Source organism: Lepus europaeus, unplaced genomic scaffold (assembly GCF_033115175.1).
Source record: "Lepus europaeus isolate LE1 unplaced genomic scaffold, mLepTim1.pri SCAFFOLD_29, whole genome shotgun sequence".
In the NCBI taxonomy this organism is placed as follows: domain Eukaryota; kingdom Metazoa; phylum Chordata; class Mammalia; order Lagomorpha; family Leporidae; genus Lepus; species Lepus europaeus.
The window spans coordinates 6,510,837-6,580,205 of NW_026909167.1; positions in this window are offsets into that span (position 1 = coordinate 6,510,837).

A 69,369-nucleotide genomic window follows, 5' to 3' on the forward strand; every position below is an offset into this window, starting at 1 on the left:
AATTTTTATGATTTATTTGGAAGGCATACTGACAGAGAATTTGATCCATTGGTTCATGTCCCAAATGATCACAACAACCAAGCTAGGCTAAGCTGAAGCCAAAAGTCAGGAACACCAACTAGGTCTCACACATGAGTGTCAGAGACTCAAGTATTTGGGTCATTTTCTGCTTTCCTAGGTACAACAGCAGGGAACTGGGCAAAATGTCAATCATTCAGGATTCAAACCACTCTGATATGGGACTCCAACATCGCAACTGGCATCACAACTGGCATCACTGTGCCACAAGGGCAGCCATTGATTTTGAGTGTTTTTCTTTTTTAGGAAATAGCTTGATTGACCAGATTTGTATATACTTGAAAGGCAGTTATGAACACACACACACACACACAGAAAGAGAGAGAGGATGAATCTATCAGTGATGGCTAAGTCTGGGACAGGTTGAAGCAGGAGTCTTGACCTCCATCTGGGTCTCCACAAGGGTGCAGAGGGCCAAAGCCTTAGGTCATCTTTCACTGCATTCTCAGGCCTATTAGCAGGGAACTAGATCAGAAGTGCAGAAGGGGCTGGCGCTGTGGTGTAGCAGGTAAAACCACTGCCTGCAGTGCCAGCTTCCCAAATGGATTCCAGTTTGAGTTCCAGCTGCTCCATTACTGATCCAGCTCTCTGCTGAAGTCTGGGAAAGCAGTAGAAAGTGATCCAAGTCCTTGGGCCCCTGCACCCATGTGGGAGACCCAGAGAAAGCTCCTGGCTCCTGAATTAGCTCAGACCCAACCATTGCGGCCGTCTGGGGAGTGAACTAATGGATGGAAGACCTCTTTCTCTCTCTCTCTGACTCTGTCTCTCTGTAGCTCTGCCTTTCAAATAAATAAATACATCTTAAAAAATAAAGAAATACAGCAGTTAGTACACGAAGCCGTGCCCATGTAAGATGTCATCCTTGCAGGCAGTGGCCCCAAGAGATATTTTTAATAACTGTAATGCTTGATATCTTAAGACTATTTCAATAGGTAAACACACACATAAATGGCATGCATCCCAGGGTTCATCCTTACCGTTTGGGTAGGGGCTAAACACCAAGGACTCCTCAGCACCTCAACTCAGAACCACTCTCAGTGGGCTTATACATTACACTAAAGAATAAACTTGCGCCGGCGCCGCGGCTCACTAGGCTAATCCTCCGCCTTGCGGCGCCGGCACACCGGGTTCTAGTCCCGGTCGGGGCACCGATCCTGTCCCGGTTGCCCCTCTTCCAGGCCAGCTCTCTGCTGTGGCCAGGGAGTGCAGTGGAGGATGGCCCAAGTCCTTGGGCCCTGCACCCCATGGGAGACCAGGATAAGCACCTGGCTCCTGCCATCGGATCAGCGCGGTGCGCCGGCCGCAGTGCGCTACCGCGGCGGCCATTGGAGGGTGAACCAACGGCAAAAGGAAGACCTTTCTCTCTGTCTCTCTCTCACTATCCACTCTGCCTGTCAAAAAAAAAAAACAAATAAAAAAATTAAAAAAAAAAAAAAAAAAAAAAGAATAAACTTGCTTTAAGTGTTCCACAAATAAAAATCAACAAAATGTGGCAATTGAACTCTCTAGGGAGCAACAGTGATGATGCAGTAAAACTGCCATCCAGTGAAGTATTGGCGCCTGTCTGTGGGGTCTTGTACCTACTCATGTGGGTTAAGGGAGCACAGGGAGGCTGAGGAGACTTCAGCTGACAAAACCTGTCCTTTGGAGGTTCAGAAAAGGGAGCAGCAGCATCTTTCTGTAACTTGGGGTCCCAGCAGGGAAATCTTGTGATGTTTCCTCCCAGTAGCCCAGGGGCTGCTTCTCTCCTCCAGAGTCAGGCCCCAGACTCCAGGTCTCTACAACATTTAAATGTTCTTTTGCACCCCCAGCCAGTGCTGAAGTCTTCTATGACCCCTTGCTAGCTGACAGCAGCTGTCATTTCAGCATCCCTTGTGACCTGGAGGATGGATGGGCTCTTGTGGCAACAGTGTCCTGTTCAAAACTGAATCTCAGAGGAAACAGGTTTGGAGGAGTGGTATCTCGGTTTCAGAATATGAGGAACACTGTCAACATGTTAAGGTACTGTAGTGTCTGACACATATAACACCCCTTGACAAATACTTGCTATCCAAGGAGAACTCTCGAAACTTCTGGGGGGTGGGAGAATGCTGTTGTGGCATAGTGGGTTAAGCCACTTCCTGTGATGCCAGCATTCCCATGTGGGTGCCAATTTGAGTCTTGGATGCTCCATTCTGATTCAGCTCCATGCTAGTGTGGCGTGTGGGAGATCTGGATGAAGCTCCTTGTTCAGGCTTCAGTTTGGCCCAATCCTGGATTTTGCAGGGATTTGTGGAGTGAACCAGTGCAAGGAAGGTCTCTCTCTGTCTCATCTCTCTCTCTCTCTCTCTCTCTCTCTCTCTCTCTCTCTCTGTAACTCTGTGTTTCAAATAAGTAAATTTTTAAAAAGGACATTAAAAAAAACCTGCCAAATATTCTACATGCTGGGCACAGGCCCAGCTCCCAATGTCTTGGTTCCCCTTCATTGTAGCATTGTTATCACACCATTGCATTTGTTAGCTAGATGATTTCACAGACACAATCAGGAAGATACAGATTTCATTTAAAAAAATATTTATTTATGTATTTATTTGAAAGGCAGAATGGCTGGCATTGTGGAGTAATGGGGAAAGCCACTGCCTGTGATGCTGGCATGCCATATGTTTATGTTCTGGCTGCTCCATTCCAATCCAGCTCCCTGCTAATTGTCTGGAAAAAGCAACAGAGGATGGCACAAGTGTTTGAGCCCCAACCACTCACATGGAGACTAGAAGAATCTCCAAACTCATGGCTTTAGCCTGAACCAGCACCAGCCATTGTAGCCATCTGGAGGGAGGGAACAAGCAGATGGAAGATTTCTCCCTCTGTATCTCTCCCTCTCTCTGTGGAACTCTGACTTTCAAAAGAAACAAATAAATATTTTAAAAATTAAAAAAGGGTGAGTGATACAGAAGGAGAGAGACAGAGAGATATAGTTGAGAGAGAGAGAGAGAGAGAGAGAGAGAGAGAGAGAGAGATCTTCAATCTACTAATCTACTATTCAAATGGCCACAGTATCTGAGGCTGAGCTAGGACAAATCCAGGAGCCTGCAACTCCATTCAGGTCTCCCATGTGAGTGTAGGGGCCAAAGTACTTAGGTGATGACTCCAGTGCTTTCCCACATGTATTAACAGGGAGTTGGATTGGAAGAAGAGAAATAAGGACTCAAATGAATGCTCATACAAGATGCTGGTATTGCAGGTTGTGGCTGAACATTTGCACCACAGTGCTGAACATGGTTTTCACAGATTTCTGTTGGTCACTGTGGATGTCACGTAGAAAGCATATTTTCTTGGAAGCAAGCAGTTAGACGGTTGCTCCAAAGACACCATGCTAATCTGTCATACAGATCTACATGTACTAGAAATCTCACATTGAGTATGCACACTGTCACCAAATGTCAGACAATAGTAACATTTACTATGACAGTTTAGAGTGTGAACCAAACTTTGAAAAGTTGGTGGATGTTGGTGAAGCATGAAGACCTGCATAGTAGACATTCCTGTAATTTCAGTATTTGTCTAAGAAAGATACTTGCTTACAACAGCTTGAATTAGAGCATCTCCCTGAGTCTTATCCTTCTGTTGAAAGGATTCTGGGATGCAGCATTGACATCATTGCTGAGGGTTTGCAATATGCTTAGTGTCTTGATCTATAAATATGCGCATCTCCGCTGAATGGTGTGTGACTTGTCTGTGGGCTTTTTGTTGGGTCAGTCCATGTTGGGCTGTTTTGTTGCACTGGAGCTTACCCATGTCATGCAAAAGCTGGACGTGATAAGTGATATCACATGGAGGCTGCTAAAGTAGCATGTGTGGCACTTTTCCTGCATCAAGTCAAAAGCCTATGCCCTCATTTACACCATGAGGAGAGTTAGAGACAGTGGGAGGATGTTAATAGGTGAGAAAACAAGAGCCCTGGGAACAGACCATCCAGAGAGGGGAGCACAAGAAGGAGACTAATATGTGAAAGAGCCTGAGACACTGGAACATTTGGAAGAAAAGACAAGCAAAGAAACAACCTGAGATGTGTTAAATATCCTCCAAGAACAAATCTGACTGAAACCTACATTTGTTCTCTGGAAAATAGACTTTTCTTCACCTTCCACTGCAGTTTAGCTCACAGGTTCCAGTGCAAATCTACAATAGGAAATAATCATCGAGAACATGAACATAAAACTCACTTGCTGGGACTGGCATTGTGGTACAGCACATTAAACTATCACTTATGATGCCTGCATCCCCTATCAGAGTGCCAACTTGAATTCTAGCTGTGTTCTTTCTGATCCAATCTCCTAACCTGTGCCTAGGAATTCGCAGATAATGGCCTGATTACTTGACTCCTTGCCACCCACATGAAATACTCAGATGGGGTTCTTGACTTCTGGCTTCAGTCTGGCCCAGGTTCAACTGTTGAAGCCATTTAGGAGAGGGAACCAGTGAATGGAAATCTCTCTCTTTATCCCTCCCCTGTGTATGTGTATCTCCCTTCTCACTCTGCCTTTCAGCAAAATAAATGAATCTCTAAAATATCTCCCTTCAGGATCAAGCATCTGGGGGATATTACACTTTAGGAAGAAGTGGATTGATTTGTTCAGAGTACTCAAAGCAGTTTCTTTTTTTTCTTTTTTGACAGGCAGAGTGGACAGTGAGAGAAAGAGACAGAGAGAAAGGTCTTCCTTTGCCATTGGTTCACCCTCCAATGGCTGCTGTGGCTGGTGCACCACGCCTACTCAAAGGCAGGAGCCAGGTGCTTATGCTGGTCTCCCATGGGGTGCAGGGCCCAAGCACTTGGGCCATCCTCCACTGTACTCCCTGGCCACAGCAGAGAGCTGGCCTGGAAGAGGGGCAACCAGGACAGTATCCGGTGCCCTGAACAGGACTAGAACCCAGTGTGCCGGCACTGCAAGGTGGAGGATTAGCCTATTGAGCTGCGGTGCCGACCCTCAAAGCAGTTTCTTTATATCCCCATTCTTTGTACATACTTATGTTTTTATAGTACTTATTATAGCATCAGTGTGAATTTTCATTCATTTTCTCAAATCTAGTGTGTGACCTATTAAAAAGCAGCCTTCCTGATTGTGTGTCTTTTTGCTGCTCCATCCCAAATACTTAGAATAGTGTCTAGTGACTGACATGTGAAGATCATTTGTTGAATGAACAAACTGAACTATTTACTAAATGTTAATGAAGGAGCTTATGTGCAATCATTCCATTTATAAAATAAAGCTCAGCCGACTATGAAATGTTTATATTGTATAGAAAATATATATGAATTTGCAATCTGCCTTTGAACTCAGTCATAAGCATCAGCATCCTGGTCTCCTTAATTTGTTGTGGGCAGTAAGAAGACTTCTGCCTGCTCTGTTTAAAGATCCCCATGGTTCTCAGTGTTCAGAGAGCTTTTCTGCTGGTGACCTTCCATGTCCACCTGGTTTCTCTTTGTACCAAGCCTGGACTTGAGGATTGTGATTGTGGCTATGGATCCCAGGTCAAAACTCAAAATGTACCCACTGAAATATTCTCTGATTTCCTTTTTGATTTCCTCTTCAAGCCAATGGCTGTTTGACACTGTGTGGATTGACATCCACATATGTGTGACTTTTCCCATTTTTCTGGAATTGATTTCTGTTTTTATTCTATTAGAGTTATGAAAGACAATGATATGACTCCAATTTTCTAAATGTTGTTGATGCATATTTTCTGAATTAACAGATGATCCCACCTGGAGACTTTAGACAGCTGTTGAGAAGAACACATGTTCTGCCTCTGCCAGGTAGAATGCTCTCTGTGTAACTGTTAGGAAAAGTTGATTTATAATATTGTTCAAATCTACCATTCTTTACTGATTTCCCACCTAGGTATTCTATTCTGTGTTGAAAGTGGAGTATTGATATGTTCTGCTTGTTCCCTTGCTGTTTATCTCTTCAGAGCTGTCAACATTTGCTTATATATTCTGATGATCTGAGGTTGGGTATGCATGTTGTTCAACCTAGAAAAGTACACAGAGGAACACGCAAGAATATCAAGAATAATATGGAAACAAAATGAGGAATTCAAAAAACACATAGAACAATGAAGAAGAATCAATTGATTTTCAAGATGTAGAAAATGGTGAATAAAAAGAAAAAAATCAAATAGAAAACTTTTACTCCAAGGAACACAACAGAAGAAATATTTTGTTATGCAGAAATGGGGTTGGACTTGTATGATCCTCCAGCTTTGATGCATTTCCCTGGCACAAATCCATGTCTTCTACTGAGAGCATCATTCCAGGACTTCTTCAGGGAGGGATCCATCCCACCTGTCAGTGCAAGTGGTAAGTGAGGATAGAACTAGCTCCTGCTGCAGGGGCAAGGGTCATGCTTGTTCTTCCTGCTGTGGCATTGTTGGTGCATGAGGAGTTGGGGCTCAGGGGTGCACATTTTAGGAGGGAATGTATAGGGCCCAGGATTTAGCCCTGGCTATGGACATCTCTGTGTTCAGCTCAAGGCACACCTGCTTCCACCTAAGTGTAAGATGCCCAGTGGTGACCACATTATGTTTCCCTCAAACACAGCCAGGAGGGAGGGAACCCAGGCCACACCCACACAGAACATGGCTTCTGCACTCTGTCATCAGTGTCTTTAGTGAGAGAGGATTGCATCTGATTCTTATTTCAAAAAAAAAATGACATAGCAACTCAGCAAAATGGAATCAGGGATGTTACTATTTTGAAAATGGGCAAATATAAGCGATTATACAAAATTAATAAGTATTAACTGCACTTCTGAGAAAGCATAACATTAACTTTTATGAGATGTGTATTTGGCCACTTTTCAAATCAACTTTTTTTTTTTAAAAGAGCTGTGTTGTTTATTTGAAAGGCAGAGTTAGAGAAAGAGAGGTAGACAGAAAGAGATCTTCATCTGCTGGTTCACTCCCCAAATGCCCAGAGTGGGCCGAGCTAGGCCAATCTGAATCCAGGAGCCAGGAGTTTCTTCCAGGTCCCCCATGTGGGTGAAGGGGCCCAAGTATTTGGGCCATCTTCCTCTGCTTTCCCAGGCACATTATCAGAGAGTTGGATGCGAAGTGGAGCACCCAGGACTTGAACCGGCACCCTTGTGGGATGCTGACATTGCAGGCCAGGGCTTTAACCTGTTGTGCCACAGCTCTAGCCCCCATTTGACCACTTTTAAAATGTACTGTTAGTGTGGTCCTGACAAAAAAAATATAGCTGATGAATTTTATCATCTTAAGTATTTCTGAGTGTATGGTTGAGTAGTATTGAGTATATGCACATTGCTGTGGGACCAATATTCAGAACTGTTTTTCCTTATGAGACTGAAACTCTCTACCCATTGAATGAAAGTTTTTTTATCATTTCACCACCTCCAGATCCCAGCAATTGCCATTCTACTTGCCATTGCCCAGACTATGGAGTCTTTAGGAGGTATGGTGATATTTCAGGGTCACATAACTGAGAGGGTAGAGGGAACCCTCCTGGATCTCAGTTTGTCTCTGCAAAGCTGGGTTCGGATTATACCTGGAAACTCCCTGGGGTTTTCAGATTGGGCAATGTGGCATATATGTGTGTGACTATGGACATGGCATGAGGCAGATGGAGGATGAGACTTTGGAGAGGTCTTTTCTGCTGAGGAATCCCATGAAAGAGGATCCCAAGAAATGAAATCAATTTCTTGAGGAAAGTCTACAATAGGACCTGGAACTCAGGGTGTCTAAGCTTTCTTCGCTGAAGCCCCACTAGAGAAAGCCATCTGTTCTGCTGCTTTGTCCTGACTTTCCAGGGGCCCAGACTCAAGATTTCCTGGATGTGAATACTTTATAACTGAGATATTGACTCAGCTCTTGCTATTGACACCTCGGGCATTTGGGCAGGAAGCATCCCATGGTGACATGGGTTGTCCCGAAGAAGGAAACTCTAGGCAAGGTCACCACTCTGATCCCATTTGGGCATTGCAACACTACTTCCCCTTTTGTGGGTATTTTTTGGGAGCCTCATGTAGGGTGTCCTGTCCCATCTAGGAACAATTTATTGGAAGAATTAAAATCTGGGTCAGCCTGTTAGGCCTGCAATCTAGGTCATGACGGCAGAATGGGAAGAGGAATGTTGTGCTGGCACTCATGTTTTATGTGAATCCTAAGCTAGAGAAATGTTCACACAGAAATCTCTGCTCCACCTTGCTAACAGAAAGTTACCTGGAACAGAAAGAGTATTAATAGCCAGATGGGGTTAGGATACCTCCAGACCTGGCTTTAGAACCACTGCAGGAAGTTGAAAATGTATTTAACGGAGTCATACACTTCTCCCTGGGTGATGGGCAATTTCACCACACTGACAATGAAGCCCAATGCTGATTCACCTTGAGTGCAAATGCAGAGGGATCTTCATAACCATGGCCAGTAATGGCCAATAAGACCTCCTGCTCCTGTTCTTTAAAAACAAACAAACAAAAAACCCAGGTGCATAATTTGATGAAGATAGAAAGATTTTCAGCTACATGTCCAGTGTCGGTGGTAATGTAAAATGATGCAACCACCACAGAAAACAGTTTGTTCTTCATTACATTGAAAATAAAATTTTTATATGATCTGATAATCTCAGTTCTGATTATATATCTAAAGTTATTTAAAGTTCAATATAAATAAGGTATTAGCACTATTTGCCACAGCATAATTCACTGTAGCCAAGACTTCTAGTGTGGCCTGCACTCAACAGTGGAAAGTTATGCAGGCACAGAAGAAAAGAAAATTCTATGCCATGGATGAACAGTGAGGTTATTTTCCTAAGTGAAATTAGCCACAACTATCAGTCCCCCAAGGACAAGGTTTCCAACATATGAAGTATTTAAAGTAGTCAGAGAGGCCAGTGCTGTAGTGCAGTAGTTTAAAGCCCCACCTGCAGTGTCGGCAATCCATATGGGTGCCTATTCAATTCCTGGCTATTCCACTTCTGACCCAGCTCTCTGTTATGGCCTGGGGAAGCAGTAGAAGATGGCCCAAGTCCTTGGTCCCCTGCACCTGTGTGGGAGATCTGGAAGAAGCTTCCAGAGCTCCTGGCTCCTGGCTTCAGATTGGCTCAGCTCTAGCTGTTGTGGTCATTTGGGGAGTGAACCAGTGGATGGAAGATCGCTCTCTGGCTCCACCTCTCTCTGTAACTCTTTCAATTAAATAAAATAAATCTTTTTTAAAAAATAGAATATGAGAAGCATAAAGTAGAAGGGTAGTTATGGATGGTGGGGGGGTATGCTATTCAGTAGAAATGGAATTTTTAGATGAAAAAATCCTAGAGATCTGGTGTGTGTGTGTAGACACATGGACATGTCACTTACCTTAGAGTGACATCTGTGCTTGTGAGATACAGTACTCAAGCCCTCTTCTACCTGACCTTGTATAAGAAAAGGGCTCCCCCTCTTGGTCTTTGGTCACTCTTCAGGTGCTTGTGAGTAGGATTGGTGGCAAGCTATTCCAAAATATGTGGAGATTCATGATTAGAGTCATCTAGGAATACTGGGAAAGACTGCAATGCAATATCTCCTCTCTCCCCAGCTTGGTCTCCTTAGTTTCTACACTGTATTTTGGTGAGAATACAAGAAGATACACCAATCTCTGATGAGTTTATGACAATACAATTGAAATAGAATCCTATGAATGGATCTTCCTTTACAGAAAAGTCTCATCTTGGCCTGAGACTTCTAAATGCATCCAACAATATTAGTTCCAGTTTTATTTATTTTATTTTATTTGTTTAAAGATTTATTGACTTATTTGAAAATCAGAGTTACATAGAGAGGCAGAGAGAGAGACAGAGAGACAGAGAGAGAGGTCTTCCTCTGATGGTTTCCTCCCCTATTGGCTGCGACAGCCAGAACTGAACCAATCTGAAGCCAGCAGCTAGGAGCTTCTTTCAGTTCTCCTACATGGGTGCAGGGGCTCAAGGACTTGGGCCATCTTCCACTGCCTTCCCATGCCACAGCAGAAAGCTGGACTGGAAGAGGAGCAACCAGGACAGAATCCAGCACCCCAACCAGGACTAGAACCTGGGGTGCCAGCGCCGCAGGTGGAAGATTAACCAAATGAGCTGTGGTGCTGGCCTCCCAGGCAGGTTTGTAAAGATGGCCAAATGTGACTGTGGAGAATAAGATTTCTGCCAAAGCAAAGACATTTTCTTCCTAGTACACAGTGTGTGGCTGCTAAACATGTTCGAGAGAATCCTTGGAGTTAGATGAACACATGCATGAGCTGTACAATATGTGGTTGTAATCCTTTTTATTTTAATTATTTTTTTTTCTCACAGACATAGTGAAAGAGAGAGACAGGGAGAAAGGTCTTCCTTCCATTGGTTCACACCCAAATAGCTGCTGTGGCTGGTGCTGCAAAGATCCTAAGCCAGGAGCCAGGTGCATCCTTCTGGTCTCCCATGGGTGCAGGGCCCAAGTACTTGGGCCATCCTCCACTACACTCATGGAACACAGCAGAAAGCTGGACTACAGGAGGAGCAACCAGGACAGAATCTGGCCACAGACATGGACTAGAACCCATGGTGCCAGCGCTACAGGTGCCTCCTCTGGCAGTTAACCGAAGGGTTGGCACCAGCTGCGCCTCAGCAGCCAGCCTCCCTCCCTCCCTCCCTCCCTGCCTCCCTCTGGTCGGGCACTGCAAGTCTAATACTTGCAGTGGCTTGTCGGGCGGGTCCGACGCACGGTGGGTGAGTGGGGAGGGCTGCTGCTGGCACACACCCACTCCTGAAGCCCACTGGGGTACGGTCCAAGGGCGAAGAGCTCGGAGCTCGGGCACGGGGGCTGTCCCAGCAGGGCCTCCCGAGGGTGGACCGATACGCCCCAGGGGCCTTCCAGTGTTGCCTAAAGGCCCAGGGGGGCTCACCCTCTTGCGTGCCCCAGCACCTGCTGGGTTCCTGCCACCACCCTTGGGCCGGGATGAGGTGCCACCTTGTGCGTGGAAGCCCCACCCACAGGCAAGAAGCCCACAAGGCCCGCGGGCGCGCCCGAACCTGCAGCCCCGCTACAGCCCCAGGGAACGGGATGTCTGAGTGGGCAGCCCCCACTGCCCAAGCCTCCGCTGCCAGTTCCCCGAAGGGCTGGTGGCGGCTGCGCCTCAGCAGCCAGACTCCCTCCCTCCCTCCCTCCCTCCCTGCCTCCCTCTGGTCGGGCACTGCAAGTCTAATACTTGCAGTGGCTTGTCGGGCGGGTCCGACGCACGGTGGGTGAGTGGGGAGGGCTGCTGCTGGCACACACCCACTCCTGAAGCCCACTGGGGTACGGTCCAAGGGCGAAGAGCTCGGAGCTCGGGCACGGGGGCTGTCCCAGCAGGGCATCCCGAGGGTGGACCGATATGCCCCAGGGGCCTTCCAGTGTTGCCTAAAGGCCCGGGGGGGCTCACCCTCTTGCGTGCCCCAGCACCTGCTGGGTTCCTGCCACCACCCTTGGGCCGGGATGAGGTGCCACCTTGTGCGTGGAAGCCCCACCCACAGTCAAAAAGCCCACAAGACCCGCGGGCGCGCCCGAACCTGCAGCCCCGCTACAGCCCCAGGGAACGGGATGTCTGAGTGGGCAGCCCCCACTGCCCAAGCCTCCGCTGCCAGTTCCCCGAAGGGCTGGTGGCGGCTGCGCCTCAGCAGCCAGACTCCCTCCCTCCCTCCCTCCCTCCCTGCCTCCCTCTGGTCGGGCACTGCAAGCCACACAGCCACTTGTGTCCCCTGTGTCCTCCCTGGAGGCCGCAGCGCATTTTGGGTTTTGGCGCGGACGGGCCCCTCTCGGCTTCCGTAGTCCATTTGCCCCGGAGCCTGCCAGACCCCTTGCCCCAGGGGCGGGCCCTGCTGAGTCCCCGAGTGCCTCCTGAGTTCCTGCCACCACCCTTGGGCCGGGATGTGGTGCCACCTTGTGCGTAGAAGCCCTGCACACAGGCAAGAAGCCCCTAGGCCCGCGGGCGCGCCCGACCCTGGAGCCCCCTGGCTGGCTGCAGCCACAGGGAACGGGGGTTCTGAGTTGGCAGCCCCCATTCCCGAAGCATCCACGGGCAGTTCCCCGAAGGGCTGACACCGGCTGCGCCTCTGCAGCCAGACAACCTCCCTCCCTCTGGTCGGGCACTGCAAGCCACACAGCCACTTGTGTCCCCTGTGTCCCTGGAGGCCGCAGCGCGTTTTGGGTTTTGGCGCGGACGGGCCGCTCTCGGTTTCCGTAGTCCATTTGCACCCGGAGCCTGCCAGACCCCTGGCCCCATGGGCGGGCCCTGCTGAGTCCCCAAGCGCCTCCTGGGTTCCTACCACCACCCTTGGGCTGGGATGAGGTGCCACCTTGTGCGTAGAAGCCCTGCACACAGGCAAGAACTGCACACACCCACTCCTGAAGCCCACTGTGGCAGTCCAAGGGCGAGGAGCTCGGAGCTCGGTCAGGGCTGTCCCAGCAGAACTTTTTGAGGGTGGACGGACACGCCCGCGGGCAATCAGGTGTTGCGGGCAGGCCCCGGGGGCAGGCCCTGCTGAGTCCCCGAGCGCCACCTGGGTTCCTGCCACCACCCTTGGGCCGGGATGAAGTGCCACCTTGTGCGTAGAAGCCCTGCACACAGGCAAGAAGCCCCCCAGGCCCGCGGCGCACCCGACCCTGGAGCCCCCTGGCCGGATGCAGCCACAGGGAACGGGGGTTCTGAGTTGGCAGGCCCCATTCCCGAAGCATCCACGGGCACTTCCCGAAGGGCTGACACCTGCTGCGCCTCAGCAGCCAGCCAACCTCCCTCCCTCTGTTCGGGCACTGCAAGCCACACAGCCACTTGTGTCCCCTGTGTCCCTCCCTGGAGCCCGCAGCGCGTTTTGGGTTTTGGCGCGGAAGGGCCCCTCTCGGCTTCCGTAGTCCATTTGCCCCCGGAGCCTGCCAGACCCCTGGCTCTAGGAGGCTGCCCAGGGGCGCTGCCAACAGCCCCCAGGTGCTGGCTAGCCGCCTCGGCCGGCCACGGGGGGAGCACACACACCTGCGGGTGTCCCCGGGCCGCACACACGAACTGCCCCGCGCTTCCCAGCATTGCAAATACGCCCCCTGGGAAGCCCCGCCGGCCCTAGGGGCTTGTCGGGTGGGGCCGATGCATGGTGGTTGACTGGGGAGGGCTGCTGCTGGCACACACCCACTCCTGAAGCCCACTGGGGCGGTCCAAGGGCGATGAGCTCGGAGCTCAGTCAGGGCTGTCCCAGCAGAACTTTTTGAGGGTGGACGGACACGCCCGCGGGCAATCAGGTGGTGCGGGCAGGCCCCGGGGGCAGGCCCTGCTGAGTCCCCGAGCGCCACCTGGGTTCCTGCCACCACCCTTGGGCCGGGATGAGGTGCCACCTTGTGCGTAGAAGCCCTGCACACAGGCAAGAAGCCCCCCCAGGCCCGCGGCGCACCCGACCCTGGAGCCCCCTGGCCGGATGCAGCCACAGTGAACGGGGGTTCTGAGTTGGCAGGCCCCATTCCCGAAGCATCCACGGGCACTTCCCGAAGGGATGACACCTGCTGCGCCTCAGCAGCCAGCCAACCTCCCTCCCTCTGGTCGGGCACTGCACGCCACACAGCCACTTGTGTCCCCTGTGTCCCTCCCTGGAGGCCGCAGCGCGTTTTGGGTTTTGGCGCGGACGGGCCCCTCTCGGCTTCCGTAGTCCATTTGCCCCCGGAGCCTGCCAGACCCCTGGCTCTAGGAGGCTGCCCAGGGGCGCTGCCAACAGCCCCCAGGTGCTGGCTAGCCGCAGCAGCCGGCCAAGGGGGAGCACACACTCCTGCAGGTGTCCCCAGGCCGCGCACACACGGACTGCCCTGCGCTTCCTGGCGTTGCAAATAGGCCCCCTGGGAAGCCCCGCCCGCCCTAGGGGCTTGTCGGGCAGGGCCGACGCAAGGTGGGTGAGTGGGGAGGGCTGCTGCTGGCACACACCCACTCCTGAAGCCCACTGGGGCAGTCCAAGGGCGAGGAGCTCGGAGCTCGGTCAGGGCTGTCCCAGCAGAACTTTTGAGGGTGGACGGACACGCCCGCGGGCAATCAGGTGTTGCGGGCAGGCCCCGGGGGCAGGCCCTGCTGAGTCCCCGAGCGCCACCTGGGTTCCTGCCACCACCCTTGGGCCGGGATGAGGTGCCACCTTGTGCGTAGAAGCCCTGCACACAGGCAAGAAGCCCCCCAGGCCCGCGGCGCACCCGACCCTGGAGCCCCCTGGCCTGATGCAGCCACAGTGAACGGGGGTTCTGAGTTGGCAGCCCCATTCCCGAAGCATCCACGGGCACTTCCCGAAGGGCTGACACCTGCTGCGCCTCAGCAGCCAGACAACCTCCCTCCCTCTGGTCGGGCACTGCAAGCCACACAGCCACTTGTGTCCCCTGTGTCGCTGGAGGCCGCAGCGCATTTTGGGTTTTGGCGCGGACGGGCCCCTCTCGGCTTCCGTAGTCCATTTGCCCCCGGAGCCTACCAGAACCCTGGTCCCAGGGGCGGGCCCTGCTGAGTCCCCGAGCGCCTCCTGGGTTCCTGCCACCACCCTTGGGACGGGATGAGGTGCCACCTTGTGCGTAGAAGCCCTGCACACAGGCAAGAAGCCCCCCAGGCCCGCGGGCGCGCCCGACCCTGGAGCCCCCTGGCTGGCTGCAGCCACAGGGAACGGGGGTTCTGAGTTGGCAGCCCCCATTCCCGAAGCATCCACGGGCAGTTCCCCGAAGGGCTGACACCGGCTGCGCCTCAGCAGCCAGACAACCTCCCTCCCTCTGGTCGGGCACTGCAAGCCACACAGCCACTTGTGTCCCCTGTGTCCCTGGAGGCCGCAGCGCGTTTTGGGTTTTGGCGCGGACGGGCCCCTCTCGGCTTCCGTAGTCCATTTGCCCCCGGAGCCTGCCAGACCCCTGGCCCCAGGGGCGGGCCCTGCTGAGTCCCCAAGCGCCTCCTGGGTTCCTACCACCACCCTTGGGCTGGGATGAGGTGCCACCTTGTGCGTAGAAACCCTGCACACAGGCAAGAAGCTGCACACACCCACTCCTGAAGCCCACTGGGGCCGTCCAAGGGCGAGGAGCTCGGAGCTCGGTCAGGGCTGCCCCAGCAGAACATTTTGAGGGTGGACGGACACGCCCGCGGGCAATCAGGTGTTGCGGGCAGGCCCCGGGGGCAGGCCCTGCTGAGTCCCCGAGCGCCACCTGGGTTCCTGCCACCACCCTTGGGCCGGGATGAAGTGCCACCTTGTGCGTAGAAGCCCTGCACACAGGCAAGAAGCCCCCCAGGCCCGCGGCGCACCCGACCCTGGAGCCCCCTGGCCGGATGCAGCCACAGGGAACGGGGGTTCTGAGTTGGCAGCCCCCATTCCCGAAGCATCCACGGGCAGTTCCCCGAAGGGCTGACACCGGCTGCGCCTCAGCAGCCAGACAACCTCCCTCCCTCTGGTCGGGCACTGCAAGCCACACAGCCACTTGTGTCCCCTGTGTCCCTGGAGGCCACAGCGCGTTTTGGGTTTTGGCGCGGACGGGCCCCTCTCGGCTTCCGTAGTCCATTTGCCCCGGAGCCTGCCAGACCCCTTGCCCCAGGGGCGGGCCCTGCTGAGTCCCTGAGTGCCTCCTGAGTTCCTGCCACCACCCTTGGGCCGGGATGTGGTGCCACCTTGTGCGTAGAAGCCCTGCACACAGGCAAGAAGCCCCCCAGGCCCGCGGGCGCGCCCGACCCTGGAGCCCCCTGGCTGGCTGCAGCCACAGGGAACGGGGGTTCTGAGTTGGCAGCCCCCATTCCCGAAGCATCCACGGGCAGTTCCCCGAAGGGCTGACACCGGCTGCGCCTCTGCAGCCAGACAACCTCCCTCCCTCTGGTCGGGCACTGCAAGCCACACAGCCACTTGTGTCCCCTTTGTCCCTGGAGGCCGCAGCGCATTTTGGGTTTTGGCGCGGACGGGCCCCTCTCGGCTTCCGTAGTCCATTTGCCCCGGAGCCTGCCAGACCCCTGGCCCCAGAGGCGGGCCCTGCTGAGTCCTCGAGCGCCTCCTGAGTTCCTGCCACCACCCTTGGGCCGGGATGAGGTGCCACCTTGTGCGTAGAAGCCCTGCACACAGGCAAGAAGCCCCCCAGGCCCGCGGGCGCGCCCGACCCTGGAGCCCCCTGGCTGGCTGCAGCCACAGGGAACGGGGGTAGTGAGTTGGCAGCCCCCATTCCCGAAGCATCCACGGGCAGTTCCCCGAAGGGCTGACACCGGCTGCGCCTCAGCAGCCAGACAACCTCCCTCTCTCTGGTCGGGCACTGCAAGCCACACAGCCACTTGTGTCCCCTGTGTCCCTGGAGGCCGCAGCGCGTTTTGGGTTTTGGCGCGGACGGGCCCCTCTCGGCTTCCGTAGTCCATTTGCCCCGGAGCCTGCCAGACCCCTTGCCCCAGGGGCGGGCCCTGCTGAGTCCCCGAGTGCCTCCTGAGTTCCTGCCACCACCCTTGGGCCGGGATGTGGTGCCACCTTGTGCGTAGAAGCCCTGCACACAGGCAAGAAGCCCATAGGCCCGCGGGCGCGCCCGACCCTGGAGCCCCCTGGCTGGCTGCAGCCACAGGGAACGGGGGTTCTGAGTTGGCAGCCCCCATTCCCGAAGCATCCACGGGCAGTTCCCTGAAGGGCTGACACCGGCTGCGCCTCAGCAGCCCGACAACCTCCCTCCCTCTGGTCGGGCACTGCAAGCCACACAGCCACTTGTGTCCCCTGTGTCCCTGGAGGCCGCAGCGCATTTTGGGTTTTGGCGCGGACGGGCCCCTCTCGGCTTCCGTAGTCCATTTGCCCCCGGAGCTTGCCAGACCCCTGGCCCCAGGGGCAGGCCCTGCTGAGTCCCCGAACGCCTCCTGGGTTCCTGCCACCACCCTTGGGCCGGGATGAGGTGCCACCTTGTGCGTAGAAGCCCTGCACACAGGCAAGAAGACCCCCAGGCCCTCGGGCTCGCCCGACCCTGGAGCCCCCTGGCTGGCTGCAGCCACAGGGAATGGGGGTTCTGAGTTGGCAGCCCCCATTCCCGAAGCATCCACGGGCAGTTCCCCGAAGGGCTGACACCGGCTGCGCCTCAGCAGCCAGACAACCTCCCTCCCTCTGGTCGGGCACTGCAAGCCACACAGCCACTTGTGTCCCCTGTGTCCCTGGAGGCCGCAGCGCGTTTTGGGTTTTGGCGCGGACGGGCCCCTCTCGGCTTCCGTAGTCCATTTGCCCCCGGAGCCTGCCAGACCGCTGGCCCCAGGGGCAGGCCCTGCTGAGTCCCTGAGCGCCACCTGGGTTCCTGCCACCACCCTTGGGCCGTGATGAGGTGCCACCTTGTGCGTAGAAGCCCTGCACACAGGCAAGAAGACCCCCAGGCCCTCGGGCTCGCCCGACACTGGAGCCCCCTGGCTGGCTGCAGCCACAGGGAATGGGGGTTCTGAGTTGGCAGCCCCCATTCCCGAAGCATCCACGGGCACTTCCCGAAGGGCTGACACCGGCTGCGCCTCAGCAGCCAGACAACCTCCCTCCCTCTGGTCGGGCACTGCAAGCCACACAGCCACTTGTGTCCCCTGTGTCCCTCCCTGGAGCCCGCAGCGCGTTTTGGGTTTTGGCGCGGACGGGCCCCTCTCGGCTTCCGTAGTCCATTTGCCCCGGAGCCTGCCAGACCCCTGGCCCCAGAGGCGGGCCCTGCTGAGTCCCCGAGCGCCTCCTGAGTTCCTGCCACCACCCTTGGGCTGGGATGAGGTGCCACCTTGTGCGTAGAAGCCCTGCACACAGGCAAGAAGCCCCCCAGGCCCGCGGGCGCGCCCGACCCTGGAGCCCCCTGGCTGGCTGCAGCCACAGGGAACGGGGGTTCTGAGTTGGCAGCCCCCATTCCCGAAGCATCCACGGGCAGTTCCCCGAAGGGCTGACACCGGCTGCGCCTCTGCAGCCAGACAACCTCCCTCCCTCTGGTCGGGCACTGCAAGCCACACAGCCACTTGTGTCCCCTTTGTCCCTGGAGGCCGCAGCGCATTTTGGGTTTTGGCGCGGACGGGCCCCTCTCGGCTTCCGTAGTCCATTTGCCCCGGAGCCTGCCAGACCCCTGGCCCCAGAGGCGGGCCCTGCTGAGTCCTCGAGCGCCTCCTGAGTTCCTGCCACCACCCTTGGGCCGGGATGAGGTGCCACCTTGTGCGTAGAAGCCCTGCACACAGGCAAGAAGCCCCCCCAGGCCCGCGGGCGCGCCCGACCCTGAAGCCCCCTGGCTGGCTGCAGCCACAGGGAACGGGGGTTCTGAGTTGGCAGCCCCCATTCCCGAAGCATCCACGGGCAGTTCCCCGAAGGGCTGACACCGGCTGTGCCTCAGCAGCCAGACAACCTCCCTCCCTCTGGTCGGGCACTGCAAGCCACACAGCCACTTGTGTCCCCTGTGTCCCTGGAGGCCGCAGCGCGTTTTGGGTTTTGGCGCGGACGGGCCCCTCTCGGCTTCCGTAGTCCATTTGCCCCGGAGCCTGCCAGACCCCTTGCCCCAGGGGCGGGCCCTGCTGAGTCCCCGAGTGCCTCCTGAGTTCCGGCCACCACCCTTGGGCCGGGATGTGGTGCCACCTTGTGCGTAGAAGCCCTGCACACAGGCAAGAAGCCCATAGGCCCGCGGGCGCGCCCGACCCTGGAGCCCCCTGGCTGGCTGCAGCCACAGGGAACGGGGGTTCTGAGTTGGCAGCCCCCATTCCCGAAGCATCCACGGGCAGTTCCCCGAAGGGCTGACACCGGCTGCGCCTCAGCAGCCAGACAACCTCCCTCCCTCTGGCCGGGCACTGCAAGCCACACAGCCACTTGTGTCCCCTGTGTCCCTGGAGGCCGCAGCGCGTTTTGGGTTTTGGCGCGGACGGGCCCCTCTCGGCTTCCGTAGTCCATTTGCCCCCGGAGCCTGCCAGACCCCTGGCCCCAGCGGCGGGCCCTGCTGAGTCCCCGAGCGCCTCCTGGGTTCCTGCCACCACCCTTGGGCCGGGATGAGGTGCCACCTTGTGCGTAGAAGCCCTGCACACAGGCAAGAAGCCCCCGAGGCCCGCGGGCGCGCCCGACCCTGGAGCCCCCTGGCTGGCTGCAGCCACAGGGAACGGGGGTTCTGAGTTGGCAGCCCCCATTCCCGAAGCATCCACGGGCAGTTCCCCGAAGGGCTGACACCGGCTGCGCCTCAGCAGCCAGACAACCTCCCTCCCTCTGGTCGGGCACTGCAAGCCACACAGCCACTTGTGTCCCCTGTGTCCCTGGAGGCCGCAGTGCGTTTTGGGTTTTGGCGCGGACGGGCCCCTCTCGGCTTCCGTAGTCCATTTGCCCCGGAGCCTGCCAGACCCCTGGCCCCAGGGGCGGGCCCTGCTGAGTCCCCGAGCGCCTGCTGAGTTCCTGCCACCACCCTTGGGCCGGGATGTGGTGCCACCTTGTGCGTAGAAGCCCTGCACACAGGCAAGAAGCCCCTAGGCCCGCGGGCGCGCCCGACCCTGGAGCCCCCTGGCTGGCTGCAGCCACAGGGAACGGGGGTTCTGAGTTGGCAGCCCCCATTCCCGAAGCATCCACGGGCAGTTCCCCGAAGGGCTGACACCGGCTGCGCCTCAGCAGCCAGACAACCTCCCTCCCTCTGGTCGGGCACTGCAAGCCACACAGCCACTTGTGTCCCCTGTGTCCCTGGAGGCCGCAGCGCATTTTGGGTTTTGGCGCGGACGGGCCGCTCTCGGTTTCCGTAGTCCATTTGCACCCGGAGCCTGCCAGACCCCTGGCCCCATGGGCGGGCCCTGCTGAGTCCCCAAGCGCCTCCTGGGTTCCTACCACCACCCTTGGGCTGGGATGAGGTGCCACCTTGTGCGTAGAAGCCCTGCACACAGGCAAGAAGCTGCACACACCCACTCCTGAAGCCCACTGGGGCAGTCCAAGGGCGAGGAGCTCGGAGCTCGGTCAGGGCTGTCCCAGCAGAACTTTTTGAGGGTGGACGGACACGCCCGCGGGCAATCAGGTGTTGCGGGCAGGCCCCGGGGGCAGGCCCTGCTGAGTCCCCGAGCGCCACCTGGGTTCCTGCCACCACCCTTGGGCCGGGATGAAGTGCCACCTTGTGCGTAGAAGCCCTGCACACAGGCAAGAAGCCCCCCAGGCCCGCGGCGCACCCGACCCTGGAGCCCCCTGGCCGGATGCAGCCACAGGGAACGGGGGTTCTGAGTTGGCAGGCCCCATTCCCGAAGCATCCACGGGCACTTCCCGAAGGGCTGACACCTGCTGCGCCTCAGCAGCCAGCCAACCTCCCTCCCTCTGTTCGGGCACTGCAAGCCACACAGCCACTTGTGTCCCCTGTGTCCCTCCCTGGAGCCCGCAGCGCGTTTTGGGTTTTGGCGCGGAAGGGCCCCTCTCGGCTTCCGTAGTCCATTTGCCCCCGGAGCCTGCCAGACCCCTGGCTCTAGGAGGCTGCCCAGGGGCGCTGCCAACAGCCCCCAGGTGCTGGCTAGCCGCCTCGGCCGGCCACGGGGGGAGCACACACTCCTGCGGGTGTCCCCGGGCCGCACACACGAACTGCCCCGCGCTTCCCGGCATTGCAAATACGCCCCCTGGGAAGCCCCGCCGGCCCTAGGGGCTTGTCGGGTGGGGCCGATGCATGGTGGTTGACTGGGGAGGGCTGCTGCTGGCACACACCCACTCCTGAAGCCCACTGGGGCGGTCCAAGGGCGATGAGCTCGGAGCTCAGTCAGGGCTGTCCCAGCAGAACTTTTTGAGGGTGGACGGACACGCCCGCGGGCAATCAGGTGGTGCGGGCAGGCCCCGGGGGCAGGCCCTGCTGAGTCCCCGAGCGCCACCTGGGTTCCTGCCACCACCCTTGGGCCGGGATGAGGTGCCACCTTGTGCGTAGAAGCCCTGCACACAGGCAAGAAGCCCCCCCAGGCCCGCGGCGCACCCGACCCTGGAGCCCCCTGGCCGGATGCAGCCACAGTGAACGGGGGTTCTGAGTTGGCAGGCCCCATTCCCGAAGCATCCACGGGCACTTCCCGAAGGGATGACACCTGCTGCGCCTCAGCAGCCAGCCAACCTCCCTCCCTCTGGTCGGGCACTGCACGCCACACAGCCACTTGTGTCCCCTGTGTCCCTCCCTGGAGGCCGCAGCGCGTTTTGGGTTTTGGCGCGGACGGGCCCCTCTCGGCTTCCGTAGTCCATTTGCCCCCGGAGCCTGCCAGACCCCTGGCTCTAGGAGGCTGCCCAGGGGCGCTGCCAACAGCCCCCAGGTGCTGGCTAGCCGCAGCAGCCGGCCAAGGGGGAGCACACACTCCTGCAGGTGTCCCCAGGCCGCGCACACACGGACTGCCCTGCGCTTCCTGGCGTTGCAAATAGGCCCCCTGGGAAGCCCCGCCCGCCCTAGGGGCTTGTCGGGCAGGGCCGACGCAAGGTGGGTGAGTGGGGAGGGCTGCTGCTGGCACACACCCACTCCTGAAGCCCACTGGGGCAGTCCAAGGGCGAGGAGCTCGGAGCTCGGTCAGGGCTGTCCCAGCAGAACTTTTTGAGGGTGGACGGACACGCCCGCGGGCAATCAGGTGTTGCGGGCAGGCCCCGGGGGCAGGCCCTGCTGAGTCCCCGAGCGCCACCTGGGTTCCTGCCACCACCCTTGGGCCGGGATGAGGTGCCACCTTGTGCGTAGAAGCCCTGCACACAGGCAAGAAGCCCCCCAGGCCCGCGGCGCACCCGACCCTGGAGCCCCCTGGCCTGATGCAGCCACAGTGAACGGGGGTTCTGAGTTGGCAGCCCCATTCCCGAAGCATCCACGGGCACTTCCCGAAGGGCTGACACCTGCTGCGCCTCAGCAGCCAGACAACCTCCCTCCCTCTGGTCGGGCACTGCAAGCCACACAGCCACTTGTGTCCCCTGTGTCGCTGGAGGCCGCAGCGCATTTTGGGTTTTGGCGCGGACGGGCCCCTCTCGGCTTCCGTAGTCCATTTGCCCCCGGAGCCTACCAGAACCCTGGTCCCAGGGGCGGGCCCTGCTGAGTCCCCGAGCGCCTCCTGGGTTCCTGCCACCACCCTTGGGACGGGATGAGGTGCCACCTTGTGCGTAGAAGCCCTGCACACAGGCAAGAAGCCCCCCAGGCCCGCGGGCGCGCCCGACCCTGGAGCCCCCTGGCTGGCTGCAGCCACAGGGAACGGGGGTTCTGAGTTGGCAGCCCCCATTCCCGAAGCATCCACGGGCAGTTCCCCGAAGGGCTGACACCGGCTGTGCCTCTGCAGCCAGACAACCTCCCTCCCTCTGGTCGGGCACTGCAAGCCACACAGCCACTTGTGTCCCCTGTGTCCCTGGAGGCCGCAGCGCGTTTTGGGTTTTGGCGCGGACGGGCCCCTCTCGGCTTCCGTAGTCCATTTGCCCCCGGAGCCTGCCAGACCCCTGGCCCCAGGGGCGGGCCCTGCTGAGTCCCCAAGCGCCTCCTGGGTTCCTACCACCACCCTTGGGCTGGGATGAGGTGCCACCTTGTGCGTAGAAGCCCTGCACACAGGCAAGAAGCTGCACACACCCACTCCTGAAGCCCACTGGGGCCGTCCAAGGGCGAGGAGCTCGGAGCTCGGAGCTCGGTCAGGGCTGCCCCAGCAGAACTTTTTGAGGGTGGACGGACACGCCCGCGGGCAATCAGGTGTTGCGGGCAGGCCCCGGGGGCAGGCCCTGCTGAGTCCCCGAGCGCCACCTGGGTTCCTGCCACCACCCTTGGGCCGGGATGAAGTGCCACCTTGTGCGTAGAAGCCCTGCACACAGGCAAGAAGCCCCCCAGGCCCGCGGCGCACCCGACCCTGGAGCCCCCTGGCCGGATGCAGCCACAGGGAACGGGGGTTCTGAGTTGGCAGCCCCCATTCCCGAAGCATCCACGGGCACTTCCCGAAGGGCTGACACCTGCTGCGCCTCAGCAGCCAGCCAACCTCCCTCCCTCTGTTCGGGCACTGCAAGCCACACAGCCACTTGTGTCCCCTGTGTCCCTCCATGGAGCCCGCAGCGCGTTTTGGGTTTTGGCGCGGAAGGGCCCCTCTCGGCTTCCGTAGTCCATTTGCCCCCGGAGCCTGCCAGACCCCTGGCTCTAGGAGGCTGCCCAGGGGCGCTGCCAACAGCCCCCAGGTGCTGGCTAGCCGCCTCGGCCGGCCACGGGGGGAGCACACACACCTGCGGGTGTCCCCGGGCCGCACACACGAATTGCCCCGCGCTTCCCGGCATTGCAAATACGCCCCCTGGGAAGCCCCGCCGGCCCTAGGGGCTTGTCGGGTGGGGCCGATGCATGGTGGTTGACTGGGGAGGGCTGCTGCTGGCACACACCCACTCCTGAAGCCCACTGGGGCGGTCCAAGGGCGATGAGCTCGGAGCTCAGTCAGGGCTGTCCCAGCAGAACTTTTTGAGGGTGGACGGACACGCCCGCGGGCAATCAGGTGGTGCGGGCAGGCCCCGGGGGCAGGCCCTGCTGAGTCCCCGAGCGCCACCTGGGTTCCTGCCACCACCCTTGGGCCGGGATGAGGTGCCACCTTGTGCGTAGAAGCCCTGCACACAGGCAAGAAGCCCCCCCAGGCCCGCGGCGCACCCGACCCTGGAGCCCCCTGGCCGGATGCAGCCACAGTGAACGGGGGTTCTGAGTTGGCAGGCCCCATTCCCGAAGCATCCACGGGCACTTCCCGAAGGGATGACACCTGCTGCGCCTCAGCAGCCAGCCAACCTCCCTCCCTCTGGTCGGGCACTGCACACCACACAGCCACTTGTGTCCCCTGTGTCCCTCCCTGGAGCCCGCAGCGCGTTTTGGGTTTTGGCGCGGACGGGCCCCTCTCGGCTTCCGTAGTCCATTTGCCCCCGGAGCCTGCCAGACCCCTGGCTCTAGGAGGCTGCCCAGGGGCGCTGCCAACAGCCCCCAGGTGCTGGCTAGCCGCAGCAGCCGGCCAAGGGGGAGCACACACTCCTGCAGGTGTCCCCAGGCCGCGCACACACGGACTGCCCTGCGCTTCCTGGCGTTGCAAATAGGCCCCCTGGGAAGCCCCGCCCGCCCTAGGGGCTTGTCGGGCAGGGCCGACGCAAGGTGGGTGAGTGGGGAGGGCTGCTGCTGGCACACACCCACTCCTGAAGCCCACTGGGGCAGTCCAAGGGCGAGAAGCTCGGAGCTCGGTCAGGGCTGTCCCAGCAGAACTTTTTGAGGGTGGACGGACACGCCCGCGGGCAATCAGGTGTTGCGGGCAGGCCCCGGGGGCAGGCCCTGCTGAGTCCCCGAGCGCCACCTGGGTTCCTGCCACCACCCTTGGGCCGGGATGAGGTGCCACCTTGTGCGTAGAAGCCCTGCACACAGGCAAGAAGCCCCCCAGGCCCGCGGCGCACCCGACCCTGGAGCCCCCTGGCCTGATGCAGCCACAGTGAACGGGGGTTCTGAGTTGGCAGCCCCATTCCCGAAGCATCCACGGGCACTTCCCGAAGGGCTGACACCTGCTGCGCCTCAGCAGCCAGCCAACCTCCCTCCCTCTGGTCGGGCACTGCAAGCCACACAGCCACTTGTGTCCCCTGTGTCGCTGGAGGCCGCAGCGCATTTTGGGTTTTGGCGCGGACGGGCCCCTCTCGGCTTCCGTAGTCCATTTGCCCCCGGAGCCTACCAGAACCCTGGTCCCAGGGGCGGGCCCTGCTGAGTCCCCGAGCGCCTCCTGGGTTCCTGCCACCACCCTTGGGACGGGATGAGGTGCCACCTTGTGCGTAGAAGCCCTGCACACAGGCAAGAAGCCCCCCAGGCCCGCGGGCGCGCCCGACCCTGGAGCCCCCTGGCTGGCTGCAGCCACAGGGAACGGGGGTTCTGAGTTGGCAGCCCCCATTCCCGAAGCATCCACGGGCAGTTCCCCGAAGGGCTGACACCGGCTGTGCCTCTGTAGCCAGACAACCTCCCTCCCTCTGGTCGGGCACTGCAAGCCACACAGCCACTTGTGTCCCCTGTGTCCCTGGAGGCCGCAACGCGTTTTGGGTTTTGGCGCGGACGGGCCCCTCTCGGCTTCCGTAGTCCATTTGCCCCCGGAGCCTGCCAGACCCCTGGCCCCAGGGGCGGGCCCTGCTGAGTCCCCAAGCGCCTCCTGGGTTCCTACCACCACCCTTGGGCTGGGATGAGGTGCCACCTTGTGCGTAGAAGCCCTGCACACAGGCAAGAAGCTGCACACACCCACTCCTGAAGCCCACTGGGGCCGTCCAAGGGCGAGGAGCTCGGAGCTCGGAGCTCGGTCAGGGCTGCCCCAGCAGAACTTTTTGAGGGTGGACGGACACGCCCGCGGGCAATCAGGTGTTGCGGGCAGGCCCCGGGGGCAGGCCCTGCTGAGTCCCCGAGCGCCACCTGGGTTCCTGCCACCACCCTTGGGCCGGGATGAGGTGCCACCTTGTGCGTAGAAGCCCTGCACACAGGCAAGAAGCCCCCCAGGCCCGCGGCGCACCCGACCCTGGAGCCCCCTGGCCGGATGCAGCCACAGGGAACGGGGGTTCTGAGTTGGCAGCCCCCATTCCCGAAGCATCCACGGGCAGTTCCCCGAAGGGCTGACACCGGCTGCGCCTCAGCAGCCAGACAACCTCCCTCCCTCTGGTCGGGCACTGCAAGCCACACAGCCACTTGTGTCCCCTGTGTCCCTGGAGGCCGCAGCGCGTTTTGGGTTTTGGCGCGGACGGGCCCCTCTCGGCTTCCGTAGTCCATTTGCCCCGGAGCCTGCCAGACCCCTGGCCCCAGGGGCGGGCCCTGCTGAGGCCCTGAGTGCCTCCTGAGTTCCTGCCACCACCCTTGGATCGGGATGTGGTGCCACCTTGTGCGTAGAAGCCCTGCACACCGGCAAGAAGCCCCCCAGGCCCGCGGGCGCGCCCGACCCTGGAGCCCCCTGGCTGGCTGCAGCCACAGGGAACGGGGGTTCTGAGTTGGCAGCCCCCATTCCCGAAGCATCCACGGGCAGTTCCCCGAAGGGCTGACACCGGCTGCGCCTCTGCAGCCAGACAACCTCCCTCCCTCTGGTCGGGCACTGCAAGCCACACAGCCACTTGTGTCCCCTTTGTCCCTGGAGGCCGCAGCGCATTTTGGGTTTTGGCGCGGACGGGCCCCTCTCGGCTTCCGTAGTCCATTTGCCCCGGAGCCTGCCAGACCCCTGGCCCCAGAGGCGGGCCCTGCTGAGTCCTCGAGCGCCTCCTGAGTTCCTGCCACCACCCTTGGGCCGGGATGAGGTGCCACCTTGTGCGTAGAAGCCCTGCACACAGGCAAGAAGCCCCCCCAGGCCCGCGGGCGCGCCCGACCCTGGAGCCCCCTGGCTGGCTGCAGCCACAGGGAACGGGGGTACTGAGTTGGCAGCCCCCATTCCCGAAGCATCCACGGGCAGTTCCCCGAAGGGCTGACACCGGCTGCGCCTCAGCAGCCAGACAACCTCCCTCCCTCTGGTCGGGCACTGCAAGCCACACAGCCACTTGTGTCCCCTGTGTCCCTGGAGGCCGCAGCGCGTTTTGGGTTTTGGCGCGGACGGGCCCCTCTCGGCTTCCGTAGTCCATTTGCCCCGGAGCCTGCCAGACCCCTTGCCCCAGGGGCGGGCCCTGCTGAGTCCCCGAGTGCCTCCTGAGTTCCTGCCACCACCCTTGGGCCGGGATGTGGTGCCACCTTGTGCGTAGAAGCCCTGCACACAGGCAAGAAGCCCATAGGCCCGCGGGCGCGCCCGACCCTGGAGCCCCCTGGCTGGCTGCAGCCACAGGGAACGGGGGTTCTGAGTTGGCAGCCCCCATTCCCGAAGCATCCACGGGCAGTTCCCTGAAGGGCTGACACCGGCTGCGCCTCAGCAGCCAGACAACCTCCCTCCCTCTGGTCGGGCACTGCAAGCCACACAGCCACTTGTGTCCCCTGTGTCCCTGGAGGCCGCAGCGCATTTTGGGTTTTGGCGCGGACGGGCCCCTCTCGGCTTCCGTAGTCCATTTGCCCCCGGAGCTTGCCAGACCCCTGGCCCCAGGGGCAGGCCCTGCTGAGTCCCCGAACGCCTCCTGGGTTCCTGCCACCACCCTTGGGCCGGGATGAGGTGCCACCTTGTGCGTAGAAGCCCTGCACACAGGCAAGAAGACCCCCAGGCCCTCGGGCTCGCCCGACCCTGGAGCCCCCTGGCTGGCTGCAGCCACAGGGAATGGGGGTTCTGAGTTGGCAGCCCCCATTCCCGAAGCATCCACGGGCAGTTCCCCGAAGGGCTGACACCGGCTGCGCCTCAGCAGCCAGACAACCTCCCTCCCTCTGGTCGGGCACTGCAAGCCACACAGCCACTTGTGTCCCCTGTGTCCCTGGAGGCCGCAGCGCGTTTTGGGTTTTGGCACGGACGGGCCCCTCTCGGCTTCCGTAGTCCATTTGCCCCCGGAGCCTGCCCGACCGCTGGCCCCAGGGGCAGGCCCTGCTGAGTCCCTGAGCGCCACCTGGGTTCCTGCCACCACCCTTGGGCCGGGATGAGGTGCCACCTTGTGCGTAGAAGCCCTGCACACAGGCAAGAAGACCCCCAGGCCCTCGGGCTCGCCCGACCCTGGAGCCCCCTGGCTGGCTGCAGCCACAGGGAATGGGGGTTCTGAGTTGGCAGCCCCCATTCCCGAAGCATCCACGGGCACTTCCCGAAGGGCTGACACCGGCTGCGCCTCAGCAGCCAGACAACCTCCCTCCCTCTGGTCGGGCACTGCAAGCCACACAGCCACTTGTGTCCCCTGTGTCCCTGGAGGCCGCAGCGCGTTTTGGGTTTTGGCGCGGACGGGCCCCTCTCGGCTTCCGTAGTCCATTTGCCCCGGAGCCTGCCAGACCCCTTGCCCCAGGGGCGGGCCCTGCTGAGTCCCCGAGCGCCTGCTGAGTTCCTGCCACCACCCTTGGGCCGGGATGTGGTGCCACCTTGTGCGTAGAAGCCCTGCACACAGGCAAGAAGCCCCTAGGCCCGCGGGCGCGCCCGACCCTGGAGCCCCCTGGCTGGCTGCAGCCACAGGGAACGGGGGTTCTGAGTTGGCAGCCCCCATTCCCGAAGCATCCACGGGCAGTTCCCCGAAGGGCTGACACCGGCTGCGCCTCAGCAGCCAGACAACCTCCCTCCCTCTGGTCGGGCACTGCAAGCCACACAGCCACTTGTGTCCCCTGTGTCCCTGGAGGCCGCAGCGCGTTTTGGGTTTTGGCGCGTACGGGCCCCTCTCGGCTTCCGTAGTCCATTTGCCCCGGAGCCTGCCAGACCCCTTGCCCCAGGGGCGGGCCCTGCTGAGTCCCCGAGCGCCTGCTGAGTTCCTGCCACCACCCTTGGGCCGGGATGTGGTGCCACCTTGTGCGTAGAAGCCCTGCACACAGGCAAGAAGCTGCACACACCCACTCCTGAAGCCCACTGGGGCCGTCCAAGGGCGAGGAGCTCGGAGCTCGGAGCTCGGTCAGGGCTGCCCCAGCAGAACTTTTTGAGGGTGGACGGACACGCCCGCGGGCAATCAGGTGTTGCGGGCAGGCCCCGGGGGCAGGCCCTGCTGAGTCCCCGAGCGCCACCTGGGTTCCTGCCACCACCCTTGGGCCGGGATGAAGTGCCACCTTGTGCGTAGAAGCCCTGCACACAGGCAAGAAGCCCCCCAGGCCCGCGGCGCACCCGACCCTGGAGCCCCCTGGCCGGATGCAGCCACAGGGAACGGGGGTTCTGAGTTGGCAGCCCCCATTCCCGAAGCATCCACGGGCACTTCCCGAAGGGCTGACACCTGCTGCGCCTCAGCAGCCAGCCAACCTCCCTCCCTCTGTTCGGGCACTGCAAGCCACACAGCCACTTGTGTCCCCTGTGTCCCTCCATGGAGCCCGCAGCGCGTTTTGGGTTTTGGCGCGGAAGGGCCCCTCTCGGCTTCCGTAGTCCATTTGCCCCCGGAGCCTGCCAGACCCCTGGCTCTAGGAGGCTGCCCAGGGGCGCTGCCAACAGCCCCCAGGTGCTGGCTAGCCGCCTCGGCCGGCCACGGGGGGAGCACACACACCTGCGGGTGTCCCCGGGCCGCACACACGAATTGCCCCGCGCTTCCCGGCATTGCAAATACGCCCCCTGGGAAGCCCCGCCGGCCCTAGGGGCTTGTCGGGTGGGGCCGATGCATGGTGGTTGACTGGGGAGGGCTGCTGCTGGCACACACCCACTCCTGAAGCCCACTGGGGCGGTCCAAGGGCGATGAGCTCGGAGCTCAGTCAGGGCTGTCCCAGCAGAACTTTTTGAGGGTGGACGGACACGCCCGCGGGCAATCAGGTGGTGCGGGCAGGCCCCGGGGGCAGGCCCTGCTGAGTCCCCGAGCGCCACCTGGGTTCCTGCCACCACCCTTGGGCCGGGATGAGGTGCCACCTTGTGCGTAGAAGCCCTGCACACAGGCAAGAAGCCCCCCCCAGGCCCGCGGCGCACCCGACCCTGGAGCCCCCTGGCCGGATGCAGCCACAGTGAACGGGGGTTCTGAGTTGGCAGGCCCCATTCCCGAAGCATCCACGGGCACTTCCCGAAGGGATGACACCTGCTGCGCCTCAGCAGCCAGCCAACCTCCCTCCCTCTGGTCGGGCACTGCACACCACACAGCCACTTGTGTCCCCTGTGTCCCTCCCTGGAGCCCGCAGCGCGTTTTGGGTTTTGGCGCGGACGGGCCCCTCTCGGCTTCCGTAGTCCATTTGCCCCCGGAGCCTGCCAGACCCCTGGCTCTAGGAGGCTGCCCAGGGGCGCTGCCAACAGCCCCCAGGTGCTGGCTAGCCGCAGCAGCCGGCCAAGGGGGAGCACACACTCCTGCAGGTGTCCCCAGGCCGCGCACACACGGACTGCCCTGCGCTTCCTGGCGTTGCAAATAGGCCCCCTGGGAAGCCCCGCCCGCCCTAGGGGCTTGTCGGGCAGGGCCGACGCAAGGTGGGTGAGTGGGGAGGGCTGCTGCTGGCACACACCCACTCCTGAAGCCCACTGGGGCAGTCCAAGGGCGAGAAGCTCGGAGCTCGGTCAGGGCTGTCCCAGCAGAACTTTTTGAGGGTGGACGGACACGCCCGCGGGCAATCAGGTGTTGCGGGCAGGCCCCGGGGGCAGGCCCTGCTGAGTCCCCGAGCGCCACCTGGGTTCCTGCCACCACCCTTGGGCCGGGATGAGGTGCCACCTTGTGCGTAGAAGCCCTGCACACAGGCAAGAAGCCCCCCAGGCCCGCGGCGCACCCGACCCTGGAGCCCCCTGGCCTGATGCAGCCACAGTGAACGGGGGTTCTGAGTTGGCAGCCCCATTCCCGAAGCATCCACGGGCACTTCCCGAAGGGCTGACACCTGCTGCGCCTCAGCAGCCAGCCAACCTCCCTCCCTCTGGTCGGGCACTGCAAGCCACACAGCCACTTGTGTCCCCTGTGTCGCTGGAGGCCGCAGCGCATTTTGGGTTTTGGCGCGGACGGGCCCCTCTCGGCTTCCGTAGTCCATTTGCCCCCGGAGCCTACCAGAACCCTGGTCCCAGGGGCGGGCCCTGCTGAGTCCCCGAGCGCCTCCTGGGTTCCTGCCACCACCCTTGGGACGGGATGAGGTGCCACCTTGTGCGTAGAAGCCCTGCACACAGGCAAGAAGCCCCCCAGGCCCGCGGGCGCGCCCGACCCTGGAGCCCCCTGGCTGGCTGCAGCCACAGGGAACGGGGGTTCTGAGTTGGCAGCCCCCATTCCCGAAGCATCCACGGGCAGTTCCCCGAAGGGCTGACACCGGCTGTGCCTCTGTAGCCAGACAACCTCCCTCCCTCTGGTCGGGCACTGCAAGCCACACAGCCACTTGTGTCCCCTGTGTCCCTGGAGGCCGCAACGCGTTTTGGGTTTTGGCGCGGACGGGCCCCTCTCGGCTTCCGTAGTCCATTTGCCCCCGGAGCCTGCCAGACCCCTGGCCCCAGGGGCGGGCCCTGCTGAGTCCCCAAGCGCCTCCTGGGTTCCTACCACCACCCTTGGGCTGGGATGAGGTGCCACCTTGTGCGTAGAAGCCCTGCACACAGGCAAGAAGCTGCACACACCCACTCCTGAAGCCCACTGGGGCCGTCCAAGGGCGAGGAGCTCGGAGCTCGGAGCTCGGTCAGGGCTGCCCCAGCAGAACTTTTTGAGGGTGGACGGACACGCCCGCGGGCAATCAGGTGTTGCGGGCAGGCCCCGGGGGCAGGCCCTGCTGAGTCCCCGAGCGCCACCTGGGTTCCTGCCACCACCCTTGGGCCGGGATGAGGTGCCACCTTGTGCGTAGAAGCCCTGCACACAGGCAAGAAGCCCCCCAGGCCCGCGGCGCACCCGACCCTGGAGCCCCCTGGCCGGATGCAGCCACAGGGAACGGGGGTTCTGAGTTGGCAGCCCCCATTCCCGAAGCATCCACGGGCAGTTCCCCGAAGGGCTGACACCGGCTGCGCCTCAGCAGCCAGACAACCTCCCTCCCTCTGGTCGGGCACTGCAAGCCACACAGCCACTTGTGTCCCCTGTGTCCCTGGAGGCCGCAGCGCGTTTTGGGTTTTGGCGCGGACGGGCCCCTCTCGGCTTCCGTAGTCCATTTGCCCCGGAGCCTGCCAGACCCCTGGCCCCAGGGGCGGGCCCTGCTGAGGCCCTGAGTGCCTCCTGAGTTCCTGCCACCACCCTTGGATCGGGATGTGGTGCCACCTTGTGCGTAGAAGCCCTGCACACCGGCAAGAAGCCCCCCAGGCCCGCGGGCGCGCCCGACCCTGGAGCCCCCTGGCTGGCTGCAGCCACAGGGAACGGGGGTTCTGAGTTGGCAGCCCCCATTCCCGAAGCATCCACGGGCAGTTCCCCGAAGGGCTGACACCGGCTGCGCCTCTGCAGCCAGACAACCTCCCTCCCTCTGGTCGGGCACTGCAAGCCACACAGCCACTTGTGTCCCCTTTGTCCCTGGAGGCCGCAGCGCATTTTGGGTTTTGGCGCGGACGGGCCCCTCTCGGCTTCCGTAGTCCATTTGCCCCGGAGCCTGCCAGACCCCTGGCCCCAGAGGCGGGCCCTGCTGAGTCCTCGAGCGCCTCCTGAGTTCCTGCCACCACCCTTGGGCCGGGATGAGGTGCCACCTTGTGCGTAGAAGCCCTGCACACAGGCAAGAAGCCCCCCCAGGCCCGCGGGCGCGCCCGACCCTGGAGCCCCCTGGCTGGCTGCAGCCACAGGGAACGGGGGTACTGAGTTGGCAGCCCCCATTCCCGAAGCATCCACGGGCAGTTCCCCGAAGGGCTGACACCGGCTGCGCCTCAGCAGCCAGACAACCTCCCTCCCTCTGGTCGGGCACTGCAAGCCACACAGCCACTTGTGTCCCCTGTGTCCCTGGAGGCCGCAGCGCGTTTTGGGTTTTGGCGCGGACGGGCCCCTCTCGGCTTCCGTAGTCCATTTGCCCCGGAGCCTGCCAGACCCCTTGCCCCAGGGGCGGGCCCTGCTGAGTCCCCGAGTGCCTCCTGAGTTCCTGCCACCACCCTTGGGCCGGGATGTGGTGCCACCTTGTGCGTAGAAGCCCTGCACACAGGCAAGAAGCCCATAGGCCCGCGGGCGCGCCCGACCCTGGAGCCCCCTGGCTGGCTGCAGCCACAGGGAACGGGGGTTCTGAGTTGGCAGCCCCCATTCCCGAAGCATCCACGGGCAGTTCCCTGAAGGGCTGACACCGGCTGCGCCTCAGCAGCCAGACAACCTCCCTCCCTCTGGTCGGGCACTGCAAGCCACACAGCCACTTGTGTCCCCTGTGTCCCTGGAGGCCGCAGCGCATTTTGGGTTTTGGCGCGGACGGGCCCCTCTCGGCTTCCGTAGTCCATTTGCCCCCGGAGCTTGCCAGACCCCTGGCCCCAGGGGCAGGCCCTGCTGAGTCCCCGAACGCCTCCTGGGTTCCTGCCACCACCCTTGGGCCGGGATGAGGTGCCACCTTGTGCGTAGAAGCCCTGCACACAGGCAAGAAGACCCCCAGGCCCTCGGGCTCGCCCGACCCTGGAGCCCCCTGGCTGGCTGCAGCCACAGGGAATGGGGGTTCTGAGTTGGCAGCCCCCATTCCCGAAGCATCCACGGGCAGTTCCCCGAAGGGCTGACACCGGCTGCGCCTCAGCAGCCAGACAACCTCCCTCCCTCTGGTCGGGCACTGCAAGCCACACAGCCACTTGTGTCCCCTGTGTCCCTGGAGGCCGCAGCGCGTTTTGGGTTTTGGCACGGACGGGCCCCTCTCGGCTTCCGTAGTCCATTTGCCCCCGGAGCCTGCCCGACCGCTGGCCCCAGGGGCAGGCCCTGCTGAGTCCCTGAGCGCCACCTGGGTTCCTGCCACCACCCTTGGGCCGGGATGAGGTGCCACCTTGTGCGTAGAAGCCCTGCACACAGGCAAGAAGACCCCCAGGCCCTCGGGCTCGCCCGACCCTGGAGCCCCCTGGCTGGCTGCAGCCACAGGGAATGGGGGTTCTGAGTTGGCAGCCCCCATTCCCGAAGCATCCACGGGCACTTCCCGAAGGGCTGACACCGGCTGCGCCTCAGCAGCCAGACAACCTCCCTCCCTCTGGTCGGGCACTGCAAGCCACACAGCCACTTGTGTCCCCTGTGTCCCTGGAGGCCGCAGCGCGTTTTGGGTTTTGGCGCGGACGGGCCCCTCTCGGCTTCCGTAGTCCATTTGCCCCGGAGCCTGCCAGACCCCTTGCCCCAGGGGCGGGCCCTGCTGAGTCCCCGAGCGCCTGCTGAGTTCCTGCCACCACCCTTGGGCCGGGATGTGGTGCCACCTTGTGCGTAGAAGCCCTGCACACAGGCAAGAAGCCCCTAGGCCCGCGGGCGCGCCCGACCCTGGAGCCCCCTGGCTGGCTGCAGCCACAGGGAACGGGGGTTCTGAGTTGGCAGCCCCCATTCCCGAAGCATCCACGGGCAGTTCCCCGAAGGGCTGACACCGGCTGCGCCTCAGCAGCCAGACAACCTCCCTCCCTCTGGTCGGGCACTGCAAGCCACACAGCCACTTGTGTCCCCTGTGTCCCTGGAGGCCGCAGCGCGTTTTGGGTTTTGGCGCGTACGGGCCCCTCTCGGCTTCCGTAGTCCATTTGCCCCGGAGCCTGCCAGACCCCTTGCCCCAGGGGCGGGCCCTGCTGAGTCCCCGAGCGCCTGCTGAGTTCCTGCCACCACCCTTGGGCCGGGATGTGGTGCCACCTTGTGCGTAGAAGCCCTGCACACAGGCAAGAAGCCCCTAGGCCCGCGGGCACGCCCGACCCTGGAGCCCCCTGGCTGGCTGCAGCCACAGGGAACGGGGGTTCTGAGTTGGCAGCCCCCATTCCCGAAGCATCCACGGGCCGTTCCCCGAAGGGCTGACACCGGCTGCGCCTCAGCAGCCGGACAACCTCCCTCCCTCTGGTCGGGCACTGCAAGCCACACAGCCACTTGTGTCCCCTGTGTCCCTGGAGGCCGCAGCGCGTTTTGGGTTTTGGCGCGGACGGGCCGCTCTCGGTTTCCGTAGTCCATTTGCACCCGGAGCCTGCCAGACCCCTGGCCCCAGGGGCGGGCCCTGCTGAGTCCCCAAGCGCCTCCTGGGTTCCTACCACCACCCTTGGGCTGGGATGAGGTGCCACCTTGTGCGTAGAAGCCCTGCACACAGGCAAGAAGCTGCACACACCCACTCCTGAAGCCCACTGGGGCAGTCCAAGGGCGAGGAGCTCGGAGCTCGGTCAGGGCTGTCCCAGCAGAACTTTTTGAGGGTGGACGGACACGCCCGCGGGCAATCAGGTGGTGCGGGCAGGCCCCGGGGGCAGGCCCTGCTGAGTCCCCGAGCGCCACCTGGGTTCCTGCCACCACCCTTGGGCCGGGATGAGGTGCCACCTTGTGCGTAGAAGCCCTGCACACAGGCAAGAAGCCCCCCAGGCCCGCGGCGCTCCCGACCCTGGAGCCCCCTGGCCGGATGCAGCCACTGGGAACGGGGGTTCTGAGTTGGCAGGCCCCATTCCCGAAGCATCCACGGGCACTTCCCGAAGGGCTGACACCTGCTGCGCCTCAGCAGCCAGCCAACCTCCCTCCCTCTGGTCGGGCACTGCACGCCACACAGCCACTTGTGTCCCCTGTGTCCCTCCCTGGAGGCCGCAGCGCGTTTTGGGTTTTGGCGCGGACGGGCCCCTCTCGGCTTCCTTAGTCCATTTGCCCCCGGAGCCTGCCAGACCCCTGGCTCTAGGAGGCTGCCCAGGGGCGCTGCCAACAGCCCCCAGGTGCTGGCTAGCCGCAGCAGCCGGCCAAGGGGGAGCACACACTCCTGCAGGTGTCCCCAGGCCGCGCACACACGGACTGCCCTGCGCTTCCTGGCGTTGCAAATAGGCCCCCTGGGAAGCCCCGCCGGCCCTAGGGGCTTGTCGGGCAGGGCCGACGCAAGGTGGGTGAGTGGGGAGGGCTGCTGCTGGCACACACCCACTCCTGAAGCCCACTGGGGCAGTCCAAGGGCGAGGAGCTCGGAGCTCGGTCAGGGCTGTCCCAGCAGAACTTTTTGAGGGTGGACGGACACGCCCGCGGGCAATCAGGTGTTGCGGGCAGGCCCCAGGGGCGGGCCCTGCTGAGTCCCCGAGCACCACCTGGGTTCCTGCCACCACCCTTGGGCCGGGATGAGGTGCCACCTTGTGCGTAGAAGCCCTGCACACAGGCAAGAAGCCCCCCAGGCCCGCGGCGCACCCGACCCTGGAGCCCCCTGGCCGGCTGCAGCCACAGTGAACGGGGGTTCTGAGTTGGCAGCCCCATTCCCGAAGCATCCACGGGCACTTCCCGAAGGGCTGACACCTGCTGCGCCTCAGCAGCCAGCCAACCTCCCTCCCTCTGGTCGGGCACTGCAAGCCACACAGCCACTTGTGTCCCCTGTGTCCCTGGAGGCCGCAGCGCATTTTGGGTTTTGGCACGGACGGGCCCCTCTCGGCTTCCGTAGTCCATTTGCCCCCGGAGCTTGCCAGACCCCTGGCCCCAGGGGCGGGCCCTGCTGAGTCCCCGAGCGCCTCCTGGGTTCCTGCCACCACCCTTGGGCCGGGATGAGGTGCCACCTTGTGCGTAGAAGCCCTGCACACAGGCAAGAAGACCCCCAGGCCCGCGGGCGCGCCCGACCCTGGAGCCCCCTGGCTGGCTGCAGCCACAGGGAACGGGGGTTCTGAGTTGGCAGCCCCCATTCCCGAAGCATCCACGGGCAGTTCCCCGAAGGGCTGACACCGGCTGCGCCTCAGCAGCCAGACAACCTCCCTCCCTCTGGTCGGGCACTGCAAGCCACACAGCCACATGTGTCCCCTTTGTCCCTGGAGGCCGCAGCGCATTTTGGGTTTTGGCGCGGACGGGCCCCTCTCGGCTTCCGTAGTCCATTTGCCCCCGGAGCCTGCCAGACCCCTGGCCCCAGCGGCGGGCCCTGCTGAGTCCCCGAGTGCCTCCTGAGTTCCTGCCACCACCCTTGGGCCGGGATGTGGTGCCACCTTGTGCGTAGAAGCCCTGCACACAGGCAAGAAGCTGCACACACCCACTCCTGAAGCCCACTGGGGCAGTCCAAGGGCGAGGAGCTCGGAGCTCGGTCAGGGCTGTCCCAGCAGAACTTTTTGAGGGTGGACGGACACGCCCGCGGGCAATCAGGTGTTGCGGGCAGGCCCCGGAGGCAGGCCCTGCTGAGTCCCCGAGCGCCACCTGGGTTCCTGCCACCACCCTTGGGCCGGGATGAGGTGCCACCTTGTGCGTAGAAGCCCTGCACACAGGCAAGAAGCCCCCCAGGCCCGCGGCGCACCCGACCCTGGAGCCCCCTGGCCGGATGCAGCCAAAGGGAACGGGGGTTCTGAGTTGGCAGGCCCCATTCCCGAAGCATCCACGGGCACTTCCCGAAGGGCTGACACCTGCTGCGCCTCAGCAGCCAGCCAACCTCCCTCCCTCTGGTCGGGCACTGCAAGCCACACAGCCACTTGTGTCCCCTGTGTCCCTCCCTGGAGCCCGCAGCGCGTTTTGGGTTTTGGCGCGGACGGGCCCCTCTCGGCTTCCGTAGTCCATTTGCCCCCGGAGCTTGCCAGACCCCTGGCCCCAGGGGCGGGCCCTGCTGAGTCCCCGAGCGCCTCCTGGGTTCCTGCCACCACCCTTGGGCCGGGATGAGGTGCCACCTTGTGCGTAGAAGCCCTGCACACAGGCAAGAAGACCCCCAGGCCCTCGGGCTCGCCCGACCCTGGAGCCCCCTGGCTGGCTGCAGCCACAGGGAACGGGGGTTCTGAGTTGGCAGCCCCCATTCCCGAAGCATCCACGGGCAGTTCCCCAAAGGGCTGACACCGGCTGCGCCTCAGCAGCCAGACAACCTCCCTCCCTCTGGTCGGGCACTGCAAGCCACACAGCCACTTGTGTCCCCTTTGTCCCTGGAGGCCGCAGCGCGTTTTGGGTTTTGGCGCGGACGGGCCCCTCTCGGCTTCCGTAGTCCATTTGCCCCCGGAGCCTGCCAGACCCCTGGCCCCAGCGGCGGGCCCTGCTGAGTCCCCGAGTGCCTCCTGAGTTCCTGCCACCACCCTTGGGCCGGGATGTGGTGCCACCTTGTGCGTAGAAGCCCTGCACACAGGCAAGAAGCTGCACACACCCACTCCTGAAGCCCACTGGGGCAGTCCAAGGGCGAGGAGCTCGGAGCTCGGTCAGGGCTGTCCCAGCAGAACTTTTTGAGGGTGGACGGACACGCCCGCGGGCAATCAGGTGTTGCGGGCAGGCCCCGGAGGCAGGCCCTGCTGAGTCCCCGAGCGCCACCTGGGTTCCTGCCACCACCCTTGGGCCGGGATGAGGTGCCACCTTGTGCGTAGAAGCCCTGCACACAGGCAAGAAGCCCCCCAGGCCCGCGGCGCACCCGACCCTGGAGCCCCCTGGCCGGCTGCAGCCACAGGGAACGGGGGTTCTGAGTTGGCAGGCCCCATTCCCGAAGCATCCACGGGCACTTCCCGAAGGGCTGACACCTGCTGCGCCTCAGCAGCCAGCCAACCTCCCTCCCTCTGGCCGGGCACTGCAAGCCACACAGCCACTTGTGTCCCCTGTGTCCCTCCCTGGAGGCCGCAGCGCGTTTTGGGTTTTGGCGCGGACGGGCCCCTCTCGGCTTCCGTAGTCCATTTGCCCCGGAGCCTGCCAGACCCCTTGCCCCAGGGGCGGGCCCTGCTGAGTCCCCGAGTGCCTCCTGAGTTCCTGCCACCACCCTTGGGCCGGGATGTGGTGCCACCTTGTGCGTAGAAGCCCTGCACACAGGCAAGAAGCCCCTAGGCCCGCGGGCGCGCCCGACCCTGGAGCCCCCTGGCTGGCTGCAGCCACAGGGAACGGGGGTTCTGAGTTGGCAGCCCCCATTCCCGAAGCATCCACGGGCAGTTCCCCGAAGGGCTGACACCTGCTGCGCCTCAGCAGCCAGACAACCTCCCTCCCTCTGGTCGGGCACTGCAAGCCACACAGCCACTTGTGTCCCCTGTGTCCCTGGAGGCCGCAGCGCATTTTGGGTTTTGGCGCGGACGGGCCCATCTCGGCTTCCGTAGTCCATTTGCCCCGGAGCCTGCCAGACCCCTTGCCCCAGGGGCGGGCCCTGCTGAGTCCCTGAGTGCCTCCTGAGTTCCTGCCACCACCCTTGGGCCGGGATGTGGTGCCACCTTGTGCGTAGAAGCCCTGCACACAGGCAAGAAGCCCCCCAGGCCCGCGGGCGCGCCCGACCCTGGAGCCCCCTGGCTGGCTGCAGCCACAGGGAACGGGGGTTCTGAGTTGGCAGCCCCCATTCCCGAAGCATCCACGGGCAGTTCCCCGAAGGGCTGACACCGGCTGTGCCTCAGCAGCCAGACAACCTCCCTCCCTCTGGTCGGGCACTGCAAGCCACACAGCCACATGTCTCCCCTTTGTCCCTGGAGGCCGCAGCGCATTTTGGGTTTTGGCGCGGACGGGCCCCTCTTGGCTTCCGTAGTCCATTTGCCCCGGAGCCTACCAGACCCCTGGCCCCAGAGGCGGGCCCTGCTGAGTCCCCGAGCGCCTCCTGAGTTCCTGCCACCACCCTTGGGCCGGGATGAGGTGCCACCTTGTGCGTAGAAGCCCTGCACACAGGCAAGAAGCCCCCCAGGCCCGCGGGCGCGCCCGACCCTGGAGCCCCCTGGCTGGCTGCAGCCACAGGGAACGGGGGTACTGAGTTGGCAGCCCCCATTCCCGAAGCATCCACGGGCAGTTCCCCGAAGGGCTGACACCGGCTGCGCCTCAGCAGCCAGACAACCTCCCTCCCTCTGGTCGGGCACTGCAAGCCACACAGCCACTTGTGTCCCCTGTGTCCCTGGAGGCCGCAGCGCGTTTTGGGTTTTGGCGCGGACGGGCCCCTCTCGGCTTCCGTAGTCCATTTGCCCCGGAGCCTGCCAGACCCCTTGCCCCAGGGGCGGGCCCTGCTGAGTCCCCGAGTGCCTCCTGAGTTCCTGCCACCACCCTTGGGCCGGGATGTGGTGCCACCTTGTGCGTAGAAGCCCTGCACACAGGCAAGAAGCCCCTAGGCCCGCGGGCGCGCCCGACCCTGGAGCCCCCTGGCTGGCTGCAGCCACAGGGAACGGGGGTTCTGAGTTGGCAGCCCCCATTCCCGAAGCATCCACGGGCAGTTCCCCGAAGGGCTGACACCGGCTGCGCCTCTGCAGCCAGACAACCTCCCTCCCTCTGGTCGGGCACTGCAAGCCACACAGCCACTTGTGTCCCCTGTGTCCCTGGAGGCCGCAGCGCGTTTTGGGTTTTGGCGCGGACGGGCCCCTCTCGGCTTCCGTAGTCCATTTGCCCCCGGAGCCTGCCAGACCCCTTGCCCCAGGGGCGGGCCCTGCTGAGTCCCCGAGCGCCTCCTGGGTTCCTGCCACCACCCTTGGGCCGGGATGAGGTGCCACCTTGTGCGTAGAAGCCCTGCACACAGGCAAGAAGCCCCCCAGGCCCGCGGGCGCGCCCGACCCTGGAGCCCCCTGGCTGGCTGCAGCCACAGGGAACGGGGGTTCTGAGTTGGCAGCCCCCATTCCCGAAGCATCCACGGGCAGTTCCCCGAAGGGCTGACACCGGCTGCGCCTCAGCAGCCAGACAACCTCCCTCCCTCTGGTCGGGCACTGCAAGCCACACAGCCACTTGTGTCCCCTGTGTCCCTGGAGGCCGCAGCGCGTTTTGGGTTTTGGCGCGGACGGGCCCCTCTCGGCTTCCGTAGTCCATTTGCCCCGGAGCCTGCCAGACCCCTTGCCCCAGGGGCGGGCCCTGCTGAGTCCCCAAGCGCCTCCTGGGTTCCTACCACCACCCTGGGCTGGGATGAGGTGCCACCTTGTGCGTAGAAGCCCTGCACACAGGCAAGAAGCTGCACACACCCACTCTTGAAGCCCACTGGGACCGTCCAAGGGCGAGGAGCTCGGAGCTCGGTCAGGGCTGCACCAGCAGAACTTTTTGAGGGTGGACGGACACGCCCGCGGGCAATCAGGTGTTGCGGGCAGGCCCCGGGGGCAGGCCCTGCTGAGTCCCCGAGCGCCACCTGGGTTCCTGCCACCACCCTTGGGCCGGGATGAGGTGCCACCTTGTGCGTATCAGCCCTGCACACAGGCAAGAAGCCCCCCAGGCCCGCGGCGCACCCGACCCTGGAGCCCCCTGGCCGGATGCAGCCACAGGGAACGGGGGTTCTGAGTTGGCAGCCCCCATTCCCGAAGCATCCACGGGCAGTTCCCCGAAGGGCTGACACCGGCTGCGCCTCAGCAGCCAGCCAACCTCCCTCCCTCTGGTCGGGCACTGCAAGCCACACAGCCACTTGTGTCCCCTGTGTCCCTGGAGGCCGCAGCGCGTTTTGGGTTTTGGCGCGGACGGGCCCCTCTCGGCTTCCGTAGTCCATTTGCCCCGGAGCCTGCCAGACCCCTTGCCCCAGGGGCGGGCCCTGCTGAGTCCCTGAGTGCCTCCTGAGTTCCTGCCACCACCCTTGGGCCGGGATGTGGTGCCACCTTGTGCGTAGAAGCCCTGCACACAGGCAAGAAGCCCCCCAGGCCCGCGGGCGTGCCCGACCCTGGAGCCCCCTGGCTGGCTGCAGCCACAGGGAACGGGGGTTCTGAGTTGGCAGCCCCCATTCCCGAAGCATCCACGGGCAGGTCCCCGAAGGGCTGACACCTGCTGCGCCTCAGCAGCCGGACAACCTCCCTCCCTCTGGTCGGGCACTGCAAGCCACACAGCCACTTGTGTCCCCTGTGTCCCTGGAGGCCGCAGCGCGTTTTGGGTTTTGGCGCGGACGGGCCCCTCTCGGCTTCCGTAGTCCATTTGCCCCGGAGCCTGCCAGACCCCTTGCCCCAGGGGCGGGCCCTGCTGAGTCCCCGAGTGCCTCCTGAGTTCCTGCCACCACCCTTGGGCCGGGATGTGGTGCCACCTTGTGCGTAGAAGCCCTGCACACAGGCAAGAAGCCCCTAGGCCCGCGGGCGCGCCCGACCCTGGAGCCCCCTGGCTGGCTGCAGCCACAGGGAACGGGGGTTCTGAGTTGGCAGCCCCCATTCCCGAAGCATCCACGGGCAGTTCCCCGAAGGGCTGACACCGGCTGCGCCTCAGCAGCCAGACAACCTCCCTCCCTCTGGTCGGGCACTGCAAGCCACACAGCCACTTGTGTCCCCTGTGTCCCTGGAGGCTGCAGCGCGTTTTGGGTTTTGGCGCGGACGGGCCCCTCTCGGCTTCCGTAGTCCATTTGCCCCGGAGCCTGCCAGACCCCTTGCCCCAGGGGCGGGCCCTGCTGAGGCCCTGAGTGCCTCCTGAGTTCCTGCCACCACCCTTGGGCCGGGATGTGGTGCCACCTTGTGCGTAGAAGCCCTGCACACAGGCAAGAAGCCCCCCAGGCCCGCGGGCGCGCCCGACCCTGGAGCCCCCTGGCTGGCTGCAGCCACAGGGAACGGGGGTTCTGAGTTGGCAGCCCCCATTCCCGAAGCATCCACGGGCAGTTCCCCGAAGGGCTGACACCGGCTGCGCCTCAGCAGCCAGACAACCTCCCTCCCTCTGGTCGGGCACTGCAAGCCACACAGCCACTTGTGTCCCCTTTGTCCCTGGAGGCCGCAGCGCATTTTGGGTTTTGGCGCGGACGGGCCCCTCTCGGCTTCCGTAGTCCATTTGCCCCGGAGCCTGCCAGACCCCTGGCCCCAGAGGCGGGCCCTGCTGAGTCCTCGAGCGCCTCCTGAGTTCCTGCCACCACCCTTGGGCCGGGATGAGGTGCCACCTTGTGCGTAGAAGCCCTGCACACAGGCAAGAAGCCCCCCAGGCCCGCGGGCGCGCCCGACCCTGGAGCCCCCTGGCTGGCTGCAGCCACAGGGAACGGGGGTTCTGAGTTGGCAGCCCCCATTCCTGAAGCATCCACGGGCAGTTCCCCGAAGGGCTGACACCTGCTGCGCCTCAGCAGCCAGACAACCTCCCTCCCTCTGGTCGGGCACTGCAAGCCACACAGCCACTTGTGTCCCCTGTGTCCCTGGAGGCCGCAGCGCGTTTTGGGTTTTGGCGCGGACGGGCCCCTCTCGGCTTCCGTAGTCCATTTGCCCCGGAGCCTGCCAGACCCCTTGCCCCAGGGGCGGGCCCTGCTGAGTCCCCGAGTGCCTCCTGAGTTCCTGCCACCACCCTTGGGCCGGGATGTGGTGCCACCTTGTGCGTAGAAGCCCTGCACACAGGCAAGAAGCCCATAGGCCCGCGGGCGCGCCCGACCCTGGAGCCCCCTGGCTGGCTGCAGCCACAGGGAACGGGGGTTCTGAGTTGGCAGCCCCCATTCCCGAAGCATCCACGGGCAGTTCCCTGAAGGGCTGACACCGGCTGCGCCTCAGCAGCCAGACAACCTCCCTCCCTCTGGTCGGGCACTACAAGCCACACAGCCACTTGTGTCCCCTGTGTCCCTGGAGGCCGCAGCGCGCTTTGGGTTTTGGCGCGGACGGGCCCCTCTCGGCTTCCGTAGTCCATTTGCCCCCGGAGCCTGCCAGATCCCTGGCCCCAGCGGCGGGCCCTGCTGAGTCCCCGAGCGCCTCCTGGGTTCCTGCCACCACCCTTGGGCCGGGATGAGGTGCCACCTTGTGCGTAGAAGCCCTGCACACAGGCAAGAAGCCCCCCAGGCCCGCGGGCGCGCCCGACCCTGGAGCCCCCTGGCTGGCTGCAGCCACAGGGAACGGGGGTTCTGAGTTGGCAGCCCCCATTCCCGAAGCATCCACGGGCAGTTCCCCGAAGGGCTGACACCGGCTGCGCCTCTGCAGCCAGACAACCTCCCTCCCTCTGGTCGGGCACTGCAAGCCACACAGCCACTTGTGTCCCCTGTGTCCCTGGAGGCCGCAGCGCGTTTTGGGTTTTGGCGCGGACGGGCCCCTCTCGGCTTCCGTAGTCCATTTGCCCCCGGAGCCTGCCAGACCCCTGGCCCCAGGGGCGGGCCCTGCTGAGTCCCCGAGCGCCTCCTGGGTTCCTGCCACCACCCTTGTGCCGGGATGAGGTGCCACCTTGTGCGTAGAAGCCCTGCACACAGGCAAGAAGCCCCCCAGGCCCGCGGGCGCGCCCGACCCTGGAGCCCCCAGGCTGGCTGCAGCCACAGGGAACGGGGGTTCTGAGTTGGCAGCCCCCATTCCCGAAGCATCCACGGGCAGTTCCCCGAAGGGCTGACACCGGCTGCGCCTCAGCAGCCAGACAACCTCCCTCCCTCTGGTCGGGCACTGCAAGCCACACAGCCACTTGTGTCCCCTGTGTCCCTGGAGGCCGCAGCGCGTTTTGGGTTTTGGCGCGGACGGGCCCCTCTCGGCTTCCGTAGTCCATTTGCCCCGGAGCCTGCCAGACCCCTTGCCCCAGGGGCGGGCCCTGCTGAGTCCCCAAGCGCCTCCTGGGTTCCTACCACCACCCTTGGGCTGGGATGAGGTGCCACCTTGTGCGTAGAAGCCCTGCACACAGGCAAGAAGCTGCACACACCCACTCCTGAAGCCCACTGGGGCCGTCCAAGGGCGAGAAGCTCGGAGCTCGGTCAGGGCTGCCCCAGCAGAACTTTTTGAGGGTGGACGGACAAGCCCGCGGGCAATCAGGTGTTGCGGGCAGGCCCGGGGGCAGGCCCTGCTGAGTCCCCGAGCGCCACCTGGGTTCCTGCCACCACCCTTGGGCCGGGATGAGGTGCCACCTTGTGCGTAGAAGCCCTGCACACAGGCAAGAAGCCCCCCAGGCCCGCGGCGCACCCGACCCTGGAGCCCCCTGGCCGGATGCAGCCACAGGGAACGGGGGTTCTGAGTTGGCAGCCCCCATTCCCGAAGCATCCACGGGCAGTTCCCCGAAGGGCTGACACCGGCTGCGCCTCAGCAGCCAGCCAACCTCCCTCCCTCTGGTCGGGCACTGCAAGCCACACAGCCACTTGTGTCCCCTGTGTCCCTGGAGGCCGCAGCGCGTTTTGGGTTTTGGCGCGGACGGGCCCCTCTCGGCTTCCGTAGTCCATTTGCCCCGGAGCCTGCCAGACCCCTTGCCCCAGGGGCGGGCCCTGCTGAGTCCCTGAGTGCCTCCTGAGTTCCTGCCACCACCCTTGGGCCGGGATGTGGTGCCACCTTGTGCGTAGAAGCCCTGCACACAGGCAAGAAGCCCCCCAGGCCCGCGGGCGCGCCCGACCCTGGAGCCCCCTGGCTGGCTGCAGCCACAGGGAACGGGGGTTCTGAGTTGGCAGCCCCCATTCCCGAAGCATCCACGGGCAGGTCCCCGAAGGGCTGACACCTGCTGCGCCTCAGCAGCCGGACAACCTCCCTCCCTCTGGTCGGGCACTGCAAGCCACACAGCCACTTGTGTCCCCTGTGTCCCTGGAGGCCGCAGCGCGTTTTGGGTTTTGGCGCGGACGGGCCCCTCTCGGCTTCCGTAGTCCATTTGCCCCGGAGCCTGCCAGACCCCTTGCCCCAGGGGCGGGCCCTGCTGAGTCCCCGAGTGCCTCCTGAGTTCCTGCCACCACCCTTGGGCCGGGATGTGGTGCCACCTTGTGCGTAGAAGCCCTGCACACAGGCAAGAAGCCCCTAGGCCCGCGGGCGCGCCCGACCCTGGAGCCCCCTGGCTGGCTGCAGCCACAGGGAACGGGGGTTCTGAGTTGGCAGCCCCCATTCCCGAAGCATCCACGGGCAGTTCCCCGAAGGGCTGACACCGGCTGCGCCTCAGCAGCCAGACAACCTCCCTCCCTCTGGTCGGGCACTGCAAGCCACACAGCCACTTGTGTCCCCTGTGTCCCTGGAGGCCGCAGCGCGTTTTGGGTTTTGGCGCGGACGGGCCCCTCTCGGCTTCCGTAGTCCATTTGCCCCGGAGCCTGCCAGACCCCTGGCCCCAGGGGCGGGCCCTGCTGAGTCCCCGAGCGCCTCCTGGGTTCCTGCCACCACCCTTGGGCCGGGATGAGGTGCCACCTTGTGCGTAGAAGCCCTGCACACAGGCAAGAAGCCCCCCAGGCCCACGGCGCACCCGACCCTGGAGCCCCCTGGCCGGCTGCAGCCACAGGGTACGGGGGTTCTGAGTTGGCAGGCCCCATTCCCGAAGCATCCATGGGCACTTCCCGAAGGGCTGACACCTGCTGCGCCTCAGCAGCCAGCCAACCTCCCTCCCTCTGGTCGGGCACTGCAAGCCACACAGCCACTTGTGTCCCCTGTGTCCCTCCCTGGAGGCCGCAGCGCGTTTTGGGTTTTGGCGCGGACGGGCCCCTCTCGGCTTCCATAGTCCATTTGCCCCCGGAGCCTGCCAGACCCCTGGCTCTAGGAGGCTGCCCAGGGGCGCTACCAACAGCCCCCAGGTGCTGGCTAGCCGCCTCGGCCGGCCATGGGGCGAGCACACACACCTGCGGGTGTCCCCAGGCCGCACACACGAACTGCCCCGGGCTTCCCAGCGTTGCAAATAGGCCCCCCGGGAAGCCCCGCCGGCCCTAGGGGCTTGTCGGGTGGGGCCGACCCATGGTGGTTGACTGGGGAGGGCTGCTGCTGGCACACACCCACTCCTGAAGCCCACTGGGGCGGTCCAAGGACGATGAGCTCGGAGCTCGGTAAGGGCTGTCCCAGCAGAACTTTTTGAGGGTGGACGGACACGCCCGCGGGCAATCAGGTGTTGTGGGCAGGCCCTGCTGAGTCTCCGAGCGCCACCTGGGTTCCTGCCACCACCCTTGGGCCGGGATGAGGTGCCACCTTGTGCGTAGAAGCCCTGCACACAGGCAAGAAGTCCCCCAGGCCCACGGCGCACCCAACCCTGGAGCCCCCTGGCCGGCTGCAGCCACAGGGAACGGCGATTCTGAGTTGGCAGGCCCCATTCCCGAAGCATACACGGGCACTTCCCGAAGGGCTGACACCTGCTGCGCCTCAGCAGCCAGCCAACCTCCCTCCCTCTGGTCGGGCACTGCAAGCCACACAGCCACTTGTGTCCCCTGTGTCCCTCCCTGGAGGCCGCAGCGCGTTTTGGGTTTTGGCGCGGACGGGCCCCTCTCGGCTTCCGTAGTCCATTTGCCCCCGGAGCCTGCCAGCCTGCCAGCCTGCCAGCTGCCCAGGGGCGCTGCCAACAGCCCCCAGGTGCTGGCTAGCCGCCTCGGCCGGCCATGGGGGGAGCACACACACCTGCGGGTGTCCCCAGGCCGCACACACGAACTGCCCCGGGCTTCCCAGCGTTGCAAATAGGCACCCCGGGAAGCCCCGCCGGCCCTAGGAGCTTGAGGGTGGGGCCGACCCATGGTGGTTGACTGGGGAGGGCTGCTGCTGGCACACACCCACTCCTGAAGCCCACTGGGGCGGTCCAAGGACGATGAGCTCGGAGCTCGGTCAGGGCTGTCCCAGCAGAACTTTTTGAGGGTGGACGGACACGCCCGCGGGCAATCAGGTGTTGTGGGCAGGCCCTGCTGAGTCCCCGAGCGCCACCTGGGTTCCTGCCACCACCCTTGGGCCGGGATGAGGTGCCACCTTGTGCGTAGAAGCCCTGCACACAGGCAAGAAGCCCCCCAGGCCCGCGGCGCACCCGACCCTGGAGCCCCCTGGCCGGATGCAGCCACAGGGAACGGGGGTTCTGAGTTGGCAGGCCCCATTCCCGAAGCATCCACAGGCACTTCCCGAAGGGCTGACACCTGCTGCGCCTCAGCAGCCAGCCAACCTCCCTCCCTCTGGTCGGGCACTGCAAGCCACACAGCCACTTGTGTCCCCTGTGTCCCTCCCTGGAGGCCGCAGCGCGTTTTGGGTTTTGGCGCGGACGGGCCCCTCTCGGCTTCCGTAGTCCATTTGCCCCCGGAGCCTGCCAGACCCCTGGCTCTAGGAGGCTGCCCAGGGGCGCTGCCAACAGCCCCCAGGTGCTGGCTAGCCGCCTCGGCCGGCCATGGGGCGAGCACACACACCTGCGGGTGTCCCCGGGCCGCACACACGAACTGCCCCGGGCTTCCCAGCGTTGCAAATAGGCCCCCCGGGAAGCCCCGCTGGCCCTAGGGGCTTGTCGGGTGGGGCCGACGCATGGTGGTTGACTGGGGAGGGCTGCTGCTGGCACACACCCACTCCTGAAGCCCACTGGGGCGGTCCAAGGACGATGAGCTCGGAGCTCGGTAAGGGCTGTCCCAGCAGAACTTTTTGAAGGTGAACGGACACGCCCGCGGGAAATCAGGTGTTGTGGGCAGGCCCTGCTGAGTCCCCGAGCGCCACCTGGGTTCCTGCCACCACCCTTGGGCCGGGATGAGGTGCCACCTTGTGCGTAGAAGCCCTGCACACAGGCAAGAAGCCCCCCAGGCCCGCGGCGCACCCGACCCTGGAGCCCCCTGGCCGGATGCAGCCACAGGGAACGGGGGTTCTGAGTTGGCAGGCCCCATTCCCGAAGCATCCACGGGCACTTCCCAAAGGGCTGACACCTGCTGCGCCTCAGCAGCCAGCCAACCTCCCTCCCTCTGGCTGGGCACTGCAAGCCACACAGCCACTTGTGTCCCCTGTGTCCCTCCCTGGAGGCCGCAGCGCGTTTTGGGTTTTGGCGCGGACGAGCCCCTGTCGGCTTCCGTAGTCCATTTGCCCCCGGAGCCTGCCAGACCCCTGGCTCTAGGAGGCTGCCCAGGGGCGCTGCCAACAGCCCCCAGGTTCTGGCTAGTCGCCTCGTCCGGCCATGGTGGGAGCAGACACACCTGCGGGTGTCCCCGGGCCGCACACACGGACTGCCCCGCGCTTCCTGGCGTTGCAAATAGGTCCCCCGGGAAGCCCCGCCGGCCCTAGGGGCTTGTCGGGCGGGGCCGAGGCACGGTGGGTGAGTGGGGAGGGCTGCTGCTGGCACACACCCACTCCTGAGCCCACTGGGGCGGTCCAAGGGCGAGGAGCTCGGAGCTCGGTCAGGGCTGTCCAAGCAGAACTTTTTGAGGGTGGACGGACACGCCCGCGGGCAATCAGGTGTTGCGGGCAGGCCCCGGGGGCAGGCCCTGCTGAGTCCCCGAGCGCCACCTGGGTTCCTGCCACCACCCTTGGGCCGGGATGAGGTGCCACCTTGTGCGTAGAAGCCCTGCACACAGGCAAGAAGCCCCCCAGGCCCGCGGCGCACCCGACCCTGGAGCCCCCTGGCCGGCTGCAGCCACAGGGAACGGGGGTTCTGAGTTGGCAGGCCCCATTCCCGAAGCATCCACGGGCACTTCCCGAAGGGCTGACACCTGCTGCGCCTCAGCAGCCAGCCAACCTCCCTCCCTCTGGCCGGGCACTGCAAGCCACACAGCCACTTGTGTCCCCTGTGTCCCTCCCTGGAGGCCGCAGCGCGTTTTGGGTTTTGGCGCGGACGGGCCCCTCTCGGCTTCCGTAGTCCATTTGCCCCCGGAGCCTGCCAGACCAATGGCTCTAGGAGGCTGCCCAGGGGCGCTGCCAACAGCCCCCAGGTGCTGGCTAGCCGCCTCGGCCGGCCATGCGGGGAGCACACACACCTGCGGGTGTCCCCGGGCCGCACACACGAACTGCCCCGGGCTTCCCAGCGTTGCAAATAGGCCCCCCGGGAAGCCCCGCCGGCCCTAGGGGCTTGTCGGGTGGGGCCGACGCATGGTGGTTGACTGGGGAGGGCTGCTGCTGGCACACACCCACTCCTGAAGCCCACTGGGGCGGTCCAAGGACGATGAGCTCGGAGCTCGGTAAGGGCTGTCCCAGCAGAACTTTTTGAGGGTGGACGGACACGCCCGCGGGCAATCAGGTGTTGTGGGCAGGCCCTGCTGAGTCCCCGAGCGCCACCTGGGTTCCTGCCACCACCCTTGGGCCGGGATGAGGTGCCACCTTGTGCGTAGAAGCCCTGCACACAGGCAAGAAGCCCCCCAGGCCCGCGGCGCACCCGACCCTGGAGCCCCCTGGCCGGATGCAGCCACAGGGAACGGGGGTTCTGAGTTGGCAGGCCCCATTCCCGAAGCATCCACTGGCACTTCCCGAAGGGCTGACACCTGCTGCGCCTCAGCAGCCAGACAACCTCCCTCCCTCTGGTCGGGCACTGCAAGCCACACAGCCACTTGTGTCCCCTGTGTCCCTGGAGGCCGCAGCGCGTTTTGGGTTTTGGCGCGGACGGGCCCCTCTCGGCTTCCGTAGTCCATTTGCCCCGGAGCCTGCCAGACCCCTTGCCCCAGGGGCGGGCCCTGCTGAGTCCCCGAGTGCCTCCTGAGTTCCTGCCACCACCCTTGGGCCGGGATGTGGTGCCACCTTGTGCGTAGAAGCCCTGCACACAGGCAAGAAGCCCCTAGGCCCGCGGGCGCGCCCGACCCTGGAGCCCCCTGGCTGGCTGCAGCCACAGGGAACGGGGGTTCTGAGTTGGCAGCCCCCATTCCCGAAGCATCCACGGGCAGTTCCCCGAAGGGCTGACACCGGCTGCGCCTCTGCAGCCAGACAACCTCCCTCCCTCTGGTCGGGCACTGCAAGCCACACAGCCACTTGTGTCCCCTGTGTCCCTGGAGGCCGCAGCGCGTTTTGGGTTTTGGCGCGGACGGGCCCCTCTCGGCTTCCGTAGTCCATTTGCCCCCGGAGCCTGCCAGACCCCTTGCCCCAGGGGCGGGCCCTGCTGAGTCCCCGAGCGCCTCCTGGGTTCCTGCCACCACCCTTGGGCCGGGATGAGGTGCCACCTTGTGCGTAGAAGCCCTGCACACAGGCAAGAAGCCCCCCAGGCCCGCGGGCGCGCCCGACCCTGGAGCCCCCTGGCTGGCTGCAGCCACAGGGAACGGGGGTTCTGAGTTGGCAGCCCCCATTCCCGAAGCATCCACGGGCAGTTCCCCGAAGGGCTGACACCGGCTGCGCCTCAGCAGCCAGACAACCTCCCTCCCTCTGGTCGGGCACTGCAAGCCACACAGCCACTTGTGTCCCCTGTGTCCCTGGAGGCCGCAGCGCGTTTTGGGTTTTGGCGCGGACGGGCCCCTCTCGGCTTCCGTAGTCCATTTGCCCCGGAGCCTGCCAGACCCCTTGCCCCAGGGGCGGGCCCTGCTGAGTCCCCAAGCGCCTCCTGGGTTCCTACCACCACCCTGGGCTGGGATGAGGTGCCACCTTGTGCGTAGAAGCCCTGCACACAGGCAAGAAGCTGCACACACCCACTCTTGAAGCCCACTGGGACCGTCCAAGGGCGAGGAGCTCGGAGCTCGGTCAGGGCTGCACCAGCAGAACTTTTTGAGGGTGGACGGACACGCCCGCGGGCAATCAGGTGTTGCGGGCAGGCCCCGGGGGCAGGCCCTGCTGAGTCCCCGAGCGCCACCTGGGTTCCTGCCACCACCCTTGGGCCGGGATGAGGTGCCACCTTGTGCGTATCAGCCCTGCACACAGGCAAGAAGCCCCCCAGGCCCGCGGCGCACCCGACCCTGGAGCCCCCTGGCCGGATGCAGCCACAGGGAACGGGGGTTCTGAGTTGGCAGCCCCCATTCCCGAAGCATCCACGGGCAGTTCCCCGAAGGGCTGACACCGGCTGCGCCTCAGCAGCCAGCCAACCTCCCTCCCTCTGGTCGGGCACTGCAAGCCACACAGCCACTTGTGTCCCCTGTGTCCCTGGAGGCCGCAGCGCGTTTTGGGTTTTGGCGCGGACGGGCCCCTCTCGGCTTCCGTAGTCCATTTGCCCCGGAGCCTGCCAGACCCCTTGCCCCAGGGGCGGGCCCTGCTGAGTCCCTGAGTGCCTCCTGAGTTCCTGCCACCACCCTTGGGCCGGGATGTGGTGCCACCTTGTGCGTAGAAGCCCTGCACACAGGCAAGAAGCCCCCCAGGCCCGCGGGCGTGCCCGACCCTGGAGCCCCCTGGCTGGCTGCAGCCACAGGGAACGGGGGTTCTGAGTTGGCAGCCCCCATTCCCGAAGCATCCACGGGCAGGTCCCCGAAGGGCTGACACCTGCTGCGCCTCAGCAGCCGGACAACCTCCCTCCCTCTGGTCGGGCACTGCAAGCCACACAGCCACTTGTGTCCCCTGTGTCCCTGGAGGCCGCAGCGCGTTTTGGGTTTTGGCGCGGACGGGCCCCTCTCGGCTTCCGTAGTCCATTTGCCCCGGAGCCTGCCAGACCCCTTGCCCCAGGGGCGGGCCCTGCTGAGTCCCCGAGTGCCTCCTGAGTTCCTGCCACCACCCTTGGGCCGGGATGTGGTGCCACCTTGTGCGTAGAAGCCCTGCACACAGGCAAGAAGCCCCTAGGCCCGCGGGCGCGCCCGACCCTGGAGCCCCCTGGCTGGCTGCAGCCACAGGGAACGGGGGTTCTGAGTTGGCAGCCCCCATTCCCGAAGCATCCACGGGCAGTTCCCCGAAGGGCTGACACCGGCTGCGCCTCAGCAGCCAGACAACCTCCCTCCCTCTGGTCGGGCACTGCAAGCCACACAGCCACTTGTGTCCCCTGTGTCCCTGGAGGCTGCAGCGCGTTTTGGGTTTTGGCGCGGACGGGCCCCTCTCGGCTTCCGTAGTCCATTTGCCCCGGAGCCTGCCAGACCCCTTGCCCCAGGGGCGGGCCCTGCTGAGGCCCTGAGTGCCTCCTGAGTTCCTGCCACCACCCTTGGGCCGGGATGTGGTGCCACCTTGTGCGTAGAAGCCCTGCACACAGGCAAGAAGCCCCCCAGGCCCGCGGGCGCGCCCGACCCTGGAGCCCCCTGGCTGGCTGCAGCCACAGGGAACGGGGGTTCTGAGTTGGCAGCCCCCATTCCCGAAGCATCCACGGGCAGTTCCCCGAAGGGCTGACACCGGCTGCGCCTCAGCAGCCAGACAACCTCCCTCCCTCTGGTCGGGCACTGCAAGCCACACAGCCACTTGTGTCCCCTTTGTCCCTGGAGGCCGCAGCGCATTTTGGGTTTTGGCGCGGACGGGCCCCTCTCGGCTTCCGTAGTCCATTTGCCCCGGAGCCTGCCAGACCCCTGGCCCCAGAGGCGGGCCCTGCTGAGTCCTCGAGCGCCTCCTGAGTTCCTGCCACCACCCTTGGGCCGGGATGAGGTGCCACCTTGTGCGTAGAAGCCCTGCACACAGGCAAGAAGCCCCCCAGGCCCGCGGGCGCGCCCGACCCTGGAGCCCCCTGGCTGGCTGCAGCCACAGGGAACGGGGGTTCTGAGTTGGCAGCCCCCATTCCTGAAGCATCCACGGGCAGTTCCCCGAAGGGCTGACACCTGCTGCGCCTCAGCAGCCAGACAACCTCCCTCCCTCTGGTCGGGCACTGCAAGCCACACAGCCACTTGTGTCCCCTGTGTCCCTGGAGGCCGCAGCGCGTTTTGGGTTTTGGCGCGGACGGGCCCCTCTCGGCTTCCGTAGTCCATTTGCCCCGGAGCCTGCCAGACCCCTTGCCCCAGGGGCGGGCCCTGCTGAGTCCCCGAGTGCCTCCTGAGTTCCTGCCACCACCCTTGGGCCGGGATGTGGTGCCACCTTGTGCGTAGAAGCCCTGCACACAGGCAAGAAGCCCATAGGCCCGCGGGCGCGCCCGACCCTGGAGCCCCCTGGCTGGCTGCAGCCACAGGGAACGGGGGTTCTGAGTTGGCAGCCCCCATTCCCGAAGCATCCACGGGCAGTTCCCTGAAGGGCTGACACCGGCTGCGCCTCAGCAGCCAGACAACCTCCCTCCCTCTGGTCGGGCACTACAAGCCACACAGCCACTTGTGTCCCCTGTGTCCCTGGAGGCCGCAGCGCGCTTTGGGTTTTGGCGCGGACGGGCCCCTCTCGGCTTCCGTAGTCCATTTGCCCCCGGAGCCTGCCAGATCCCTGGCCCCAGCGGCGGGCCCTGCTGAGTCCCCGAGCGCCTCCTGGGTTCCTGCCACCACCCTTGGGCCGGGATGAGGTGCCACCTTGTGCGTAGAAGCCCTGCACACAGGCAAGAAGCCCCCCAGGCCCGCGGGCGCGCCCGACCCTGGAGCCCCCTGGCTGGCTGCAGCCACAGGGAACGGGGGTTCTGAGTTGGCAGCCCCCATTCCCGAAGCATCCACGGGCAGTTCCCCGAAGGGCTGACACCGGCTGCGCCTCTGCAGCCAGACAACCTCCCTCCCTCTGGTCGGGCACTGCAAGCCACACAGCCACTTGTGTCCCCTGTGTCCCTGGAGGCCGCAGCGCGTTTTGGGTTTTGGCGCGGACGGGCCCCTCTCGGCTTCCGTAGTCCATTTGCCCCCGGAGCCTGCCAGACCCCTGGCCCCAGGGGCGGGCCCTGCTGAGTCCCCGAGCGCCTCCTGGGTTCCTGCCACCACCCTTGTGCCGGGATGAGGTGCCACCTTGTGCGTAGAAGCCCTGCACACAGGCAAGAAGCCCCCCAGGCCCGCGGGCGCGCCCGACCCTGGAGCCCCCAGGCTGGCTGCAGCCACAGGGAACGGGGGTTCTGAGTTGGCAGCCCCCATTCCCGAAGCATCCACGGGCAGTTCCCCGAAGGGCTGACACCGGCTGCGCCTCAGCAGCCAGACAACCTCCCTCCCTCTGGTCGGGCACTGCAAGCCACACAGCCACTTGTGTCCCCTGTGTCCCTGGAGGCCGCAGCGCGTTTTGGGTTTTGGCGCGGACGGGCCCCTCTCGGCTTCCGTAGTCCATTTGCCCCGGAGCCTGCCAGACCCCTTGCCCCAGGGGCGGGCCCTGCTGAGTCCCCAAGCGCCTCCTGGGTTCCTACCACCACCCTTGGGCTGGGATGAGGTGCCACCTTGTGCGTAGAAGCCCTGCACACAGGCAAGAAGCTGCACACACCCACTCCTGAAGCCCACTGGGGCCGTCCAAGGGCGAGAAGCTCGGAGCTCGGTCAGGGCTGCCCCAGCAGAACTTTTTGAGGGTGGACGGACAAGCCCGCGGGCAATCAGGTGTTGCGGGCAGGCCCGGGGGCAGGCCCTGCTGAGTCCCCGAGCGCCACCTGGGTTCCTGCCACCACCCTTGGGCCGGGATGAGGTGCCACCTTGTGCGTAGAAGCCCTGCACACAGGCAAGAAGCCCCCCAGGCCCGCGGCGCACCCGACCCTGGAGCCCCCTGGCCGGATGCAGCCACAGGGAACGGGGGTTCTGAGTTGGCAGCCCCCATTCCCGAAGCATCCACGGGCAGTTCCCCGAAGGGCTGACACCGGCTGCGCCTCAGCAGCCAGCCAACCTCCCTCCCTCTGGTCGGGCACTGCAAGCCACACAGCCACTTGTGTCCCCTGTGTCCCTGGAGGCCGCAGCGCGTTTTGGGTTTTGGCGCGGACGGGCCCCTCTCGGCTTCCGTAGTCCATTTGCCCCGGAGCCTGCCAGACCCCTTGCCCCAGGGGCGGGCCCTGCTGAGTCCCTGAGTGCCTCCTGAGTTCCTGCCACCACCCTTGGGCCGGGATGTGGTGCCACCTTGTGCGTAGAAGCCCTGCACACAGGCAAGAAGCCCCCCAGGCCCGCGGGCGCGCCCGACCCTGGAGCCCCCTGGCTGGCTGCAGCCACAGGGAACGGGGGTTCTGAGTTGGCAGCCCCCATTCCCGAAGCATCCACGGGCAGGTCCCCGAAGGGCTGACACCTGCTGCGCCTCAGCAGCCGGACAACCTCCCTCCCTCTGGTCGGGCACTGCAAGCCACACAGCCACTTGTGTCCCCTGTGTCCCTGGAGGCCGCAGCGCGTTTTGGGTTTTGGCGCGGACGGGCCCCTCTCGGCTTCCGTAGTCCATTTGCCCCGGAGCCTGCCAGACCCCTTGCCCCAGGGGCGGGCCCTGCTGAGTCCCCGAGTGCCTCCTGAGTTCCTGCCACCACCCTTGGGCCGGGATGTGGTGCCACCTTGTGCGTAGAAGCCCTGCACACAGGCAAGAAGCCCCTAGGCCCGCGGGCGCGCCCGACCCTGGAGCCCCCTGGCTGGCTGCAGCCACAGGGAACGGGGGTTCTGAGTTGGCAGCCCCCATTCCCGAAGCATCCACGGGCAGTTCCCCGAAGGGCTGACACCGGCTGCGCCTCAGCAGCCAGACAACCTCCCTCCCTCTGGTCGGGCACTGCAAGCCACACAGCCACTTGTGTCCCCTGTGTCCCTGGAGGCCGCAGCGCGTTTTGGGTTTTGGCGCGGACGGGCCCCTCTCGGCTTCCGTAGTCCATTTGCCCCGGAGCCTGCCAGACCCCTGGCCCCAGGGGCGGGCCCTGCTGAGTCCCCGAGCGCCTCCTGGGTTCCTGCCACCACCCTTGGGCCGGGATGAGGTGCCACCTTGTGCGTAGAAGCCCTGCACACAGGCAAGAAGCCCCCCAGGCCCACGGCGCACCCGACCCTGGAGCCCCCTGGCCGGCTGCAGCCACAGGGTACGGGGGTTCTGAGTTGGCAGGCCCCATTCCCGAAGCATCCATGGGCACTTCCCGAAGGGCTGACACCTGCTGCGCCTCAGCAGCCAGCCAACCTCCCTCCCTCTGGTCGGGCACTGCAAGCCACACAGCCACTTGTGTCCCCTGTGTCCCTCCCTGGAGGCCGCAGCGCGTTTTGGGTTTTGGCGCGGACGGGCCCCTCTCGGCTTCCATAGTCCATTTGCCCCCGGAGCCTGCCAGACCCCTGGCTCTAGGAGGCTGCCCAGGGGCGCTACCAACAGCCCCCAGGTGCTGGCTAGCCGCCTCGGCCGGCCATGGGGCGAGCACACACACCTGCGGGTGTCCCCAGGCCGCACACACGAACTGCCCCGGGCTTCCCAGCGTTGCAAATAGGCCCCCCGGGAAGCCCCGCCGGCCCTAGGGGCTTGTCGGGTGGGGCCGACCCATGGTGGTTGACTGGGGAGGGCTGCTGCTGGCACACACCCACTCCTGAAGCCCACTGGGGCGGTCCAAGGACGATGAGCTCGGAGCTCGGTAAGGGCTGTCCCAGCAGAACTTTTTGAGGGTGGACGGACACGCCCGCGGGCAATCAGGTGTTGTGGGCAGGCCCTGCTGAGTCTCCGAGCGCCACCTGGGTTCCTGCCACCACCCTTGGGCCGGGATGAGGTGCCACCTTGTGCGTAGAAGCCCTGCACACAGGCAAGAAGTCCCCCAGGCCCACGGCGCACCCAACCCTGGAGCCCCCTGGCCGGCTGCAGCCACAGGGAACGGCGATTCTGAGTTGGCAGGCCCCATTCCCGAAGCATACACGGGCACTTCCCGAAGGGCTGACACCTGCTGCGCCTCAGCAGCCAGCCAACCTCCCTCCCTCTGGTCGGGCACTGCAAGCCACACAGCCACTTGTGTCCCCTGTGTCCCTCCCTGGAGGCCGCAGCGCGTTTTGGGTTTTGGCGCGGACGGGCCCCTCTCGGCTTCCGTAGTCCATTTGCCCCCGGAGCCTGCCAGCCTGCCAGCCTGCCAGCTGCCCAGGGGCGCTGCCAACAGCCCCCAGGTGCTGGCTAGCCGCCTCGGCCGGCCATGGGGGGAGCACACACACCTGCGGGTGTCCCCAGGCCGCACACACGAACTGCCCCGGGCTTCCCAGCGTTGCAAATAGGCACCCCGGGAAGCCCCGCCGGCCCTAGGAGCTTGAGGGTGGGGCCGACCCATGGTGGTTGACTGGGGAGGGCTGCTGCTGGCACACACCCACTCCTGAAGCCCACTGGGGCGGTCCAAGGACGATGAGCTCGGAGCTCGGTCAGGGCTGTCCCAGCAGAACTTTTTGAGGGTGGACGGACACGCCCGCGGGCAATCAGGTGTTGTGGGCAGGCCCTGCTGAGTCCCCGAGCGCCACCTGGGTTCCTGCCACCACCCTTGGGCCGGGATGAGGTGCCACCTTGTGCGTAGAAGCCCTGCACACAGGCAAGAAGCCCCCCAGGCCCGCGGCGCACCCGACCCTGGAGCCCCCTGGCCGGATGCAGCCACAGGGAACGGGGGTTCTGAGTTGGCAGGCCCCATTCCCGAAGCATCCACAGGCACTTCCCGAAGGGCTGACACCTGCTGCGCCTCAGCAGCCAGCCAACCTCCCTCCCTCTGGTCGGGCACTGCAAGCCACACAGCCACTTGTGTCCCCTGTGTCCCTCCCTGGAGGCCGCAGCGCGTTTTGGGTTTTGGCGCGGACGGGCCCCTCTCGGCTTCCGTAGTCCATTTGCCCCCGGAGCCTGCCAGACCCCTGGCTCTAGGAGGCTGCCCAGGGGCGCTGCCAACAGCCCCCAGGTGCTGGCTAGCCGCCTCGGCCGGCCATGGGGCGAGCACACACACCTGCGGGTGTCCCCGGGCCGCACACACGAACTGCCCCGGGCTTCCCAGCGTTGCAAATAGGCCCCCCGGGAAGCCCCGCTGGCCCTAGGGGCTTGTCGGGTGGGGCCGACGCATGGTGGTTGACTGGGGAGGGCTGCTGCTGGCACACACCCACTCCTGAAGCCCACTGGGGCGGTCCAAGGACGATGAGCTCGGAGCTCGGTAAGGGCTGTCCCAGCAGAACTTTTTGAAGGTGAACGGACACGCCCGCGGGAAATCAGGTGTTGTGGGCAGGCCCTGCTGAGTCCCCGAGCGCCACCTGGGTTCCTGCCACCACCCTTGGGCCGGGATGAGGTGCCACCTTGTGCGTAGAAGCCCTGCACACAGGCAAGAAGCCCCCCAGGCCCGCGGCGCACCCGACCCTGGAGCCCCCTGGCCGGATGCAGCCACAGGGAACGGGGGTTCTGAGTTGGCAGGCCCCATTCCCGAAGCATCCACGGGCACTTCCCAAAGGGCTGACACCTGCTGCGCCTCAGCAGCCAGCCAACCTCCCTCCCTCTGGCTGGGCACTGCAAGCCACACAGCCACTTGTGTCCCCTGTGTCCCTCCCTGGAGGCCGCAGCGCGTTTTGGGTTTTGGCGCGGACGAGCCCCTGTCGGCTTCCGTAGTCCATTTGCCCCCGAAGCCTGCCAGACCCCTGGCTCTAGGAGGCTGCCCAGGGGCGCTGCCAACAGCCCCCAGGTTCTGGCTAGTCGCCTCGTCCGGCCATGGTGGGAGCAGACACACCTGCGGGTGTCCCCGGGCCGCACACACGGACTGCCCCGCGCTTCCTGGCGTTGCAAATAGGTCCCCCGGGAAGCCCCGCCGGCCCTAGGGGCTTGTCGGGCGGGGCCGAGGCACGGTGGGTGAGTGGGGAGGGCTGCTGCTGGCACACACCCACTCCTGAGCCCACTGGGGCGGTCCAAGGGCGAGGAGCTCGGAGCTCGGTCAGGGCTGTCCAAGCAGAACTTTTTGAGGGTGGACGGACACGCCCGCGGGCAATCAGGTGTTGCGGGCAGGCCCCGGGGGCAGGCCCTGCTGAGTCCCCGAGCGCCACCTGGGTTCCTGCCACCACCCTTGGGCCGGGATGAGGTGCCACCTTGTGCGTAGAAGCCCTGCACACAGGCAAGAAGCCCCCCAGGCCCGCGGCGCACCCGACCCTGGAGCCCCCTGGCCGGCTGCAGCCACAGGGAACGGGGGTTCTGAGTTGGCAGGCCCCATTCCCGAAGCATCCACGGGCACTTCCCGAAGGGCTGACACCTGCTGCGCCTCAGCAGCCAGCCAACCTCCCTCCCTCTGGCCGGGCACTGCAAGCCACACAGCCACTTGTGTCCCCTGTGTCCCTCCCTGGAGGCCGCAGCGCGTTTTGGGTTTTGGCGCGGACGGGCCCCTCTCGGCTTCCGTAGTCCATTTGCCCCCGGAGCCTGCCAGACCAATGGCTCTAGGAGGCTGCCCAGGGGCGCTGCCAACAGCCCCCAGGTGCTGGCTAGCCGCCTCGGCCGGCCATGCGGGGAGCACACACACCTGCGGGTGTCCCCGGGCCGCACACACGAACTGCCCCGGGCTTCCCAGCGTTGCAAATAGGCCCCCCGGGAAGCCCCGCCGGCCCTAGGGGCTTGTCGGGTGGGGCCGACGCATGGTGGTTGACTGGGGAGGGCTGCTGCTGGCACACACCCACTCCTGAAGCCCACTGGGGCGGTCCAAGGACGATGAGCTCGGAGCTCGGTAAGGGCTGTCCCAGCAGAACTTTTTGAGGGTGGACGGACACGCCCGCGGGCAATCAGGTGTTGTGGGCAGGCCCTGCTGAGTCCCCGAGCGCCACCTGGGTTCCTGCCACCACCCTTGGGCCGGGATGAGGTGCCACCTTGTGCGTAGAAGCCCTGCACACAGGCAAGAAGCCCCCCAGGCCCGCGGCGCACCCGACCCTGGAGCCCCCTGGCCGGATGCAGCCACAGGGAACGGGGGTTCTGAGTTGGCAGGCCCCATTCCCGAAGCATCCACTGGCACTTCCCGAAGGGCTGACACCTGCTGCGCCTCAGCAGCCAGCCAACCTCCCTCCCTCTGTTCGGGCACTGCAAGCCACACAGCCACTTGTGTCCCCTGTGTCCCTCCCTGGAGGCCGCAGCGCGTTTTGGGTTTTGGCGCGGACGGGCCCCTCTCGGCTTCCGTAGTCCATTTGCCCCCGGAGCCTGCCAGACCCCTGGCTCTAGGAGGCTGCCCAGGGGCGCTGCCAACAGCCCCCAGGTGCTGGCTAGCCGCGTCGGCCGGCCATTGGGGGAGCACACACACCTGCGGGTGTCCCCGGGCCGCACACACGGACTGCCCCGCGCTTCCCGGCGTTGCAAATAGGTCCCCCGGGAAGCCCCGCCGGCCCTAGGGGCTTGTCGGGCGGGGCCGACGCACGGTGGGTGAGTGGGGAGGGCTGCTGCTGGCACACACCCACTCCTGAAGCCCACTGGGGCGGTCCAAGGGCGAGGAGCTCGGAGCTCGGTCAGGGCTGTCCCAGCAGAACTTTTTGAGGGTGGACGGACACGCCCGCGGGCAATCAGGTGTTGCGGGCAGGCCCCGGGGGCAGGCCCTGCTGAGTCCCCGAGCGCCACCTGGGTTCCTGCCACCACCCTTGGGCCGGGATGAGGTGCCACCTTGTGCGTAGAAGCCCTGCACACAGGCAAGAAGCCCCCCAGGCCCGCGGCGCACCCGACCCTGGAGCCCCCTGGCCGGATGCAGCCACAGGGAACGGGGGTTCTGAGTTGGCAGGCCCCATTCCCGAAGCATCCACGGGCACTTCCCGAAGGGCTGACACCTGCTGCGCCTCAGCAGCCAGCCAACCTCCCTCCCTCTGGCCGGGCACTGCAAGCCACACAGCCACTTGTGTCCCCTGTGTCCCTCCCTGGAGGCCGCAGCGCGTTTTGGGTTTTGGCGCGGACGGGCCCCTCTCGGCTTCCGTAGTCCATTTGCCCCCGGAGCCTGCCAGACCAATGGCTCTAGGAGGCTGCCCAGGGGCGCTGCCAACAGCCCCCAGGTGCTGGCTAGCCGCCTCGGCCGGCCATGCGGGGAGCACACACACCTGCGGGTGTCCCCGGGCCGCACACACGAACTTCCCCGGGCTTCCCAGCGTTGCAAATAGGCCCCCCGGGAAGCCCCGCCGGCCCTAGGGGCTTGTCGGGTGGGGCCGACGCATGGTGGTTGACTGGGGAGGGCTGCTGCTGGCACACACCCACTCCTGAAGCCCACTGGGGCGGTCCAAGGACGATGAGCTCGGAGCTCGGTCAGGGCTGTCCCAGCAGAACTTTTTGAGGGTGGACGGACACGCCCGCGGGCAATCAGGTGTTGTGGGCAGGCCCTGCTGAGTCCCCGAGCGCCACCTGGGTTCCTGCCACCACCCTTGGGCCGGGATGAGGTGCCACCTTGTGCGTAGAAGCCCTGCACACAGGCAAGAAGCCCCCCAGGCCCGCGGCGCACCCGACCCTGGAGCCCCCTGGCCGGCTGCAGCCACAGGGAACGGGGGTTCTGAGTTGGCAGGCCCCATTCCCGAAGCATCCACGGGCACTTCCCGAAGGGCTGACACCTGCTGCGCCTCAGCAGCCAGCCAACCTCCCTCCCTCTGTCCGGGCACTGCAAGCCACACAGCCACTTGTGTCCCCTGTGTCCCTCCCTGGAGGCCGCAGCGCGTTTTGGGTTTTGGCGCGGACGGGCCCCTCTCGGCTTCCGTAGTCCATTTGCCCCCGGAGCCTGCCAGACCAATGGCTCTAGGAGGCTGCCCAGGGGCGCTGCCAACAGCCCCCAGGTGCTGGCTAGCCGCCTCGGCCGGCCATGCGGGGAGCACACACACCTGCGGGTGTCCCCGGGCCGCACACACGAACTGCCCCGGGCTTCCCAGCGTTGCAAATAGGCCCCCCGGGAAGCCCCGCCGGCCCTAGGGGCTTGTCGGGCGGGGCCGACACATGGTGGTTGACTGGGGAGGGCTGCTGCTGGCACACACCCACTCCTGAAGCACACTGGGGCGGTCCAAGGACGATGAGCTCGGAGCTCGGTCAGGGCTGTCCCAGCAGAACTTTTTGAGGGTTGACGGACACACCCGCGGGCAATCAGGTGTTGAGGGCAGGCCCTGCTGAGTCCCCGAGCGCCACCTGGGTTCCTGCCACCACCCTTGGGCCGGGATGAGGTGCCACCTTGTGCGTAGAAGCCCTGCACACAGGCAAGAAGCCCCCCAGGCCCGCGGCGCACCCGACCCTGGAGCCCCCTGGCCGGATGCAGCCACAGGGAACGGGGGTTCTGAGTTGGCAGGCCCCATTCCCGAAGCATCCACGGGCACTTCCCAAAGGGCTGACACCTGCTGCGCCTCAGCAGCCAGCCAACCTCCCTCCCTCTGTTCGGGCACTGCAAGCCACACAGCCACTTGTGTCCCCTGTGTCCCTCCCTGGAGGCCGCAGCGCGTTTTGGGTTTTGGCGCGGACGGGCCCCTCTCGGCTTCCGTAGTCCATTTGCCCCCGGAGCCTGCCAGACCCCTGGCTCTAGGAGGCTGCCCAGGGGCGCTGCCAACAGCCCCCAGGTGCTGGCTAGCCGCGTCGGCCGGCCATTGGGGGAGCACACACACCTGCGGGTGTCCCCGGGCCGCACACACGGACTGCCCCGCGCTTCCCGGCGTTGCAAATAGGTCCCCCGGGAAGCCCCGCCGGCCCTAGGGGCTTGTCGGGCGGGGCCGACGCACGGTGGGTGAGTGGGGAGGGCTGCTGCTGGCACACACCCACTCCTGAAGCCCACTGGGGCGGTCCAAGGGCGAGGAGCTCGGAGCTCGGTCAGGGCTGTCCCAGCAGAACTTTTTGAGGGTGGACGGACACGCCCGCGGGCAATCAGGTGTTGCGGGCAGGCCCCGGGGGCAGGCCCTGCTGAGTCCCCGAGCGCCACCTGGGTTCCTGCCACCACCCTTGGGCCGGGATGAGGTGCCACCTTGTGCGTAGAAGCCCTGCACACAGGCAAGAAGCCCCCCAGGCCCACGGCGCACCCGACCCTTGAGCCCCCTGGCCGGATGCAGCCACAGGGAACGGGGGTTCTGAGTTGGCAGGCCCCATTCCCGAAGCATCCACGGGCACTTCCCGAAGGGCTGACACCTGCTGCGCCTCAGCAGCCAGCCAACCTCCCTCCCTCTGGCCGGGCACTGCAAGCCACACAGCCACTTGTGTCCCCTGTGTCCCTCCCTGGAGGCCGCAGCGCGTTTTGGGTTTTGGCGCGGACGGGCCCCTCTCGGCTTCCGTAGTCCATTTGCCCCCGGAGCCTGCCAGACCAATGGCTCTAGGAGGCTGCCCAGGGGCGCTGCCAACAGCCCCCAGGTGCTGGCTAGCCGCCTCGGCCGGCCATGCGGGGAGCACACACACCTGCGGGTGTCCCCGGGCCGCACACACGAACTGCCCCGGGCTTCCCAGCGTTGCAAATAGGCCCCCCGGGAAGCCCCGCCGGCCCTAGGGGCTTGTCGGGTGGGGCCGACGCATGGTGGTTGACTGGGGAGGGCTGCTGCTGGCACACACCCACTCCTGAAGCCCACTGGGGCGGTCCAAGGACGATGAGCTCGGAGCTCGGTAAGGGCTGTCCCAGCAGAACTTTTTGAGGGTGGACGGACACACCCGCGGGCAATCACGTGTTGAGGGCAGGCCCTGCTGAGTCCCCGAGCGCCACCTGGGTTCCTGCCACCAGCCTTGGGCCGGGATGAGGTGCCACCTTGTGCGTAGAAGCCCTGCACACAGGCAAGAAGCCCCCCAGGCCCGCGGCGCACCCGACTCTGGAGCCCCCTGGCCGGATGCAGCCACAGGGAACGGGGGTTCTGAGTTGGCAGGCCCCATTCCCGAAGCATCCACGGGCACTTCCCGAAGGGCTGACACCTGCTGCGCCTCAGCAGCCATCCAACCTCCCTCCCTCTGGTCGGGCACTGCAAGCCACACAGCCACTTGTGTCCCCTGTGTCCCTCACTGGAGGCCGCAGCGCGTTTTGGGTTTTGGCGCGGACGGGCCCCTCTCGGCTTCCGTAGTCCATTTGCCCCGGAGCCTGCCAGACCCCTTGCCCCAGGGGCGGGCCCTGCTGAGTCCCGGAGTGCCTCCTGAGTTCCTGCCACCACCCTTGGGCCGGGATGTGGTGCCACCTTGTGCGTAGAAGCCCTGCACACAGGCAAGAAGCCCCTAGGCCCGCGGGCGCGCCCGACCCTGGAGCCCCCTGGCTGGCTGCAGCCACAGGGAACGGGGGTTCTGAGTTGGCAGCCCCCATTCCCGAAGCATCCACGGGCAGTTCCCCGAAGGGCTGACACCGGCTGCGCCTCAGCAGCCAGACAACCTCCCTCCCTCTGGTCGGGCACTGCAAGCCACACAGCCACTTGTGTCCCCTGTGTCCCTGGAGGCCGCAGCGCGTTTTGGGTTTTGGCGCGGACGGGCCCCTCTCGGCTTCCGTAGTCCATTTGCCCCGGAGCCTGCCAGACCCCTGGCCCCAGGGGCGGGCCCTGCTGAGTCCCCGAGCGCCTCCTGGGTTCCTGCCACCACCCTTGGGCCGGGATGAGGTGCCACCTTGTGCGTAGAAGCCCTGCACACAGGCAAGAAGCCCCCCAGGCCCACGGCGCACCCGACCCTGGAGCCCCCTGGCCGGCTGCAGCCACAGGGAACGGGGGTTCTGAGTTGGCAGGCCCCATTCCCGAAGCATCCATGGGCACTTCCCGAAGGGCTGACACCTGCTGCGCCTCAGCAGCCAGCCAACCTCCCTCCCTCTGGTCGGGCACTGCAAGCCACACAGCCACTTGTGTCCCCTGTGTCCCTCCCTGGAGGCCGCAGCGCGTTTTGGGTTTTGGCGCGGACGGGCCCCTCTCGGCTTCCATAGTCCATTTGCCCCCGGAGCCTGCCAGACCCCTGGCTCTAGGAGGCTGCCCAGGGGCGCTACCAACAGCCCCCAGGTGCTGGCTAGCCGCCTCGGCCGGCCATGGGGCGAGCACACACACCTGCGGGTGTCCCCAGGCCGCACACACGAACTGCCCCGGGCTTCCCAGCGTTGCAAATAGGCCCCCCGGGAAGCCCCGCCGGCCCTAGGGGCTTGTCGGGTGGGGCCGACCCATGGTGGTTGACTGGGGAGGGCTGCTGCTGCACACACCCACTCCTGAAGCCCACTGGGGCGGTCCAAGGACGATGAGCTCGGAGCTCGGTAAGGGCTGTCCCAGCAGAACTTTTTGAGGGTGGACGGACACGCCCGCGGGCAATCAGGTGTTGTGGGCAGGCCCTGCTGAGTCTCAGAGCGCCACCTGGGTTCCTGCCACCACCCTTGGGCCGGGATGAGGTGCCACCTTGTGCGTAGAAGCCCTGCACACAGGCAAGAAGTCCCCCAGGCCCACGGCGCACCCGACCCTGGAGCCCCCTGGCCGGCTGCAGCCACAGGGAACGGCGATTCTGAGTTGGCAGGCCCCATTCCCGAAGCATACACGGGCACTTCCCGAAGGGCTGACACCTGCTGCGCCTCAGCAGCCAGCCAACCTCCCTCCCTCTGGTCGGGCACTGCAAGCCACACAGCCACTTGTGTCCCCTGTGTCCCTCCCTGGAGGCCGCAGCGCGTTTTGGGTTTTGGCGCGGACGGGCCCCTCTCGGCTTCCGTAGTCCATTTGCCCCCGGAGCCTGCCAGCCTGCCAGCCTGCCAGCTGCCCAGGGGCGCTGCCAACAGCCCCCAGGTGCTGGCTAGCCGCCTCGGCCGGCCATGGGGGGAGCACACACACCTGCGGGTGTCCCCAGGCCGCACACACGAACTGCCCCGGGCTTCCCAGCGTTGCAAATAGGCCCCCCGGGAAGCCCCGCCGGCCCTAGGAGCTTGAGGGTGGGGCCGACCCATGGTGGTTGACTGGGGAGGGCTGCTGCTGGCACACACCCACTCCTGAAGCCCACTGGGGCGGTCCAAGGACGATGAGCTCGGAGCTCGGTCAGGGCTGTCCCAGCAGAACTTTTTGAGGGTGGACGGACACGCCCGCGGGCAATCAGGTGTTGTGGGCAGGCCCTGCTGAGTCCCCGAGCGCCACCTGGGTTCCTGCCACCACCCTTGGGCCGGGATGAGGTGCCACCTTGTGCGTAGAAGCCCTGCACACAGGCAAGAAGCCCCCCAGGCCCGCGGCGCACCCGACCCTGGAGCCCCCTGGCCGGATGCAGCCACAGGGAACGGGGGTTCTGAGTTGGCAGGCCCCATTCCCGAAGCATCCACAGGCACTTCCCGAAGGGCTGACACCTGCTGCGCCTCAGCAGCCAGCCAACCTCCCTTCCTCTGGTCGGGCACTGCAAGCCACACAGCCACTTGTGTCCCCTGTGTCCCTCCCTGGAGGCCGCAGCGCGTTTTGGGTTTTGGCGCGGACGGGCCCCTCTCGGCTTCCGTAGTCCATTTGCCCCCGGAGCCTGCCAGACCCCTGGCTCTAGGAGGCTGCCCAGGGGCGCTGCCAACAGCCCCCAGGTGCTGGCTAGCCGCCTCGGCCGGCCATGGGGCGAGCACACACACCTGCGGGTGTCCCCGGGCCGCACACACGAACTGCCCCGGGCTTCCCAGCGTTGCAAATAGGCCCCCCGGGAAGCCCCGCTGGCCCTAGGGGCTTGTCGGGTGGGGCCGACGCATGGTGGTTGACTGGGGAGGGCTGCTGCTGGCACACACCCACTCCTGAAGCCCACTGGGGCGGTCCAAGGACGATGAGCTCGGAGCTCGGTAAGGGCTGTCCCAGCAGAACTTTTTGAAGGTGGACGGACACGCCCGCGGGAAATCAGGTGTTGTGGGCAGGCCCTGCTGAGTCCCCGAGCGCCACCTGGGTTCCTGCCACCACCCTTGGGCCGGGATGAGGTGCCACCTTGTGCGTAGAAGCCCTGCACACAGGCAAGAAGCCCCCCAGGCCCGCGGCGCACCCGAACCTGGAGCCCCCTGGCCGGATGCAGCCACAGGGAACGGGGGTTCTGAGTTGGCAGGCCCCATTCCCGAAGCATCCACGGGCACTTCCCAAAGGGCTGACACCTGCTGCGCCTCAGCAGCCAGCCAACCTCCCTCCCTCTGGCTGGGCACTGCAAGCCACACAGCCACTTGTGTCCCCTGTGTCCCTCCCTGGAGGCCGCAGCGCGTTTTGGGTTTTGGCGCGGACGAGCCCCTGTCGGCTTCCGTAGTCCATTTGCCCCCGGAGCCTGCCAGACCCCTGGCTCTAGGAGGCTGCCCAGGGGCGCTGCCAACAGCCCCCAGGTTCTGGCTAGTCGCCTCGTCCGGCCATGGTGGGAGCAGACACACCTGCGGGTGTCCCCGGGCCGCACACACGGACTGCCCCGCGCTTCCTGGCGTTGCAAATAGGTCCCCCGGGAAGCCCCGCCGGCCCTAGGGGCTTGTCGGGCGGGGCCGAGGCACGGTGGGTGAGTGGGGAGGGCTGCTGCTGGCACACACCCACTCCTGAAGCCCACTGGGGCGGTCCAAGGGCGAGGAGCTCGGAGCTCGGTCAGGGCTGTCCAAGCAGAACTTTTTGAGGGTGGACGGACACGCCCGCGGGCAATCAGGTGTTGCGGGCAGGCCCCGGGGGCAGGCCCTGCTGAGTCCCCGAGCGCCACCTGGGTTCCTGCCACCACCCTTGGGCCGGGATGAGGTGCCACCTTGTGCGTAGAAGCCCTGCACACAGGCAAGAAGCCCCCCAGGCCCGCGGCGCACCCGACCCTGGAGCCCCCTGGCCGGCTGCAGCCACAGGGAACGGGGGTTCTGAGTTGGCAGGCCCCATTCCCGAAGCATCCACGGGCACTTCCCGAAGGGCTGACACCTGCTGCGCCTCAGCAGCCAGCCAACCTCCCTCCCTCTGGCCGGGCACTGCAAGCCACACAGCCACTTGTGTCCCCTGTGTCCCTCCCTGGAGGCCGCAGCGCGTTTTGGGTTTTGGCGCGGACGGGCCCCTCTCGGCTTCCGTAGTCCATTTGCCCCCGGAGCCTGCCAGACCAATGGCTCTAGGAGGCTGCCCAGGGGCGCTGCCAACAGCCCCCAGGTGCTGGCTAGCCGCCTCGGCCGGCCATGCGGGGAGCACACACACCTGCGGGTGTCCCCGGGCCGCACACACGAACTGCCCCGGGCTTCCCAGCGTTGCAAATAGGCCCCCCGGGAAGCCCCGCCGGCCCTAGGGGCTTGTCGGGTGGGGCCGACGCATGGTGGTTGACTGGGGAGGGCTGCTGCTGGCACACACCCACTCCTGAAGCCCACTGGGGCGGTCCAAGGACGATGAGCTCGGAGCTCGGTCAGGGCTGTCCCAGCAGAACTTTTTGAGGGTGGACGGACACGCCCGCGGGCAATCAGGTGTTGTGGGCAGGCCCTGCTGAGTCCCCGAGCGCCACCTGGGTTCCTGCCACCACCCTTGGGCCGGGATGAGGTGCCACCTTGTGCGTAGAAGCCCTGCACACAGGCAAGAAGCCCCCCAGGCCCGCGGCGCACCCGACCCTGGAGCCCCCTGGCCGGCTGCAGCCACAGGGAACGGGGGTTCTGAGTTGGCAGGCCCCATTCCCGAAGCATCCACGGGCACTTCCCGAAGGGCTGACACCTGCTGCGCCTCAGCAGCCAGCCAACCTCCCTCCCTCTGGCCGGGCACTGCAAGCCACACAGCCACTTGTGTCCCCTGTGTCCCTCCCTGGAGGCCGCAGCGCGTTTTGGGTTTTGGCGCGGACGGGCCCCTCTCGGCTTCCGTAGTCCATTTGCCCCCGGAGCCTGCCAGACCAATGGCTCTAGGAGGCTGCCCAGGGGCGCTGCCAACAGCCCCCAGGTGCTGGCTAGCCGCCTCGGCCGGCCATGCGGGGAGCACACACACCTGCGGGTGTCCCCGGGCCGCACACACGAACTGCCCCGGGCTTCCCAGCGTTGCAAATAGGCCCCCCGGGAAGCCCCGCCGGCCCTAGGGGCTTGTCGGGCGGGGCCGACACATGGTGGTTGACTGGGGAGGGCTGCTGCTGGCACACACCCACTCCTGAAGCACACTGGGGCGGTCCAAGGACGATGAGCTCGGAGCTCGGTCAGGGCTGTCCCAGCAGAACTTTTTGAGGGTTGACGGACACACCCGCGGGCAATCAGGTGTTGAGGGCAGGCCCTGCTGAGTCCCCGAGCGCCACCTGGGTTCCTGCCACCACCCTTGGGCCGGGATGAGGTGCCACCTTGTGCGTAGAAGCCCTGCACACAGGCAAGAAGCCCCCCAGGCCCGCGGCGCACCCGACCCTGGAGCCCCCTGGCCGGATGCAGCCACAGGGAACGGGGGTTCTGAGTTGGCAGGCCCCATTCCCGAAGCATCCACGGGCACTTCCCAAAGGGCTGACACCTGCTGCGCCTCAGCAGCCAGCCAACCTCCCTCCCTCTGTTCGGGCACTGCAAGCCACACAGCCACTTGTGTCCCCTGTGTCCCTCCCTGGAGGCCGCAGCGCGTTTTGGGTTTTGGCGCGGACGGGCCCCTCTCGGCTTCCGTAGTCCATTTGCCCCCGGAGCCTGCCAGACCCCTGGCTCTAGGAGGCTGCCCAGGGGCGCTGCCAACAGCCCCCAGGTGCTGGCTAGCCGCGTCGGCCGGCCATTGGGGGAGCACACACACCTGCGGGTGTCCCCGGGCCGCACACACGGACTGCCCCGCGCTTCCCGGCGTTGCAAATAGGTCCCCCGGGAAGCCCCGCCGGCCCTAGGGGCTTGTCGGGCGGGGCCGACGCACGGTGGGTGAGTGGGGAGGGCTGCTGCTGGCACACACCCACTCCTGAAGCCCACTGGGGCGGTCCAAGGGCGAGGAGCTCGGAGCTCGGTCAGGGCTGTCCCAGCAGAACTTTTTGAGGGTGGACGGACACGCCCGCGGGCAATCAGGTGTTGCGGGCAGGCCCCGGGGGCAGGCCCTGCTGAGTCCCCGAGCGCCACCTGGGTTCCTGCCACCACCCTTGGGCCGGGATGAGGTGCCACCTTGTGCGTAGAAGCCCTGCACACAGGCAAGAAGCCCCCCA